At 37.4% G+C, this 70,502-nt stretch overlaps 2 protein-coding genes, 1 long non-coding RNA gene and 1 other non-coding gene across 7 annotated transcripts; all 4 read left to right on the top strand.

The window, feature by feature from the left end:
• The first annotated feature begins 22,389 nt into the window (after window positions 1-22,389).
• LOC130464555 (small nucleolar RNA R71) lies at window positions 22,390-22,496 on the top strand. The gene has a single exon (XR_008924953.1). It is a non-coding gene; the product is annotated as a small nucleolar RNA R71 (small nucleolar RNA).
• A 2,148-nt stretch (window positions 22,497-24,644) lies between these two features.
• Window positions 24,645-25,939, top strand: LOC130462992 (uncharacterized). Its single transcript, XM_056832004.1, has 3 exons — window positions 24,645-25,263; window positions 25,323-25,466; window positions 25,839-25,939. Exons 1-3 carry the CDS (start codon window positions 24,645-24,647, stop codon window positions 25,937-25,939), a joined length of 864 nt encoding a protein of 287 aa, XP_056687982.1.
• Window positions 25,940-27,711: 1,772 nt separating this feature from the next.
• LOC110792345 (uncharacterized) lies at window positions 27,712-28,632 on the top strand. Its single transcript, XM_021997154.2, has one exon. It carries the CDS (start codon window positions 27,839-27,841, stop codon window positions 28,322-28,324), a length of 486 nt encoding a protein of 161 aa, XP_021852846.1. The 5' UTR covers window positions 27,712-27,838; the 3' UTR covers window positions 28,325-28,632.
• A 13,895-nt stretch (window positions 28,633-42,527) lies between these two features.
• Window positions 42,528-66,038, top strand: LOC110792346 (uncharacterized). Of its 4 annotated transcripts, XR_008923964.1 has the most exons (6): window positions 42,528-42,835; window positions 44,528-44,903; window positions 45,164-45,250; window positions 50,527-50,697; window positions 65,134-65,200; window positions 65,856-66,038. It is a non-coding gene; the product is annotated as an uncharacterized lncRNA (long non-coding RNA). The 4 variants fall into 4 exon arrangements; XR_002534368.2 differs by lacking the exon at window positions 65,134-65,200 and having other exon boundaries at window positions 42,530-42,835; XR_008923963.1 differs by lacking the exons at window positions 65,134-65,200; window positions 65,856-66,038 and having other exon boundaries at window positions 42,530-42,835; window positions 45,177-45,250; window positions 50,527-50,969.
• The last annotated feature ends 4,464 nt before the right edge of the window (window positions 66,039-70,502 follow it).

Genomic DNA, 70,502 nt, shown 5'->3' with positions numbered 1-70,502 from the left:
TGACGTATACTTCACATCCCCAAATCTTAAGAAAAGACACATTTGGAGGCTTTCCAAACCATAATTCGTATGGAGTCTTTTCGACAGCTTTAGACGGAGCTCTATTTATAGTGAGTGCAGCTGTATTTAGTGCATGTCCCCAAAATTCTAATGGAAGTTCGGCCTGACCCATCATTGACCTGACCCATGTCTAGCAAGGTTCTGTTCCTCCGTTCTGACACACCGTTCCATTGTGGTGTTCCAGGAGGAGTCAATTCTGATAGAATTCCACATTCTTTCAGATGGTCATCAAATTCATAGCTCAGATATTCACCGCCTCTATCAGACCGCAGTGCCTTAATCTTCTTGCCTAATTGATTCTCTACTTCACTCTGAAATTCCTTGAATTTGTCAAAGGATTCAGACTTATGCTTCATTAGGTAGACATAACCATACCTACTGAAGTCATCAGTGAAAGTGATAAAGTAGCTGAAACCACCTCTAGCATTTGTACTCATTGGTCCACATACATCTGTATGGATTAAACCTAATAGTTCATTTGCTCTTTCTCCGACTTTAGAGAAAGGTTGCTTTGTCATTTTGCCAAGTAAACATGATTCGCATTTACCATAATCCTCTAAGTCAAATGGTTCTAGAATTCCTTCGCTTTGAAGTCTTTCTAGGCGTTTCAAGTTTATATGGCCTAATCGACAATGCCACAGATAGGTGAGATCTGAATCATCCTTTTTGGCCCTTTTGGTATTTATGTTATATACTTGTTTGTCGTGATCTAATAAATAAAGTCCATTGACTAATCTAGCAGATCCATAAAACATCTCTTTAAAATAAAACGAACAACTATTGTCTTTTATTATAAAGGAAAATCCCTTAGCATCTAAGCAAGAAACTGAAATGATGTTTTTAGTAAGACTTGGAACATGGAAACATTCTTCCAGTTCCAAAACTAGCCCGGAGGGCAACGACAAATAGTAAGTTCCTACGGCTAATGCAGCAATCCGTGCTCCATTTCCCACTCGTAGGTCGACTTCTCCCTTGCTTAACTTTCTACTTCTTCTTAGTCCCTGTGGATTGGAACATAAGTGTGAGCCACAACCTGTATCTAATACCCAAGAAGTTGAATTAGCAAGTATACAGTCTATAACGAAAATACCTGAAGATGGAACGACTGTTCCGTTCTTCTGATCTTCCTTTAGCTTCAAGCAATCTCTCTTCCAATGCCCCTTCTTCTTGCAGTAGAAGCATTCGGATTCAGAAGTGGGTTGACTGACCTTCCTCTTTGCAGATTTGGCGCCAGTTTGCTTAGTTGGGCTGGCCTTGTTGCCACCTTTCTTAGCATTCCTCTTCTTTCCAGATTTCTTGAACTTGCCCCCACGCACCATAAGCACATCCTGCTTATCACTTTTGAGCGTCTTTTCAGCGGTCTTCAGCATACCGTGAAGCTCAGTGAGCGTTTTGTCCAGACTATTCATACTGTAGTTCAGTTTGAACTGATCATACCCGCTATGAAGAGAATGGAGGATGGTGTCTATAGCCATTTCCTGAGAAAATTGCTGATCCAGCCGACTCATATTCTCAATGAGTCCAATCATTTTGAGAACATGTGGACTTACGGGCTCGCCTTTCTTAAGCTTGGTCTCAAGAATTTGCCTATGAGTCTCGAATCTTTCGACTCGAGCCAGATCTTGGAACATGTTCTTCAACTCACTGATGATTGTGAAAGCATCTGAGTTGATGAACGTTTTCTGCAGATCCGCACTCATAGTGGCGAGCATTAGACATTTCACATCCTTGTTGGCATCAATCCAACGATTGAGGGCTGCCTGAGTGATCCCGTCGCCTGGAGCTTCGGGCATCGCCTCATCTAGGACATACTCCTTTTCTTCCTGCATAAGAACTATTTGCAAGTTCCTTTGCCAGTCAAGGAAGTTTTTCCCGTTCAACTTCTCCTTTTCGAGAATTGATCGAATGTTGAATGAATTGTTGTTTGCCATATTAAAAACTACAATTGAAAAGAATAAACAAATAAATAACCATTCACAGTTTCTCTTAATAAACTTAAATTCTAGCATACATGCATAATTCAATGTTTATTAAGCATTTTATTCAAGTTATGTGTTCCGGCAGGTGTGAATAAAATGATTCCAAGATCCTAAAATCATTGAAGAACTAAGCACAGTTTGTCGACTTAATCCTAGAACATCTTAGGTAAGCAAAAGCCTTTTGCTAATAGTCTAGAAACTATTCTTGGTTGATAGGTACGTCTAAGAACTTATTAGGTAAACCTATCGAATTTGCCACGACATAAAAGGACTCCTTACTTATATCGTTGAGTTTCACCAAAACTAACATGTACTCACAATTATTTGTGTACCTTGCCCCTTTAGGACCAATAAGTAACACCTCGCTGAGCGAAAACTATTACTAGATTGATGTAAAGGATATCCAAGCAAGTGTATATTTTGGCATGGCACCTTTTAACTCAATTTTTAAGTTTGGAACTTAAGGCTCTTACTATGTTGGTTAGATTTTAAGTGAACTAAAATCCTTAATCATGCAACATAATCAAGCTTTTGATCTCATGCATTTTAAGACATATTTAAAGCAATAAATAACTTAAAACATGCATAAGATATTTGTGATCTAGTATGGCCCGACTTCATCTTGAAGCTTTGACTTCAAAGTCCGTCTTGAAAATCTCCGTGGGAGGCACCATTTTCTTCAAATAGGATAAGCTATAACTAATTACAACTATTTGATGGTTCGCAGACCATATTTGAATTGAAAAATAACTTTGGTACTTTAGACCAATTACATTCAAAATAATGGTACGCAGACCATATTTTCTATCCTATTTGGGCCATACTAGTCACTTCATAACCTGCAAAACAGTACATATACAATATATACTATTCACCCATTCATTATCATGAATGGCCCACATAGCTGGTTAGTAAAACACATTATGCATCACGTAAACATTTGCAGCAATTAATCAAGGGCACCAATAATCTACCAATTATTCAGTCCTTATTAATTCTAATCAAGTTGTTTTAACCTTAAGGATTTGTAGACCTAATCAAGAGTTTATGACTAAAAAGCGCTCCCACTTAAACCAATAAATTCATATGCTTTACCAATTTTAAACATAAAAATGTATTTCCAGTCCAACCGGAAACATACAAATTTAATTAAAATTTAAAGCTCATATCAATTTATAATTGAATCCAAAAATTTAATTTAATTTCAGTCGTATTTAAATTAATTCATGATTTTAATTTTAGTAAAATAATTAGAATAAATAACATTTATTATAATTATAATATTCAAAATTAAAATCCAAGAAAATAATTCAAATTATTAATTTTAAAATTAATTAAAATTACGTGAACTGAAATTTTCAAATTAAACATTCAAAACGATCTAATCGTAACGCAAACACCCTACGCGTTGCACGCCCATGGACCGTACGCACACAGCCATTGCTGGCCATGTGCGCGCAGCCCATGCGCTCGTCGCATAGCTGCTGCTTCCCTATCGCAAGCCTCCGCACAGCGCGCCATCGCACGCGAGCTATCGCTCGCAGTGCGCGCGCGCGAGATCGCTCGCTGGGCGCGCTGGCTCGCTCGCTGTGCGCGCGAGCCATCGCTCGCTGGGGCGCGACATCGCTCGCTGGGCGAGCGACATCGCGCGCTGCGCGCGCGAGCCATCGCTCGCTGGCGCGCGACATCGCGCGCTGCGCGCGCGAGCAGTGCTGGGCGCAGCGCTCGTGGCACGCGAGCTTGCGCTCGCTGCGCGCGAGGCTGCGCGCACTTGTGCGAGGCAGCTCGCGTTGTGGCGCAGCTCGCTTGCTGCCCACACGCGACTGCCTTGGCTCGCCCTTCGCCCATGCCCATTCGTTCATTGCTCGTGGCACACGACACAAGGCAGGGCTGCTGCCTTGTGCTCGTGCACTACGCCCTTGCTCATTGCATTCGTGCCGCACGGGCGACGAGCTCCCTTGCTCGTCGTCGCATGCCCGCATTATACAACACCCCTTAAGGGTAACACGAAGCGTCCATTGCTTCGTGCGTGCAAGTTATTTGAACGAATCGCATAAAAAATTTAAAATTTATATTTAAAATTAATGAAAAATTAATAAATAATATTAATTTCATAATTTTAGGGCGAAAAATCGGAAATTTATTATCCAATTGATTTCCGATTGATATGGATTCAAGTCTAGGTCATAAAAATTTAAAATTTATCGTAAATTTACAATTTTTATGGTGGTTTTTAATCATAGGTTTCTAATTAAATTACAATTAATTATGAAAATCAAATTAATTCTAAATTATTCTAATTTTCAACAAATTAATCATAATTACAAATTAGATTGCATAATTAACAAGACTAGGCATTCAAACTTGTTAAACATATGCAGTAGGTCAATCAAAAATTCAAGATTTATCAACAAGAATCGCAAATATTTAATTTAACATCTTAAATTTACGAAATTTTGCATTCGAAAAACTAAAACCTTCGAAAAGTCATAGTTAGGCTTCGAATTTGAGAATTCTGGGTCCAAGTATGCATTCAATGTTAAGTCTAATAAATGCGGTTTAGTATTAATTAACAAGTTAATAATTCAGTGAGATCAAGTGAGCTGAATGCCTAGCTAGAGGCCGCTTCAGTTCAAGTGGAATTAATAACATTAATCCACAGCTTACTCTTGACTGAACCCGTAGGGTCACACAAATAGTACGTAAACAGATCAAGTATTTAATGGCATTAAATACTCTATCTATGGATATTCGGAATCGACGGATCTTGGTTTCAGTGGGAGCTGAGATCGTCACAAGCAAGAAATGAATACTCCGGAAACGATGATATTGCCGGAAACGGAAATATGGATCGTATCGGAAATATAAATATTATCCAAGTCGTAGATGTTGCCGGAAACGGAAACATGGTACGTATCGGAAAATATTATCGGAAATGGAAATATTGCCGGAATCGGAAATATTGCCGGAAACGGAAATATTGTCAGAATCGGAAATATTATCGGAATCGGAAAATAATTCCGGAAACGGAAATATTCAATATTTGTTCAAAACGGAAATTAATTCCGGAATCGGAAATATTAAATATTGTTCGTATCGGAATTGAATTCCGGAACCGGAAATTTAATCGGAAGCGTATCGTACGAATAAGCATCGGACGAGGCCTGCCGGACGAAGGCCCAGCACGAAGCCAGGCCATCGCCCAGCGAGCAAGGACGCGCGCACGCCCAGCCCAAGGCAGCGCCAGGCCCACCGCAAGGCAGGCCCAGCGCGCCAAGGCAATGCTGCCCAGCGTGGGCTGCGTGGGCCGAGCGCATGCGTGCGGGTGCCCTCGTGGCTCCGTGCGTGTGTGTTTGTGTCCATGCACAATTCCTAAATCTATTAGGATTTGGTGTATGATTAAACTCCTATTTCTATTAGAATTATTTAATTAATTAGAGTCCTTGTAAGATTCTAAGTTTAATTAAATCGTATCCTACTAGGATTCCAATTCCCTTTCCAAACCTCTATAAATAAGGGCCTAGGGTCATAATTTATACGCACGATTGAAGTATTCAACGGGTAAGTTTTTGAAAGAAAAATTCAGCCACTCTCTTGCACTAATAGCCGAAAATTCCCAAGCACCTTAAGGGCGATTCTAGTTGGTCAATCTTGAGGCGGATCCGGACGTACTGTGGACTATCTACGGACGGACGACACTTGGAGTCCTAAAGACTTGTTCTTGTTCGGTTCGGGCGCATCTAGGGAAGGCACGCTACAAAGTGTATGCATCTATACTATGCTAAATGATTATGTGTAAATAATATGCTTTCCTAGCTTTATGGTTTTTCCGCATGATTTATGTATTGTCATATGTATCATAACCTAACAGTGGTATCACGAGCCTCTTATTATTTTCATAATCTAATTTGCATAAACATGGTTAAATATTACAAATTTGCAAGAATTAAAAGGGTTGCTTAATTTTCATAATTGTTAATTAATTGCAAATTGCGTTTATTTAATTATATGTACGCAGTTTTTCGGCAGTTTCTTCGTTACTCATCCAAATCGAGTGATTTTTGTGTCAATTCCGCATGTAAAAGGCATTCTAAAATTTTGACAAAAACAATATTTTTCGGCCGAACCCAGAATTCTCAAATTCGAAGCCTAACTATGACTTTTCGGGGGTTTTAGTTTTTCGAATACAAAATTTCGTAAATTTAAGATGTTAAATTAAATATTTGCGATTCTTGTTGTTAAATCTTGAATTTTTGATTGACCTACTGTATATGTTTAACAAGTTTGAATGCCTAGCCTTGTTAATTATGCAATCTAATTTGTAATTATGATTAATTTGTTGAAAATTGGAATAATTTAGAATTAATTTGATTTTCATAATTAGTTAATAATTTAATTAGATACCTATGATTAAAAACCACCATAAAAATTGTAAATTTGTGTTAAATTTTAAATTTTTATGACCTAGACTTGAATCCATGTAAATCGGAAATCAATTAATTAATAAATTTTCGATTTTTCGCCCTAAAATTATGAAATTAATATGATTTATTAATTTGTCATTAATTTTGAAAATAAAATTTTTAATTTTATGCGATTCGCTCATATAACTTGCACGCACAAAGCAATGGACGCTACGTGTTACCCTTAAGGGGTGTTGTATAGTGTGGGCATGCGACGACGAGCAAGGGAGCTCGTCGCCCATGCGGTACGAATGCAATGAGCAAGGCCATGGTGCACGAGCACAAGGCAGCAGCCCTGCCTTGTGTCGTGTGCTGTGTGCGACGAGCGAGTGGGCAAGGGCGAGAGCAAGGCAGCGACATTCGCGTGTGGGCAGCAGGCGAGCTGCGCCACGACGCAACTGCCGCGCGCAACGTCCGAAGCCTCGCGCGCAGCGAGCGCAAGCTCGCGTGCAACGAGCGCTGCGCCCAGCGATGGTGAGCAGCGAGCGCGGGCGACAAGCGCTGCGCCCAGCGATGGTGAGCAGCGAGCGTGTTGCGACGAGCGCTGGCGCGCGCCTTGCGATGGTGAGCAGCAGCAGATGCGACGCAGCACATAGGCTGCGCGCACATGGCCAGCGATGGCTGCGTGCGTGTGGCCTATGGTTGTGCGTTGCGTGATGTAGGTGCGTGCTTTGAGTTACGATTAGATCGTTTTAAAAAAAATTCAGTTTACGTAATTTTAATTAATTTTAAAATTAATAATTTAAATTATTTTCTTGGATTTTAATTTTGAATATTATAATTATAATAAATTTCATTTATTTTAATTATTTTACTAAAATTAAAATCATGAATTAATTTAAATACGACTGAAAAATAAATTAAATAAGCGGATTCAATTATAACTTTATATGAGCTTTAAATTTTAATTAAATTTGTATGTTTCCGGTTAGACTAGAAATACATTTTTATGTTTAAAATTAGTAAAGCATATGAATTTATTGGTTTAAGTGGGAGCCCTTTTAGTCATAAACTCTTGATTAGGTCTACAAATCCTTAAGGTTAAAACAACTTGATTAGAATTAATAAGGACTGAATAATTTGTATATTATTGGTGCCCTTGATTAATTGCTGCAAATGTTTATGTGATGTATAATGTGTTTTACTAACCAGCTATGTGGGCCATTCATGATAATGAATGGGTGAATGGTATATATTGTATATGTACTGTTTTGCAGGTTATGAAGTGACTAGTATGGCCCAAATAGGATAGAAAATATGGTCTGCGTACCATTAATTTGAATGTAATTGGTCTAAAGTACCAAAATTATTTTTCAATTCAAATATGGTTTGCATACCATCAAATAGTTGTAATTAGTTTAATTATAGCTTATCCTATTTGAAGAAAATGGTGCCTCCCACGGAGATTTTCGAGACTGACTTTGAAGTTGAAGCTTCAAGATGAAGTCGGGCCATACTAGATCACATTTATCTTATGCATGCTTTAAGTTATTTATTGCTTTAAATATGTCTTAATTATGCATGAGATTGCGGCTTGATTATGTTGCATGATTAAGGATTTTAGTTCACTTAAAATCTAACCAACATAGTAAGAGCCTTAAGTTCCAAACTTAAAAATTGAGTTAAAAGGTGCCATGCCAAAATATACACTTGCTTGGATATCCTTTACATCAATCTAGTAATAGTTTTCGCTCAGCGAGGTGTTACTTATTGGTCCTAAAGGGGCAAGGTACACAAATAATTGTGAGTAAATGTTTACGTGATGATTAATGTGTTTTACTAACCACCTATGTGGGCCATTCATGATAATGAATGGGTGAATGGTATATATTGTATATGTACTGTTTTGCAGGTTATGAAGTGACTAGTATGGCCCAAATAGGATAGAAATATGGTCTGCGTACCATTAATTTGAATGTAATTGGTCCAAAGTACCAAAGTCGTTTTTCAATTCAAATATGGTCTGCGTACCATCAAATAGTTGTAATTAGTTTTAATTATAGCTTATCCTATTTGAAGAAAATGGTGCCTCCCACAGAGATTTTCAAGACGGACTTTGAAGTCAAAGCTTCAAGATGAAGTTGGGCCATACTAGATCACATTTATCTTATGCATGTTTTAAGCTATTTATTGCTTTTAAATATGTCTTAAAATGCATGAGATTAAAAGCTTGATTATGTTGCATGATTAAGGATTTTAGTTCACTTAAAATCTAACCAACATAGTAAGAGCCTTAAGTTCCAAACTTAAAAATTGAGTTAAAAGGTGCCATGCCAAAATATACACTTGCTTGGATATCCTTTACATCAATCTAGTAATAGTTTTCGCTCAGCGAGGTGTTACTTATTGGTCCTAAAGGGGCAAGGTACACAAATAATTGTGAGTACATGTTAGTTTTGGTGAAACTCAACGATATAAGTAAGGAGTCCTTTTATGTCGTGGCAAAATCGATAGGTTTATCTAATAAGTTCTTAGACGTGCCTATCAACCATGAATAGTTTCTAGACTATTAGCAAAAGGTTTTTGCTTACCTAAGATGTTTTAGGATTAAGTCGACAAACTGTGCTTAATTCTTCAATGAATTTAAGATCTTGGAATCATTTTATTCACACCTGCCGGAACACATAACTTGAATAAAATGCTTAATGAACATTGAATTATGCATGTATGCTAGAATTTAAGTTTATTAAGAGAAACTGTGAATGGTTATTTATTTGTTTATTCTTTTCAATTGTAGTTTTAATTATGGCAAACAACAATTCATTCAACATTCGATCAATTCTCGAAAAGGAGAAGTTGAGCGGGAAAAACTTCCTTCACTGGCAAAGGAACTTGCAAATAGTTCTTATGCAGGAAGAAAAGGAGAATGTCCTGGAAGAGGCGATGCCCGAAGCCGCAGGCGACGGGGTCACTCAAGCAGCCCTCAATCGTTGGATTGATGCCAACAAGGATGTGATATGTCTAATGCTCGCCACCATGAGTGCAGATCTGCAAAAAACGTTCATCAACTCAGATGCTTTCACGATCATCAGTGAGTTAAAGAACATGTTCCAAGATCTGGCTCGAGTCGAAAGATTCGAGACTCATAGGCAAATTCTTGAGACCAAGCTTAAGAAAGGCGAGCCCGTAAGTCCACATGTTCTCAAAATGATTGGACTCATTGAGAATATGAGTCGGCTGGATCAGCAATTCTCTCAGGAAATGGTTGTAGACACCATCCTCCATTCTCTTCATAACGGGTATGATCAGTTCAAACTGAACTACAGTATAAATAGTCTGGACAAAACACTCACTGAGCTTCACGGTATGCTAAGGACCGCTGAAAAGACGCTCAAAAGTGATAAGCAAGATGTGCTTATGGTGCGTGGGGGCAAGTTCAAGAAATCTGGAAAGAAGAGGAATGCTAAGAAAGGTGGCAACAAGGCCAGCCCAACTAAGCAAACTGGCGCCAAGTCTGAAAAGAGGAAGGTCAGTCAACCCACTTCTGAATCTGAATGCTTCTACTGCAAGAAGAAGGGGCATTGGAAGAGAGATTGCTTGAAGCTAAAGGAAGATCAGAAGAACGGAACAGTCGTTCCATCTTCAGGTATTTTCGTTATAGACTGTATACTTGCTAATTCAACTTCTTGGGTATTAGATACAGGTTGTGGCTCACACTTATGTTCCAATCCACAGGGGCTAAGAAGAAGTAGAAAGTTAAGTAAGGGTGAAGTCGACCTACGAGTGGGAAATGGAGCACGGATTGCTGCATTAGCTGTATGAACTTATTATTTGTCGTTGCCCTCTGGGCTAGTTTTGGAACTGGAAGAGTGTTTCCATGTTCCAAGTCTTACTAAAAACATCATTTCAGTTTCTTGCTTAGATGCTAAGGGATTTTCCTTTTTAATAAAAGACAATAGTTGTTCGTTTTATTTTAAAGAGATGTTTTATGGATCTGCTAGATTAGTCAATGGACTTTATTTATTAGATCACGACAAACAAGTGTATAACATAAATACCAAAATGGCCAAAAAGGATGATTCAGATCTCACCTATCTGTGGCATTGTCGATTAGGCCATATAAACTTGAAACGCTTAGAAAGACTTCAAAAGGAAGGAATTCTAGAACCATTTGACTTAGAGGATTATGGTAAATGCGAATCATGTTTACTTGGCAAAATGACAAAGCAACCTTTCTCTAAAGTTGGAGAAAGAGCAAATGAACTATTGGGTTTAATCCATACAGATGTATGTGGACCAATGAGTACAAATGCTAGAGGTGGTTTCAGCTACTTTATCACTTTCACTGATGACTTCAGTAGATATGGTTATGTCTACCTAATGAAGCATAAGTCTGAATCCTTTGACAAATTCAAGGAATTTCAGAGTGAAGTAGAGAATCAATTAGGCAAGAAGATTAAGGCACTGCGGTCTGATAGAGGCGGTGAATATCTGAGCTATGAATTTGACGACCATCTGAAAGAATGTGGAATTCTGTCAGAATTGACTCCTCCTGGAACACCACAATGGAATGGTGTGTCGGAACGGAGGAACAGAACCTTGCTAGACATGGTCAGGTCAATGATGGGTCAGGCCGAACTTCCATTAGAATTTTGGGGACATGCACTAAATACAGCTGCACTCACTATAAATAGAGCTCCGTCTAAAGCTGTCGAAAAGACTCCATATGAGTTATGGTTTGGAAAGCCTCCAAATGTGTCTTTTCTTAAGATTTGGGGATGTGAAGTATACGTCAAACGATTAATTTCAGACAAACTTCATCCGAAATCTGACAAATGTATCCTTGTGGGCTATCCAAAGGAAACAAAGGGGTATTACTTCTACAATACATCTGAGAACAAGGTGTTTGTTGCTCGAGATGGTGTCTTTTTGGAGAAAAAATCACATTTCCAAAATGACAAGTGGGAGAAAAGTAGACCTCGAAGAAATTCGAGTCGAACAACAAACTCTAGAGAATGCTCAAGATGACATTCAGGATGAAACTCAGAGATCTTTAGAAGAATCTGGCGAGAATCATGGTCAATCTAGAAATGTTACCCCACGTAGATCGCAAAGATATAGATCTCAACCGAAAAGGTACTTAGGTATTTTGACGAACGAGAGCTATGACGTTCTATTACTTGAAAGTGATGAACCAACGACTTACAAACAAGCTATGACGAGCCCTAGCTCCAAGCAATGGCAAGAAGCCATGCACTGAATTAGACTCCATGTCAGAAAACCAAGTATGGGATTTGGTCAATTTGCCAGATGGCTACCAAGCCATTGGAAGCAAATGGGTTTTCAAACTGAAAAAGGACAAGGATGGGAAACTTGAAATTTTCAAAGCTAGATTGGTTGCAAAAGGTTACAGGCAAGTCCACGGTGTGGATTACGATGAAACCTTTTCACCAGTTGCAATGCTAAAGTCTATTCGAATAATGTTAGCAATCGCTGCATATTACGATTGCGAAATATGGAAGATGGATGTCAAAACCGCATTCTTAAACGGCGTTTTAACAGAAACTGTGTTCATGACACAGCCTAAAGGTTTTGAGGATCCAAAAAATGCTAAAAAGGTATGCAAGCTAAAGAAATCAATCTACGGATTGAAGCAGGCATCCAGGAGCTGGAATACACGTTTTGATGAAGCAGTCAGTGACTTTGGTTTCATCAAGAACGCAGACGAATCTTGTGTATACAAGAAGGTCAGTGGGAGCAAAATTGCTTTTCTAGTATTATATGTCGACGACATATTACTTACCGGAAATGACATTCCTATGTTGAACTCTGTCAAGATTTGGCTTGGGAAATGTTTTTCGATGAAGGATCTAGGAGAAGCACAGTACATATTGGGCATCAAGATTTACAGAGATAGATCTAAAAAGATGATTGGACTTAGTCAAAGCACTTATATCAATAAGGTGCTTGATAGGTTCAAGATGGCAGACTCCAAGCGAGGTTACCTACCCATATCTCATGGAATGACTCTAAGCAAGACTCAGTGCCCAAAAAAAAACACTTGATGAGCGTAGACGAATGAATGGGATTCCATATGCATCATTAATTGGTTCAATAATGTATGCTATGATATGTACATGCCCGGATGTTGCGTACGCACTCAGTGCTACGAGCAGATACCAGTCAGACCCAGGAGAGGCACATTGGACTGCTGCCAAGAATATTCTGAAGTACCTGAAAAGGCAGAAAGATGACTTCCTGGTCTATGGTGGAGATGATGAATTAATTGTTAAAGGCTATACGGACGCAAGTTTCCAAACCGACAAAGATGATTTCAGATCACAGTCTGGGTTTGTCTTCTGCCTCAACGGAGGTGCAGTAAGCTGGAAAAGTGCTAAGCAAAGCACCATTTCGGATTCTACAACTGAAGCGGAGTACATTGTTGCACATGAAGCAGCAAAGGAAGCTATATGGCTAAGGAAGTTCATAGGTGAACTAGGTGTAGTCCCCTCCATTAAAGGACCAATAGCCCTGTATTGTGATAACAACGAAGCTATTGCACAGGCAAAGGAGCCTAGACACCACCAAAGAGTCAAGCATGTACTTCGTAGATTTCACCTTCTACGAGAGTTCATTGAAAGAAAAGAAGTCGAGATAAGTAAGATTGGAAATGATGACAACATATCAGATCCATTGACTAAACCTCTGCCGCAGGCGAAGCACAACTCGCACACTGTAGCTATGGGAATCAAGCATATTGGAGAATGGCTTTGATGTCCTTATTTAATATTTTAAAGTTTTAGAGTTTAAATCTTTGTAAAACATTATTGGTTAATCATTCACAATAAATGAATAGAATTCATTTTTCCATTTAATTTGTGGTTTATTAAATGATGAGTCCCTTCAATTTGACGATATATTCAAGATAGACTGTCAGGACCAGTCCTGTGACTAAGAAATGTCTATCAAGTGAACTTGAATGTCAAAAGTTGAAAATGGTCCCTGGTTGGAGTTTTCTATAAAATTGGACGCATAGAAAACGTTAGCCGACTAGAATGCAAGATGACTAGTAGTTCTGTTTCTTGAACTATGTGGACATGGCAATGTCATAATCATTTGCATAGATACTTACTTTGGGAAGACTAGTATCAGACAGACCTATGAAACTTTACTGTAAGAGATGAAAATCTGTTATAAGTAAATTTCATTAAAATTATTAGACACTAAATCCTCAATACCTGAGTGATTTGAGATTACTTGTTTGAGAACTGGTTGCTTTGACGTTGACCAACCGTCGCACCGTAAAAGGAGGCTATAAAGGCAACGCTCAGGTAATCACCTATCAAACGAAGTCTAATCTCAAGATCGCAAGATTGGGATTGTCCTCCCATAAATCGGGATGAGATGCTTAAAAGTTGTACAAGGCCACTCGGAGAGCTAGAAACTGTGAAATGCATGGCCGTGCTCAGATGAATCATAGGCGATGATTATCTGCTTCTTTGATTAGTTGAACTCTGAAACCGAGAAACACATCTGGACATAATAAGGATGACAGCTCTTACCTTATGTTCAAGAGCAAGCATCGAGCGACAAAGGAATTAGGAAATGCACACTTGTCCCTAAGGACAAGTGGGAGACTGAAGGAAATAATGCCCTTGGTCCAAGTATGCATTCAATGTTAAGTCTAATAAATGCGGTTCAGTATTAATTAACAAGTTAATCATTCAGTGAGATCAAGTGAGCTGAATGCCTAGCTAGAGGCCGCTTCAGTTCAAGTGGAATTAATAACATTAATCTACAGCTTACTCTTGACTGAACCTGTAGGGTCACACAAATAGTACGTAAACGGATCAAGTATTTAAAGGCATTAAATACTCTATCTATGGATATTCGGAATCGACGGATCTTGGTTTCAGTGGGAGCTGAGATCGTCACAAGCAAGAAATGAATACTCCGGAAACGATGATATTGCCGGAAACGGAAATATGGATCGTATCGGAAATATAAATATTATCCAAGTCGTAGATGTTGCCGGAAACGAAAACATGGTACGTATCGGAAAATATTATCGGAAATGGAAATATTGCCGGAATCGGAAATATTGCCGGAAACGGAAATATTGTTAAAATCGGAAATATTATCGGAATCGGAAAATAATTCCGGAAACGGAAATATTAAATATTTGTTCGAAATGGAAATTAATTCCGGAATCGGAAATATTAAATATTGTTCGTATCGGAAATGAATTCCGGAACCGGAAATTTAATCGGAAGCGTATCGTACGAATAAGCATCGGACGAGGCCTGCCGGACGAAGGCCCAAGACGAAGCCAGGCCATCGCCCAGCGAGCAAGGACGCGCGCACGCCCAGCCCAAGGCAGCGCCAGGCCCACCGCAAGGCAGGCCCAGCGCGCCAAGGCAATGCTACCCAGCGTGGGCTGCGTGGGCCGAGCGCATGCGTGCGGGTGCCCTCGTGGCTCCGTGCGTGTGTGTTTGTGTCCATGCACAATTCCTAAATCTATTAGGATTTGGTGTATGATTAAACTCCTATTTATATTAGAATTATTTAATTAATTAGAGTCCTTGTAAGATTCTAAGTTTAATTAAATCGTATCCTACTAGGATTCCAATTCCCTTTCCAAACCTCTATAAATAAGGGCCTAGGGTCATAATTTATACGCACGATTGAAGTATTCAACGGGTAAGTTTTTGAAAGAAAAATTCAGCCACTCTCTTGCACTAATAGCCGAAAATTCCCAAGCACCTTAAGGGCGATTCTAGTTGGTCAATCTTGAGGCGGATCCGGACGTACTGTGGACTATCTACGGACGGACGACACTTGGAGTCCTAAAGACTTGTTCTTGTTCGGTTCGGGCGCAGCTAGGGAAGGCACGCTACAAAGTGTATGCATCTATACTATGCTAAATGATTATGTGTAAATAATATGCTTTCCTAGCTTTATGGTTTTTCCGCATGATTTATGTATTGTCATATGTATCATAACCTAACACTGTCTATATTCATTAGCAACAACAATCAGGAAGTTTGCAATGTGTTGGCCATCAACCAAAACCTAAGAACAACAAACTTCTTGATCATGTGTCATTTTTGGATGAGCATGGTGAGCTGGTCAAGGTTGCAGTGCACTATGAATGGAGACCTACTATTTTTACTAGTTGTAAAATGGTTGGTCATGTAGCTGCAGATTGTAGGAAGGGAGGTGTAAAGAGGAGGTGGCTTTAGAAAACCACACACACAACTGTTCAGCCTGTTGTTTCTGAACCTGAAGTAGATCAAGAGGGTTTTGAAAGAGCTCTTCGGCCTATAAGAGTCAGATCCACTCCTGTAGCTCCAACTCAAATTTTTAACTCTTATGATGTGTTGACAGATCAGGTTCAAGCAGGAGGGAATTTTGCTGCTTCAGGGGTTAGTGATGTTGTCCTGCAATTGGGTGTTCTATCTGGAAGGGGGGACCCTTCCTCTCCTAATGGATAGAATACTCACTTGGAATGTTAGGGGGCTCAACTCTCCTCAAAAACAGGTTGATATCAGGAGGTTCATCCAGAAGTATGAGGTTGGTTTAGTTGGCCTCCTAGAACATAAGGTGAAGACTGCTAATCTAGGTAACCTTTACCAAAGGGTGGTTGCTAATTGGTGTTTTACCGGTAATGCTAGTTTCCATGAAGGTGGTAGAATTGTGGTGGCTTGGAAACCAGGTAGCTTTACTCTAAGTATTGTTGCTGCATCTAGCCAATTTCTTCATTGTTTAGTTGCCTCAATAAGTGGGAAGCCTAGCTTCCAATGTACTTTCATTTATGCTTTTAATAAAAATTTGCAGAGGAAGGGGTTATGGAGGGATTTGAAGTCTATCAAAGTTCTTGGTCACTGCATTTTTTGTGGGGACTTTAACTGTGTTATGTCTGCAGAAGAGAGAGTTGGTGCATCTGTTAGTAAAGCTGAAGTGGAAGATATTATTGAGTGCATGCAGGAGTGTGGAGTGGAGGATATCAAGTGTGTGGGTAATTTGTATGCTTGAAATAATAAGCAACAGGGTGCAGCTAGAGTTTTCTCTAAGCTTGATAGAGTTTTGGGTAATGATGCTTGGCAGAATGTTTACAGTTCTGCAGAAGTGTACTTCATGAGTGAAAGTCATTTTGATCATTGCCATGGTCTTCTTACTGTCTTTCCTTGTGTTGTGGGAGGAAGGAAGCCTTTGACAGGCTAAATCGTACTCCTATCAAAGATAAACCTAACGTTCACCAACTAAAAATATAGCAAGGGAAGCAGGGATCGTATCCACATGGAAACAGGCGTTCTTTCTACTATTAAATTACTAATCTAGACTACTGGTAACAAGAGTTGGGATTGGGTTGTGTATTACACTAAAGCAAATAATCAAATCGGAAAATAATAATATTACAGGAATCTAGGGCAGCGGTTCACCATAAATGCAGACCGGGATTGGACAACGAACAATGACAATCAATTAACAATCATAACTAGGAAAACATGCATCTCTCGAATCTTATGAATTCCTTAGGATAGAACAACTAGCGGGCTCTCGCTACGTACTAGAAATAATTCTTATCTAATAGCCACAGACCAAAAACATCAGATTTATACCTCTCGGCGCATAATCCAAGGTTAATCAAACTCAAATCAAAATAGTCCGGCCGAACAGAATTGACGAGCAATAATAATAAGCTATAGAAATTATAGTCAATCAATCAATAATCAAGTCCACATATAATCCCAATCATGCATTCATGGATCCCCTAAACCCTAGAAATTAAACTACTCACTCATGACAATAAATAACAAAGCAATTAGCATAATGGAAAACATGATTAAAGCAACAAAATAAATTAAGGTAGGAAATAATACCGAATTGAAAAACAAATAAAATAATAAAGCTTGGATCTTTACTTGAAATTAAAAACTAAGTATTTGAATAATTGGAGAGAAAACTAGAAATAAACTAAGTATTGAAAACTAGAATAATAGATGTCACTAAAAATATAAGGGGCTAGTATTTATAGTTTGCCCAAAATAGAGCCCAAAATCGGAAATAAAAACTCGCGAAATACGCTGGAGGTTGGCGTCGCCCGATCGGGCGATGTGCTCGATAGTCGGCCCGATCGGCGAAATTCCGCCCGATCGGGCGGTTGCAAAATGCCCAGAACAACGCCCAGAATGACCGCCCGATCGGGCGCGTGTTGAATCTGCACGATCCTCTATCTTCAAAACGTCATATCTCCTTTGTTATTCGTCGGAATTAGGCGAGTGACCACTTGTTGGAAAGATATTGAAGTCTAGAATCCAACCCAATTGGAATTACATCATTTGGAGTTGTATAACTTGAGTTATGTTTAAAATAGTGGACTATAGTCATTTTTGTACTTCCTTCGTTATTCTCTTTGCTTCAAAACTCTTCAAACTTAATGTTTGTGCTCTCGAAAGTACATAATCTCTTGTATTGATTCAAATGAGTAGGAAATGCACAAAAATATTCTAATTCCTACAATGATGAACCCGAAACTACAAACACACTACAAGGAGCACATTAGTACTAAAAATCGCTCCGAAGAGCACATTTGAGATCAAAAAGTACTAAGGGACGGGGGTAAAAACTCTATATAAAACACACATATCAAACACCCCCAAGCTAGATCCTTGCTTGTCCCTAAGCAAGAAAATCATAGATAAATACAAGACCAACTTCACCCCCACCATATTTCAAAATGAAAAACATAATTCAAGGCAAAATCTAACGAGCATGCATCAATGTCAACCAATCAAATCCACCCAACCACAAATCCTCCCTAACAATCGTCACGCAAAGCGAACCACAAGTGCATAATGGAATTCAAGACTAGTGCTCACACACTCATCACTCATTTATGTGGCGGGTAAAAGATGTACCCGTTCGCTCTCCTCCCAGCATATAAGTGAACAATGCCCTCCCAAACTCACAACACTCGTGTGTCTAGAAAAACATACACTCAACCTAGTAGTCGACTTGAAATGTGTCATGTCATAACTTGCAGTGATAAACAACTATTTTCACATAAGTACGATTCTATGCACAAAGGTCGGAAGGTCTTCAAAGCTTGTAATGTTAAGCTTAGGTAAGGGTGCGGTAAATTTGGGTATAATGTGAGCTTTAAAGCCTTGGCTTTGGAGAGCATAAATCCTAAAAACAACCGTGATCAATCAACATAATGACCATAATCTCCCACTCAACATATGACAAAATAACAAATAGCCAACACCATACGTTCTTGCCTTTTTTCACAATTGTAACCAATCACTCATAAGGATATGAATTTGCAGAACTTGATTGAAACAACACTTTGAACTTTTTATGAGAGTAATAGATTTTTCTCTTTCTTTTCTTTTTCAATCTCTCTTTTTTTTTCTTTCTTTTTTAGCAACCTTCACATTTGTTTTGTTCTTTCATCTCTTTTCATTTTCAACTCATTTTCAACAACAAACATGATAAGACGAACTCCATTTTCAATACCCACTTTGTGCTCAAAATGTAGCACACTACAACTCCCTCACCTCACTACTATTAGCTCCCCCAAGCTAGGCTTGGGACTAGTAACCAATGGGGTTTTTTCATGGGCTTGTAATATGGCTAGTCACCGAATAAAAGGGCACAAGCAACAACATAGGTAGAAAAGGAGGGGACAAATGTATCTAATTTCATCTGAAGGCTACCTAAATAGAAAAATGCCTTCGTCCTCCACAATGTGCATGTATATGAGTCATAAAACACTACTAATAGTTGCAAATCAATACTCAAAATCAATGACACACCAGGAAGCTATCACACATCCTAACCAAATCAACTAGTCAAGCACCAAGTCCACAAATAGTTAGTCGGAGTTGACTCATGTTAAGGCATCAAAGCAATTGATTATCAAATCATGGCTAACACATCTACATTGCCCATCATCAAATACCAAGAATCAAAACAATTTTCGTTCAAGGGGCACAGGGAAGCATGATATTGAATTCATTGGAACGTATTTTTGTATATTTTTTTTTTTGTTTCAAAGAAATAAACTACTCTAGAAAACATTAAACACACCAAAATAAACACACAAAAATAAGTAAATGCAAAAATAAAAGGAAAAACATACCTAATATGTACAAGTCAGTGAAACACCCCCCCAAGCTAAATCAGACAATGTCCTCATTGGCTCAAGGGGTATCATGAGGAAAGTGAGAAACCCGTGGCTTATTTGTCGCTGATTCGCAAATCGTCCGATCGGGCAGCAGATCGCCCGATCGGGCAGCAGATCGCCCGATCGGGCAGCAGATCGCCCGATCGGGCAGCAGATCGCCCGATCGGGCGAATTTCGAACCTTTTCGTTGAATCTGTGCGCGCCCGACCGGGCGCACCTCGCCCGATACGGATCGGGCGAAATGCAATGCCTTGTTTTATGACTTTTCTCAGCCCATAATCCTTCCTTGACCTTTCTACGACGTCATCATCAACCGCCCGATCGGGCGGAATTTCGCCCGATCGGGCATTTCACTCGCCTTCTGTGTCGATCGGGCCACTTTCGCCCGGTCGGGCGATTTCCCAAATTTTTCTTTGTATCGACACGCGCCCGATCGGGCGCTCTTCGCCCGATCCGGGTCGGGCGAAATGCAAGCTGCTCCGTTTGGCTTTGATTCAACTTTTTCGAGCTTGGGGCCTTAGACCTGCATAACACTAAACACCAAAACCGTAAAATACACTCATCTCGCCTCTCCAATACCAAGGACTACACTAAATCACACACTTGATAAAAAATTATACTAAAACACACAAAACGAAAGCATAAAGTACACTACGGAAAGCAATAAATGGATAGTTAAGTACTCATCCCCTATTAGATTGGTGTAATGTACCCATTACACAATCTCAATTTATGCACAGACAGCGGAAGGAAGGGGATGAGAGCCACGACAACTCATCGAATGGGGGCACCAAAGATGGTGCCATCTGGTGTCAAATCAATTGCCTTGGATGAGCTATGTGGCGCGGGGGGTGACAGACCACGACCCCGATCATGAATGCGATGCCCACCGTTCACCGAACTTTCGGCCTTTCGGGTCTCAGCATCATCAAATCGTGCTTCCCTTTGAACCCATGCCGAAGAGTTCATACTCCGATTACCTCCACCTGCAAAACAATTTGAAACATGCTCTTTTTCCGAAGGATTATTGGAGTTAGTATGAGTCAATTTAGTATTAAAATAATCATTAGAAACATTGACTCCAAAACATGACTCCTCTACCATAGGGCTCTTAGCAACATGGGTTAAATTGAAAGTAACCTTGTCATCCCCCACATTTAAGGTCAGCTTGCCATTCTTGACATCTATGATTGCCCCCGCAGTGTGTAGGAAAGGTCGACCTAAAATAATAGGGATCTGCCTGTCCTCTTCCATGTCCAACACAACAAAATCAACAGGGATAAAAAATTTACCTACTCTAACAGGCACATCTTCTAGAACACCTAGGGGGTATTTTACAGATCGATCGACCATTTGCAGAGTTATGTTGGTAACTTTTAAATCACCCATGTTCAATTTAGTACAGACAGACAAGGGCATGACACTAACACTGGCACCTAAATCACATAAGGCTTTGTCAATAAAAAGGTTGCCAATATTACACGGGATAGAGAAACTCCCGGGGTCCTTCAACTTGGGTGGAGGCTTATTTTGTAGTAAGGCACTGCACTCTTCAGTAAATGCAACAGTCTCCACCTCACTAAATGCTCTCTTCCTAGTCAAGATGTCTTTCATGTATTTAGCATATGAAGGTACTTGAGTAATTAATTCAGTGAAAGGGACTGTTACCTGCAGATTCTTTACCACTTCTAAGAACTTACCAAATTGCTTGTCTAGCTTGTTCTTTAGCTGACGATGAGGGAAGGGAAGTTTGATAGGTGGAACTTGTATCTCAACTTTATTCTCAACCCTTGTGTCAGCTTCCTTCTCTTTGACCACCTTCTCACTTTCTCTTGGCACAGCACCACTTACAGATATTTCAACCCCTTCCTCTATAGTCATAGGTGGACCATCATACTCATATCCACTCCACAAAGTGACAGCATTTACAGACTCTCTGGTCACAGGCTGTGAAGGGAGTTGACCCTTGGGTCTCTCTGCGAGAGTAGTAGCCATTTGTGCCAACTGTTTATCCATGATCTTGTTATGAGCAGTGAGGGCATCGATTTTGGCATCCTTTTCGCTCAAAGACTTCTGCAATTCTAACATCATATTCCGCATCTCAACAAGCATGGGATCAGGCTGTGTGGGTTGAGGCTGTGGAGGAAAGCCAGGTGGTCCACTAGGCTGCGGGTTGTAGTTACTTCGCGGTTGGTAGGGCTGTTGTGGTGGTGGTTGGTAAGGTTGTTGTGGTGGTGGAGGGTGTTGAATCTGGTGGGGGTTCTGAACATTAGTACTCCTATATGATAATAGGGGGTTGTTTTTATACCCCTCATTGTATGAGTTGGAGTACGGATTGTTCTGCTTGTAGGCCTGGAATGCATTGCATTGTTCAATAGAGCTCCTACATTCCGGTGCATAATGACCTTGCATCCCACAACTATTACAGACATTGGCCAACTAAGCACTCATTGCGGCGACACTAGCTTGTTGGGTGGCTTGGGAAGATGCGTTTTGCATATTATCCAGCTTGTGATGTAGGGCAGTTAGCTGAGCAGTAAGCTGTTCAATAGAGTTCATCTCATGCTTAACACCACGATCGGCAAAACCTCTAGGATTCCCATATTGGGCACTATGGATGGTTATCTCCTCAATCACCTCTAAAGCTCTAGGCACCTCCAGTTGCATAAATCTCCCACTGGCAGCTGAATCCAAAAGACACCTAGACTCATTACCTAGACCATTATAGAACTGTTGAACTAGGAACCAGTCCTCCAAACCATGGTGTGGGCACTCTCTTTGCAAGTCCTTGAATCTTTCCCAAACCTCGAACAAACTCTCATCTGCTTGTTGAGAGATACCTAATATCTGACCCCTCAGACGAGCTGTCTTCTCAGGTGGGAAATATTTAACATAGAACGCAAGGGCCAAGGAATTCCAATCGGTGATTTTCATAGTTGCGCGGTTGAGACTATTAATCCATAGCTTTGCCTTCCCACTCAATGAAAATGGAAAGAGTATCTCCATAGTCTGCTCCGGTGTTAAATTCTTCTGCTTAATGATGGCACAATACTGAATGAAAGACTGAATATGGAGATTAGGATCTTCACCCTTTTCCCCACCGAATTGGTGTCTCTCGATCATGTTTATCAGCTGGGGTTCGATCTTGAAATTCTCGACCGCAATGGAAGGCATGATTGCCTTGGGGAGCATAGACATACTTGGTTTAGAGTAGTCTGTAAGCCTTGGCACAAGTGGGGGTGGCGGCGGTGGTGCTTGGTCACCCATCTCTGAATCTGTATGGAATAGATTGCTAATCAGATAGTCGGATTCAGAGTCAGAATAGTCTCTCAACTGTTTAAAGAATCTACGCCGTCTACGAAAGGTCCGTTCAGGTTCAGGATCGAACGAAGTCAGATCGCTGGTATGGACAATCCTGGGCATAAACAAGCAAAAACTAGAAAACAGTCGTGAGATCCGGTCTCAAGGAACGGGAGTCCCTTGAGAAGTAACAAACAATAATCTAGAAAAACAATTAATAACAGAAAATAAAACTGTTTCCTTGGCAACGGCGCCAAAATTTGTCAGGCAAAGATAAACCTAACGTTCACCAACTAAAAATATAGCAAGGGAAGCAGGGATCGTATCCACAGGGAAACAGGCGTTCTTTCTACTATTAAATTAATAATCTAGGCTACTGGTAACAAAAGTTTGGATTGGGTTGTGTATTAAACTAAAGCAAATAATCAAATCGGAAAATAATAATATTAAAGGAATCTAGGGCAGCGGTTCACCATAAATGTAGACCGGGATTGGACAACGAGCAATGACAATCAATTAACAATCATAACTAGGAAAACATGCATCTCTCGAATCTTATGAATTCCTTAGGATAGAACAACTAGCGGGCTCTCGCTACGTACTAGAAATAATTCCTATCTAATAGCCACAGACCAAAAATATCAGATTTATACCTCTCGGCGCATAATCCAAGGTTAATCAAACTCAAATCAAAATAGTCCGGCCGAACAGAATTGACGAGCAATAATAATAAGCTATAGAAATTATAATCAATCAATCAATAATCAAGTCCACATATAATCCCAATCAAGCATTCATGGATCCCCTAAACCCTAGAAATTAAACTACTCACTCATGATAATAAATAGCAAAGCAATTAGCATAATGAAAAACATGATTAAAGCAACAAAATAAATTAAGGTAGGAAATAATACCGAATTGAAGAACAAATAAAATAATAAAGCTTGGATCTTTACTTGAAATTAAAAACTAAGTATTTGAATAATTGGAGAGAAAACTATAAATAAACTAAGTATTGAAAACTAGAATAATAGATGTCACTAAAAATATAAGGGGCTAGTATTTATAGTTTGCCCAAAATAGAGCCCAAAATCGGAAATAAAAACTCGCGAAATACGCTGGAGGTTGGCGTCGCCCGATCGGGCGATGTGCTCGATAGTCGGCCCGATCGGGCGAAATTCCGCCCGATCAGGCGGTTGCAAAATGCCCAGAACAACGCCCAGAATGACCGCCCGATCCGGATCGGGCGAAGCCCGCCCGATCGGGCGCGTGTTGAAACTGCACGATCCTCTATCTTCAAAACGTCATATCTCTTTCGTTATTCGTCGAAATTAGGCGAGTGACCACTTGTTGGAAAGATATTGAAGTCTAAAATCTAACCCAATTGGAATTACATCATTTGGAGTTGTATAACTTGAGTTATGCTTAAAATAGTGGACTATAGTCATTTTTGTACTTCCTTCGTTATTCGCTTTGCTTCAAAACTTTTCAAACTTAATGTTTGTGCTCTCGAAAGTACATAATCTCTTGTATTGATTCAAATGAGTAGGAAATGCACAAAAATATTCTAATTCCTACAATGATGAACCTGAAACTACAAACACACTACAAGAAATCGCGCCGAAGAGCTCATTTGAGATCAAAAAGTACTAAGGGACAGGGGTAAAAACTCTATATAAACACACATATCAGTCTTTTAAGTATTTTACCATGTGGAAATACTCTCATGTATTTCATGATATTGTGATTGCTGCTTGGAATACTCCCATTGTTGGAAGTAAAATGTATACTATGACTAGTAAATTGAAGAAAGTCAAAGCTGTCTTAAAGGAGCTCAATGGAGTGGGGTTTTCTGATATTCAAGCTGTTGCGTTAAGTGCTTATCAAGCCATGTTGGTTGCACAGGAAGCAATGCATCACAACCCTACTGATCAACTATTGGCTGATCGGGAACTTGATGCTACTAATGTGTATAGAGTTAAGAATAAAGCTTATCTGAAATTTTTGAAGCAAAAAGCTAAAGTTGACTGGATTAAGGCTGGAGATGAGAACACAACTATCTTTCACCAGAGTATTAGAAGTAGAAATGTTCAAAATCAAGTATACAGTATTCATGACCTGAATGGGGTGTGGAAAGATGACCATGTAGCTTTGTCTGAAGCTTTTGTTTCTTACTATAAAACTCTCCTTGGTACCACTCATGCTCATAAGAAATCTGTTGTTCATCAGATTGTTCATATTGGTCCTGTTTGCTCTTCTGATCACAAGGCAATCTTAAATTGTCCCTATACTGTTGATGAAATAAAGGAAGCTTTGTTCTCTATCAAAGGTAATATGGCCCCTGAACCTGATGGTTTTGGTTCTCATTTCTATAGAGATGCTTGGCAGATTGTGGTTCTGATATCACTGTTGATGCCTTAGATGTGTTGCAATCTGGTAAACTCTTAAAGGAGGTTAATCACACTGTCATTACTCTCATTCCTAAAACCAAGTATCCAAGGAATGTGAGTGATTTCAGAACTTTCTCCTGCTGTAACACCTTGTACAAGTGTGTTACTAAGGTCCTTTGAGGGAGGTTAAGGAGAGTGCTTCCTGATCTTGTGACGGAGTGTGTTTGGTATCCTATGTTTTCCTTGATGATAAATGGATCAATGTAGGGTTTTTTCAAGTCTAAAAGGGGTTTGAGGCAAGGGGACCCTATGTCTCCTCTCTTATTTGTCAATTGCATGGAATATTTATCCAGAATCTTGTAGAAAATGAGTGGTTTGCAGCAATTCCAGTTTCACCCAAGATGTAAGGAGCTAAAGCTGACTCACTTATGTTTTGCTGATGATTTGATCATGTGCTGTAAAGGGGAGTTTCCTTCCATTTACCTGCTTCTTTAAGCTTTTAAATTGTTTTCAGACTCTTCTGGTTTACAAGCCAATAAGGCTAAATCTTTCATTTATTGCTATGGAATGACTGATACTGTTGTGAAAAAGAGTTTTAGATGTGTCTGGGTTTAACAGAAGAAATCTTCCCTTTCAACACTTGGGTGTTCCTATTAGTCCAAAGAGGATTTTAGCTGCTCAATGTGGGGGTATTGGTTGAGAAAATGACAACAAGAATAAGAATCTGGAGCTCTAGGAATCTCTCTTACACTGCAAGGATGCAGCTGATCAACTATGTGCTTATAGTCTTCACATGTACTGGGCTCGAATCTACATTCTTCATAAGAGTGTGTTACAGGAGATTGTCAAAATTTGCAGGTCCTTTCTTTGGAGTGGGAAAGCCTTCAGTAAAAAAACCAAGTAATATAGCTTGGGATAGAACTTGTAAGGACAAAAGTTCAGGGGGATTATTGGGATATAGAGATGTGTTACTGTGGAATGTAGCAAACATAGGAAAATATGTTTGGGCTCTTGCTACCAAACATGCTAATGTTTGGACCAAATGGGTAACATCTGTGTATTTAAAGAATGGGGCTTGGTGGGATTACCAACCTAGTGTTTCTGCTAGTTGGTATTGGAGGAAGGTTTGTGCTACTAAGGATCAACTTAAGCTGCTTTACACTTATGCTGAATTTTGTTCCATGCAGCATTACTCTGTCAACAAGTGTATGAAAAGTTGGTAGGGGTAAAGGCAAAGGTTCACTGGGATAAAATGGTCTCGAATAGACTTAATACTCCAAAGCACTGGTTCATTTGTTGGCTTGCTGTTCAGCATAGATTACAAACAACTGCTAAGTTGGCTAGCATTGGAGTTAGCTCTTCTCCTGCTTGTCTGCTTTGTGGTCAAGGGATTGAAGATCACGGGCACTTATTTTTTTTCCTGCCCTTATAGCAATAGGTGCTTTGCTGAGCTGAAGGTCTGGTTGGGTATTCATTTGCCTGATTGTAGCATGCAGAAACTTATTAAGAAGATAGGGAGCAGTAATCATTCTAAGTTCAAGAAATAGGTGATACATGCAGGCATTGCTGCTACTGTGTACATCATCTGGAGGAGTAGGAACAACAGTTTCTGGAATGGAGTTGTACCTACTGTGCAACATTCCTTGTCTAGTTTAAAGCAGATTGTTAGAAATAGAGTTCATGTGGTTATGCCTAAGTCTGTAAGTAGAAGGGATATTCAATGATTTTTGGCTTTGTAATTAGTTGATTGTTGGTGTTTGCTAGCTCTAGTTTAAAATGGTTCATCTTAGTTGGTTTGTTTTGCTAAAGTTAGCTTAGGTTGTATTTCGTTTTGAGCTAATATTATCCTTACTTAGCAAAAAAAAAAACAAAACATACGAGAAGTTTTTGTAGGGCAGTGATACTCACATATTTGTTCAACACTAAAAAAACTAGCCTAACAAAGTAATGAGCTACACTAATTTACAACCTCTTTTAAGTTTTAACATGAGACCATCTAGTCGAGTTAAAAAAAATGAAAGTTGATTAATTTTTTTTAACGTGAGTTGGCTACTCGACGTGGCAATTGAATCAAATTTATGAATTACCCGATTATGAGCCGTACCAAAGTGACATAAACCAACTTTGATTCGAGCAATCCGTTTAATTTCCACCTTCCATGTCGATCATCATAATGAAATTAAAACGAACAGCAAAATTCAGCAATCTCCAACAACCTTCCATCATGTGGTCAGGAATCACACGATTAGACTCTATACACATCCCACCTTATCAAATTCCATCCTCCAAACTAACACCTAAAAATATTAATAAATGCAATTTCTCTTTTTATAATCACCAACCAACTATATCAAATTTAATTCTTTACCCCTTCAAAAATCAACCGTATTATTACCAATTTTATCATTACACAAACTCATCTATAAAAACCCAAAAAACACCATCTTCCCTTACATCAAAACCTTCCAATTATAGTAACACCCCACCCCAAAAAAACACCCAAATCTTCCAAAAATGGCAAACCAATTGATCGAAACCCACCGCGAAGGAGCGGAAGTATACTCCACCCCAGACCTCTGTAAGGCAAAATCATATGAATTGCTCGAAGAACTCGACATGCCCAACGGTCTCCTACCCATGAATGAGATGATAGAAGTTGGGTATAACCGCACGACCGGGTTCGTGTGGTTAATCCAGAAAGAACTGGTGAAACACCATTTCGAAAAGATTGATAGAAAGGTGACTTATGATACAGTTGTTACAGCTTTTGTTGAGAAGCATAAGATGAAGAAGCTTCATGGGGTTAAGGCGAAGGAGATGATGATTTGGTTACCTCTTAATGAAATTTACATTGGTTCGGATTCTACTAAGATTACCTTTGGTTCTTATACCGGTATTTCCCGCTCTTTTCCTGTTTCTGCTTTTATTGAAGAGGTGAAGAAAGTCGAAGAAGAGAAAAAGGTGGAAGAAGAGAAAAAGGTGGAAGAAATTAAAGCATAGAACAAGGGGTAAACTTGGGATTTCAACTTGTTAATTAAGGCTTAATCGCCTGTGATTAAGCTATATCTTTATTTGGTTTTGCCCTAGCAAACCAAATCTGTTTTTTAATTTATTATCGCATTTTTTCGTTTCATTTTTATTATATTAAGGGCAAGGAAAATAATGTAATACTAGGAAATCTTGCTTACGAGAGGATTGCCTAGTTTATAATCGCTTAATGTTATACGAAGTACTTGTATTACTTTATATTGCTCGTATTGGTCGTATTATACCTACGTTAAAACTGCTAATCATGCAGTTTTTCTCTTTGGAACTTTTGTCAAATGGATTATCTATTAGAAATGTGATGGTGGGTTAATTGTTATAAGACATATGAATATGTGATGCAATTGTTTTTATTATAAAAAATATATATATGTAATTGTTCTTGCATAATGTGTCAAATCCCTAAAAATATGGATTTACACTAATAAAAATCTGGTCCATGCTAACTTAGCGTGGACCAGGGCAACGGAGTAATTTGTATCACAAATTCTTATTTACAAGGGGTGTACAATAAATATTGTACAACAAAGTTAAAGTTGACGTAAAATGGTTAAAAGTTACCTTTAGATATGTAAATGTTATCTATTTTTTAGTGATAAATATTTTTGTTTTAATAAAAAATATTTCTTCAAAATCACTAATAATATATAAAATTAATCATTTAACATTTTAAAATGTTTATATGTCAACTTTTTTATAATAATATAAAAGTTAGAGAAAATTGGATAAAAGTTAGAGAAAACTGGATAAAAGTTATATTGGTCTACAATAAACTTATTGTACACCTTATGCATGCAATACCTTTTGAATTTGTATGGGCAACATATGTAACTGTCACGTGACAGTTATTTTGTGATTTAAATAGTAATTATATGTGTATTATAGTAACTATGTGTTTTAAAGAGTTACTATGTGTTCTGTAAAGTTTCAATGCGATTTGTGCCTAGCCCACTTTATATACGTTTTAAACTTTTTTTTTTCAAAATTTCAGGTCTACATTCTGTTCATTTCTCTTTCATTTCTCTCTCTTCATTTTCTCTCTATGCTTTTCAAAATTTACCCCCAAATTAGGTTTTGTTCGATTTTCTTCGTAATTATCTTATAATTCTTATAATTGGATATGATCTAGTAGATGAGGAAAAATCGGAGGAAGTAGTAGATCAAGAAGGAGGTTCGTCGTTGCCGAAACCGAATCGAAGAATTTACGCTCGTCTACAAATCTTCGCAAGAATTTTTAGAGATCACATCTCGGTTTGTTGTTTTTTAAAGAATTTTAAGTCTATTTTTATTTAAAATTGAAAATATTTGTTGTTTTGGAGAAATTAATGTTTGTGTTTTGCCGAAATATCGTTTTCACTTCGGGAATTCGATCAGTGACTTCACGATTTCAAATAGTAACTATATGAGTAATACAGTAACTATATGGTTTAAAGAGGTACTATGTAATTTTAATGGTTACTATATGTGTACAATAGTTACTATATTATTTTAATGGTTACTATATGTGTACAATAGTTACTATATGTGTACAATAGTTATTATTTTGTTGAGTGATTTGAAATGCTTGTTGTTTTGTTGAAATTAGGGTTAGTGTTTCACATAGTTAGTATATAAATGATATAGTTACCTTTAATTTATGTTGCGAAATAGTGTTTTTAATAGTCACTGGAATGTTCGTTGTGTTTATATTAGTAGTAGTTTTTAGATTAACTATATTTTTTAAAAAGTTACTATAACTTTAAAACAATAATTATGTGTTTAAAATAGTTACTATATTTTTTAGAAAGTTATTATAAGTTTAAAACAGTAACTATGTGTTTAAGATAGTTATTATGTTATAAAGAGTTTATAATGACTTTTTGATAAATAATAGTTACTATACGATTACATTATGTACTATGTTATTTAGAGTATGTTTTTGTTCGCTTCTTAGATAGTGGCTATATGATTATAATGGTTACTATATGTGTACAATAGTTACTATATTATAATAATAGTCCATATGTTTTATATAGTTACTATTTGTTTTATAGTTACTATATTTTGAAATAGGTACTATGTTTATTTTATCATGATTTGTTACCATATGTTTATTTTCTTCAATAGTTACTATAGTATTTATATAGTTACTATATGTTTGAAATATGTAATATGTTTATTTTATCATGATTAGTTACCATATGTTTATTTTCCTCAATAGTATTTGTATGTTTTATATAGTTACTACTACCTCCGTTCCTAAAAGTTCTTTACGCTTTCCGTTTTAGTCCGTTCCTAAAAGTTCTTTACAATCCTACTTTATTCCATTTTTACTCTTATTTGGCCCACCATAACTTACCCACTCACAATACTTTAATATTAGTTTCCACCCACTCACATTGTTGGACAATTTATAGCCACTCATTTTCCATTTGTTACCCCACCATCACATGTTCACCAAAATTCCTTAATTACCGTGCAAATAGTAACCGTAAAGATCATTTAGGAACGGAGGTAGTATATGTTTAAAATAGTTACTATTTTAATTTATTATGTTCTGTGCATGTTTTTGATGTTATTCTATATTTTTAGTGATAGAGTTACTATATTATTATCACACCAACTATGTCTACAACTATGTGACTACATGACCATGAATAATTTTTATAGATATTATATCTTGTATAATAGTAACTATATGTTTGATATAGTTATTATGTATATAATAATGTTCTTTTTATGTTCTTTGTTTTCCTCTATGTTATTATTAATAAGAGTAACTATGTTATGATCACATTAACTATATGATCATAACAATATGCAACTCTGCTAATATATGACTATCATTAATATTAAAATATACTATATCATATATAATAGTAACTATATGTTTTTAATAGTTACTATGTTATCATTTTGTTCTTTTTATGTTCTTTTTTTCCCTCTCTGTGTTATTAGTAATATAAGTGACTATATTATTATGACAGTAACTATATGACTATAACAATAACTATATCTGCAATTCTGCGAATATCTTACCATCATTAATTCTAAGAGTTACTGTATGATGCATGATAGAAACTATATGTTTTACATAGTTACTATGTCATTTTTTCACACTTAAATGTTAAATTATTAACTTAGTTTATATATTATTAATTCAGAAATACAAAGATGATTCATCTAGAATTGAAGTAGTGCGAAGAATAACTTCTGCAAGGACAACAAAAGCAGAAGAAGAAGAAGAAGAAGAAGAAGAAGAAGAAGAAGACAACAATGAAAACCAAGGACGTGGTAGAGAGGACGCAGACGTCGAAGGAGAGGACGTGTTGGTATAAAGAAGGGACGTGGACGTGGCGATTAGTACTTTTTAGTTTAAAAACATGAGTTTAATGTGTCTTATTGAATATATGTAAATAATTAGAATGTCGTAGCTAAAAAAAACTAATCACGTAATTAATGTTTTCTTAATTATTGTTCAAGAGTTATAATTACTCTTACTTTTGATATAGTTACTCTTATTTTATTTCAGTAATTATATGAAATAATAGTAACTATAATCGAAAATGTTACTATGACCTCTAAAGCATCTATATTATATTGTTTATTTTAAAATATAATTCGTAGTAATTGTTTTACAGTTAAAATTACTTTTCTATATGATTTAGTTACTCTTTAGATAGAATCGTTATTCTTATCGAAATGGCTATATTATTGTTTTTACATAGTTACTATTATGAAGATATAGTTACTTTACAGAACATATAGTTACTCTTTGTATAAAATAGTTATTCTTATCGGAATGACAATATTATGAATATATAGTTAATTTACAAAAATACCCTGATCCACGCTAATTATAGCGTGGACCGGGTCCATACAAGTGGGATTGAAAAATATGAGTAAAGTGAAATTAGAGAGTTTAATTAATAAAATAAATACACAAACAAATTAAAACGATCATCTATTACCTAGAAGTATTTTTTTACGGGCAGTGCTAAACGTAACCTGGTTTTACTTGGCGCAACCCTTTTTACTTTCATTTTTTTATTTTAAAAAAAACTTAACTTTCACTTTTATCATTTTCTCTCAACCTTTTTTATATCATTTTGGTTCAAATAAATTTAACTTTTTTTAATGTCACGTGTATCTAATCAAATTAGAATACATGTGTTGATTGCAATGGACGACTTTTTGACTTGTAAAACCTTTGGAATTGAGATAATTTTTGTTTTTTCCTGTTTTTTAGCCTTTTTATGCAATTTGTATAAAATAAATACTTTCACTTTGTACATATTGAACAGAATATAACTAACCATTTCGTACAGATTGAACATAATAGAACTAACCATTTTGTACAGATTGAACATAATGGAACTAACCATTTCGTACAGATTGAACAAAATATAATTAATTATTTCATGCATATTAAACATAGCCGAACTAAATATTTTGTACAAATTGAACAAAAGATAATTAATTATTTCGTAAACATTTGACGCAATAGTGTACACAAGATTTCATGTACAACGAACAATGTAACATATGTCATTATACAGAAGTTTAACAACTTAAAATGGTATTCGTGCAACGAGTAGTCGAGTACTACTAATATTAATTACTCGTAGTATTTTAATAGTTAAATGGTTATCTAATTTGTCTTGCTTGATCATGTGTTAACTAAAAGACAAATTAAAAGCACTATAATTGCTATGTATATGAATTGAAGGCCGGAAGTTCAAGATGGAATTGCAGCAAAAATGCGAGGGTATTATCAGAGAATTTCAGTTTGGGGGTGAAAGCAAAAGACGTATATGGGTATTTTTGGTATTTTACAGGGGTGTGTTAAAGTAATTAAAGGTTGCGTATAGCAACCGTGTTTTTTACACGTCGAAAATTGAAAACAATATACAGAGTTCTTTATTCTTGGGTATCGTTATTCGACGTCCTCATTCGCTAAAAACGCCCGCGTATTTTACAAGAAAGGATATTCGTGCCCTTATATAATCTACCCCACCCCGTAACCATCTCCACCACCAGCTCCACCACCGTATCCCGGGTGGCGTCGCACATTAAAAAAGAAATATACATGCATTATCGCGCCTATGTTAAATTTTTTTTAAAAAAAATTATTTCTTTAAAATTTTGTTTGCATTTAAATAATTTTGGGATTCTTTAAAAATTTTGAAATTTTAGAATTAGTTTTATAAAAGCATTTAAAAAATCAATTCAATTTTTGTTCTAGAAATTTTAGAATTAGTTTAAAAAAGCATGCATTTAAAAAATCAATTCAACTTTTTTTTTTTAAAATGCAAACTGCCGCCCGGAATTGGCGGCGGGACCACGGTCGTAACTAGGGATGGAAACGGGTAGGATCTGGACCGAATCCTCTAGGATCCGAATCCAGATCCGTTTTTTAGGCAAGGATCCATATCCTACCCGGATCCACTGGGTAATGAAATTGAGGATCCAGATCCAGACGGATCCAATGGATCCGGGTCCAAAACGGATCCAAAACGGATCCTAACTTATTTTTTCATCAAACGACCCTAATTTTCATTTAAACCTTAAAACATAGTTTAATTAAACTTCAATAACAACGCTATTTGTCCATACAAGCATTCACTAATTTAAATCACATTTAACAAATCCAACAATTTATTTTTTTTGAAAGGAAAATTAATTCATTGATAAAGAGTCATACGACATCTACAAGAGAAATATAGATCTAACAAATACATGACAAATTGAATCAAATAAAGGTTTCCTTCATCAAAACTACGGTCGTTGAATGAATCTTGCACCGTAGAACGTCTCCCGTGTATAACGCTGGAACATGCAGCCTTTTTAGAGAGAGGGTCTACCGATTTCTTGTAGCCGCGAGGATGATTTCCACTTGATTCATCTGAATGTAGTCGAAAAATTGATATCTTTTGCGATCCCGCGTAAAACATTACCAACGAACCAATTCTGCATAAATCAACTGAACGACAAACCAAACATACTAATACTAACTCTACCATAGGGAGACTAACGAACTAGGACGAACTCCCCCCATATGGTGAAAACTTGTTGAATTTAAGAGAAAATAACTGAATTAAATGAAGGAAAAGGGTCGAAAATAGTCTAATTTCCGAAGAAATTAGACTATTTCAGGCCTACGGCGGCCAAGAAAATAAACCTTAGAAAATAAGAGAGGGAGAGAGGATGGGAGAGCCGAGAGCGGCTAGGTTTGGAGTATATCAAAGATGATACAAAGGCAATTAACAAATCCAACATAAATAATATTAAAAGTTCAACAAACTTCAATAATGCTACAATTCTTAAGTCTTTATTTTTATATTTTAATTTAAATTTTTATACAAACGGGTAAACGGATCCGGATCCGGGTAATGACTTAGGACCCGATCCAAATCCGTTTTTAAAACCAAGGATCCAGATCCTACCCGGATCTGTCGGGTCTAAAAGTTGAGGATCCAGACTCGCTGAAAACGAATCTGGATCCACGGACCCGGGTCGGGTCCCTTACCCACTACCATCCCTAGTCGTAACGCCTTGGAATAGTGGCGTCGGCCATGGTTCGCCGCCCAAGATCTGCGGCTCAACCATGGTCGCCGCCGCTAATCCAAGGCGTTACGACCATGGCTCGGCTGCAAATTCCGGGCGACACGACCAATTTAAAAAAAAATGCAGAATCAGGGGGCCAGCTGCTGGGGAGGAGTTTGGGTGCAGAGGCAGGGGCGCAGCGACAGGGATGCGACGGTGGTGCGGTGTGTGCAGTGTGCAGTGGTGCGGCGGTAGTGCGGTGTGTGCAGTGTGCAGTGGTGCAGCGGTGGTGCGGTGTGTGCAGTGTGCAATGGAGCGGCGGTGGTGCGGTGTGTGCATAGTGCATTGGTGCGGCGGAGCGGCGGTGGTGTGTGCAGTTGTGCGGTGGTGGTTTGGTGGTTGACGACAGGTATGGGTTGTGGTATTCTAATCTGAAGTTCTGCACGTGGGGTTGAGGGGAGAGGGAAAGGGGAGGGAGGGGGGTTAATTTTTACAAGGGTAGTGATGTACTTTCACTATTAAAATGAGGGAGTTTTTAGCGGAGTAGGACGTCGAATAAAAATCCCCTTATTCTTTGACAAGTAAAATTGAGCGGAGGAGAAATACAATTCAGTATAATTAATTGTATGTCCAATGAAATTGAGCATCGATCCGGTGTTACCAAGCTAGTGCGGAGTAGTACACTAGTACAAGTCTAAAGTCACGACATAATGTTAGTTTTATGTCAACTTAATTGTAATGTTGAACCAATTGAGGTTGGCATGAGTGGTTAAATGTTTCTTGCTTCTTAACCAAGGTCTCGAATTCGAGCATTGGGTATGGAAAAAACCTCAACTTAGAGGGATGTTGCCTATCGAGATACCCATGCAAACTCTCCTGAAAGATTAGGTTACTCGCCAAAGGAAAAATCAATGTTGTGATGAAAGCATATCCCATATCATCATTTTTATTCCTTAATTGAGACCATAATATTGATTGACCCGTGTTTAATTCGGACAATTTGATAGCAAGGCTTATATTTTTTCTTTCCGAAGATTTATATTCCATAATATATATTGTGGCACATTAAAAGTTATCTCTACTTTTTTTTTTGATAATCTGGTCATCATTTTATTGCATTGCAAGAGCCTTGAGACCCAATTCAATTACAATTTTCCAACAGGTTCAAATCATCAAACATACAGAGCTAGCCTCAAAGAAATTATTAGACCCAGGCAATGAAATCATCCGCCCTACTTAGTCCTTGCTTCGCTAAGCAGTCAGCAACTGAGTTTGAATCGCGACCTTTGTGTATGATGGATATCTTATGACCAACGGAGGTTTTGCATCGAATGAAGTTTAGCATGAAGTGAATGTTCCATGGACCCCCTTCTTTATCTTTGCACCACTTTACAGCATTTGCGGAATCGGATTCGATAATCAATTCCTGCCCATTGATATTATCGTAGCTGGATGAAATTGTAATGGCACGGTGTATTGCAAATACTTCAGCTATGTTTATCTCCATGCAGGGGATGGGAGATGAGAAAAGGCACACGAACTTTCCGGACGAGTCACGCAAGACGCCCCCAATGGCTGACTTATGGAGGGAGGGGTGGTAAGATGCGTCAACATTCCATTTTAGGGCATTACCTCTAGGCAAAAGTTATCTCTACTTTAGAAGTAACATGGCCTTTTAATTAGAAAACTTATACATATCTCTTTATTGTACATCTCGTACGAGTAATACAAATTTTTAGAAAAAACTGTCTAACGGTTAGACAACTTTTATGCACTGAAACCAGTTATTTAAGTCTGAAAGTCAATTAGTTAAGCAACGAAACCAATTAATTATGCAATCGAACCAATTAGTTAAGCGCTGAAACAATTAGGTAAACAATGAAACTGATTAGTTAAGCAATGAGTTCAATTAGTTAAGATTTTATGAGTTTTAGTTAATAATAAGTTTTTTCAAGAATAATAACTATTCGTCTCATAAATTTAAGTATTTATCTTTATACCTTAACTATTCAATTAGTTATGATTTTATACTTTTAGTTATGTTTTACACTAGTAATTTAGTTAGTACCAAAAAAGTAATCTAATCATTAGGCGATCTTACACAAAAATTTATGTACAAGTAATACAACATTTTGTGTAATGCTACATTGTTTACTTGTGAGTTACGGACTTACTTACGGAGTAGCATTTTTGAATTTGACATAACGTGACCTACCCTTGTACTTGAATTGTGTAGTATGATGTGTGAGGATTAAGTGAGGTCATGATCAATGTAGAGTTTCCTTGATACATAAGGCTTAAGGAACAAACATGAAACATCGCTATATCATGATCATGCACTTCTTAATGTATACGAAAATGTCATAATCTCCGCAATAAAATCAGCTTCAATTCAACTACCAACAAAACTCACTCATTTGATTTTTTTTTTTTTTTTTTCGACATAGACTTAATCATACATAAAAGAAAGGTCATTTGATATTTTAATGGTTTGCACTAGCTAGTTATAAAAAAGGTAAATCACAACTATAAAGCTAAACTAGCCAATCAATGTTAATCTTAAGGTATCGTTGTTGTTAGGGGTTTCATTTTATTACCTCAAAGTCGTGTGTTCGATTTGAACCTGCTACAGTTCTTCGAGATCAGGATTATCTTATCTAATTATCCATATTCCGCATGGCTAGACTAGTTTATCTTTGAGAAATCAAGGGAAAAAACAGTTTCAAAGGCAAACGTACTCATTGTTAGCTTACCACATGCAAACACCCCCAGGTAGTGGCGGACCCATGATTTTCAATCAGGGGAGGCACCAATCAACTAACCAGACAGTAAACAACGTTAAAGAAAACGATACTCTTTGGGGATTTTTTTTTATTTTAGTAACACATTAATTAGCATGTCGTCGTATTTCTTTTTGACATAATCGTCTTATTTCTATAAAGGTTATAATAATATCATCAAAGGTCCGTAAAAAAGTTAAATACAATATATATTATAAAGGAATAATTAATGTTCGTCATCTAGATACCTAGAGAGTAGAATCACTTATGTACTTCGTATGTGGTATTTTCCAAAAAAATAAAATAATAAATAAGTTATGGAGCAAGACTTAACCTAAATTTGGTGCAACAAATTAAAAAATCCAATAATTGACTATTTTGTACTTCAGTGATTAGCAACATATTAATAATATCTTTGATTTAGTTAAAAAAGCACAAAAAAATATCAATAAAAAAATAAATGGAAATAAAATAAAACAGAAGCAACCAAAATTTTAAACTAAACTTAAATATATAGAAGAAATCCAAAACCAGTGTGCTAATTAACTATCCTATATTAATATTTTAAAATTCTCACAAAAAGGGAAAAAAAAGGAAGCAAAATTTCTTATCTATGGAGTCGAACCCCTGATCCAAGCCTCAAAGGAAAGGTCATTTGCATGCTCCAATAACCACTAGTGCCAGGAATGTTTTGATGTTTTACGTACTGTATTGTATATATATTATAAAACAATGGGTTTTCTTTTTGGAAAACTAAACATTTTTTTTTTGGGAGGAGAGGGGGGGGTGGGGGCACGTGCACCCCCTGGCCCTGCACTAGGTCCGCCATTTCCCCCAGGCACTATTGATGCGTATTTAACGAATGATCACTCATCACATTTCGTTATTAGTGCGAATGAACCACAAAAGCATTAAAACTTATAAATGGGAGATAGGGGATTCGAAATCGTGGTCTATCAAATACAGATCACCAATCTTAATCACTAGGTGAAGACCTAATTAATATCACAGTTCATTATTGACAGAGGCCTTCAACTGCTTATCTTTGTGATCGATTTATGTATAGCTAAGCAAAATGATAATTAATCTAATAAATATGAATGAATCTAGCCACAAAAACAAAGTCGGCAAATAAGTCTTTAGATCAGATTTGATTTTAGTTCATTTAATTTGAAATAATTCAATACAAGTGATGAGATATTTACTTTGATTTCTATTTAATTGGAGTATCTCTTTTATTCTGGTCATAAATGAAGTTAATGTTCATTACTTTATGCGGAGTAGTGAAAATCAACAAGTTTTAAGTAACACAGGGTTTCCCCTCGAAAAAAAAGGTAACAAAGGGTTTTTATTTAATTGGTTTGGAGTAGGTTAACCAACGAATAGGCATGGCTACATCTGATTGTTATAACAGAGGTAAGGAAGATAATACAAATTTAACGTGGTTCACTAAAAATGTACATCCAATTCAAAGTATATTCTAACACCGATTTTATTGGTGTGTATCTTAAATTAGGCAAGTTGAGAAAGGGATAACTACTAATTAAGATACTTTTGTACACGACTTTAATTTTGCGTTTTTCGAATGAGCAAAACAATTAAAAAAACATTGGCAGTACTATGCATGAGCTGAAATGACCTCATGGTTAATTAATGTTGAAAGTTCTCATCGGAAAACACAAAGAAAAGAGTGTAAAATAAGAGAGTCCCACATGGGTAATTAAAACTCCTCATATTCTCCTTGTTTATTAATTAGGGTGTGGGTGTAACTCTTGTTTAAAAAGTGTGAGGGTGGTATTGGTGGACATATAACACACGCACGTGCGTCTTGCTAGGCTCGGGCCTCGGGCCATGGGCCATGCCATGGTACTTGGGCTCTTGGGAATGTGGTTCGCGAGCGTGGGGTGAGTTTTGTGGGCCTTACCTATTCTTTTTGGTACCAGACTGTTTTGATTAAATCTTTGTTACAAGAATCTATATTGATTACGTAACCGTTGGATTAATTACCATTAATTGCATCCGTTACAGCCTTAATGATTTTGTCCATTTTTTACTGTTGGCTTTCTTAATTCAGATTACATAATTTCAATTTATTCCAAAATACAGAAATCATTCAAACACTTTTCCAGAAAATCAAAACACACATTGCTTTCACTCTCTCACAAAATTGCTCTCGGTTTTGGGCATATGTTCTGGCTCCATCTGATTTTGTGAGTGCACACAAAGTCGGCGTTGTGCTAATCCTGGAGGACGTGTTCTACTGCACCGGAAGGTAACACGGAATCGTCAGGACAGTGGGTGTCCACGACACAACAATTGTTCATCCTTTAATTCAATCAGTTCAAAAACCAGATAAGTTTGTTTTAATTTCGATTTAATCGCAACAATTAACTGTTGTGACATCAGAGTGTGATTAAATTGATTATTAAGCCTATGCACCAACCGGAGTTGGGTTTGCGAAGGACTTAAACTATCTTTCAAATCTTATGCATTTATGCTAGTGCACGTGAGTGCGTAAGATTGTTAGATTGATTAGAATGATAACGTTTATTGTGCTTGTGGTTCCAACCTGTGACCGGGAAGGATAGAAGTTGGGTATTTCTCGATACTACTCCTCCAAATCTCCAAATAGTAATGAACTAGTGTGTGGCCTGGGCGATGTCCCAGTTGCTACATTGAATAACTAAAGTTTTAGATGTTTTTTGAGCTCAATATTTGACCAAAATACTTGTCTTTTATTGAATGAAAAATATCCGTTAAGTTCATCAACTACACAGATATGTTAAGTCATTTATCATGGCAAATAAGTTTTCAATCATATCATCTTACAATTTGTATAATTTGTTTTCTCGTGGAACTAATTGCATCAAATTTATAAACACCAAATTAGATATATATACAGCTATGTAAGACAATCATATAGTTGATTCTTATGAGACTTATGACATCATGTTTCTTAATGGTTGTCATAATGCTTTAATTTTTTTCTTTTCAAAATAGTCCATAGAAATTAAAAAGTCACATAAAAATTAATGTGAAAAGATAAACCACAATTGGTAGTTGGTTGAGATTGGTAATGAGAATTATCGTCCACACTTGAGGTCTCGTGTTTGAACCTCATTGTATTGATTTTTGGTTGTCCATTATATAATACTTGGTGAGTGGATGACGTGGCGTGAGGAGAGTACTACGTGACACATATACATTTTCCACAACGCCTTTTAATATATTAGTATAGATGGTAATTAATTTATGTAGGAAAAGTAGATAATTTTGAGTGAATTAACATTATTATGGGAATGAATGTTGATTTTCCTTACAAATTTACATGCAGATTTATTTTCACTGGGAGACCATTATGACCGAGTAATTATGTTAGTCGTTGTCCTCTACCAATTGAAATCGCACATTGTTTCCACCGAAAAACTTATTGATCGCGAGTAGTTTCCAATATTAATAAGGAAATTTGGTGAAACACTACCTTTAAACTTGGACGTTTTGTGAATTATTACCTTCATATTAAATTTAACTACCTTATAAGTTTGTTTTGTTTGACTAACACTACATTTTGACGTTTGTCGTTAATGTTTTCTGTTTGCGGATCCCACTACAATGACTATTTAATACTCCCTTAAATAAATACAGAGGTTGTACGAAAAATAAACAGAACAACAAATGAACAAAGTTATTTAAAAGAATAGAAGAAATACACGACGGAAAACATTATCAGAAAACGTCAAATGATAGTATTAGTTAAATAAACCAAACTTATAAGGTAGTTAACTTTTATTTTTTTTAAAAAAAATAGCAAATCATAAAACCACAAAACTTAAAAATAGCGTTTCACATAATTTCTTATTAGTAACATTGTTTATCTTCTATATTTAAAAATAAAACATATTATTATAAATTTCACTAATTTTAAATGCATCCTACAAATTATACAACACTTTGTGTTTTCTCTCTTGTTTTTTTCCTTCTTTTTCTGTACAACTCTTAAAAAGTAAGTGGACCTATAATTAGTTTGGTGCATGTATTAGCTTGCAGATTTATTAGTCTTTGAAGTTGGTCCTCTTGCTAGGTAGTTGTATTTAAACTTGAAAAAAAAATGGCACAACTAGATCGAGACGTAGGCCTGAATCGTGTCTAAAATAAGGCATTCATAATGAATCTCTTGCATCATATGAACCTCACGTGCGCGGATCTTGGCCGAACATTTACGGTCTCTTCGCTAGTCGATAATAAATAGCGGGAATATGTGAATGCGCATAAGTGTGATTTGACAAGAAAAGTAATCTTGTAATGTCCATGCTAATGCAATCTCATCACAAGTAAACTTTGTATTTTTCTTCATAAATTATTATTTCCACCAAATGTCACTCCCCATATATGAAAATTTATGAAGTAAATGAGATAATTTAGGATGAACTAGCATTAATTACAATGGAAATGGATATATTGATTTTCCTTATAAATTTACTTATCAATTCATTCTCATATACACTATTTGTTACGGGTTACCAAATGAGTCATTAATGATACAAGAAAAAAAAAGAATTGTTATATGTATACACCCCGAACATAACATGGCAAGAGTTTGATATGATCATCCAACAAAAATCGAACAATAAGTTACTTGATCGTATAACCCGCAAACATTGAAACACTGTTTTTTTTTCATGAATGTCCCTTAGTTTAGAAGAAATTCATCAAATAACTCTCAAGTTCCAATAATTCATAAAATACCATCCACTAACCGTATAATAGCATTAAATTCCCTTAGAGTTAACGGATGTTAACTCATTGTTAGCGTTAGATTAACTTTATGTCCTTATTATGTCTATGACACCATTACCCACCCCTACCTAGATCAACCCATTCAACAATTCAAAAGAAAAAAATAAACTCGACCCTTCAACGGCTACTCTCTCTCCAATGTTCTCCCTCATTCTTCAACCTCAATTAAATCCACTAATCACCCAAAAACACACAACGCTTCAAAATTCCGGGGGCGTTGTAAGGGAGAAGAAGTTGTCAAAAATTTTAGTTGGAATTGCATTCTCAGAAGGGGTTTTCGGTCGTATTGTGCAAGGATGTGGAGTAGTTTAAGTTCAAGTTCAAGTACGAACACTTGTTATATGTTACTCGCGCATCGTGTAAGGTATGTAATCACAATCGCACTTCAATATTTTTTTTTGCAATGTTTAAGTTCTGTTGCCCAAGTGCTAGGGTTTAGGGTTTCCAATATTGTGGGTTTGATATGATTTGGTTGTTCACGATTTCATGAAATAAAGTTTGAATTGGTTGTTTGATGTTGTGCATGTCTATTTTGTTTTTATGTTTTTTAATTCTTGAATTTTTTTTGTTAGGATGCATGACTGTTATGTGGTTGTGAGGAATTTTGACACTGATAGGTGTCATTTGATTGGGTTAATTATATAGATATTTGAGGAATTGGATAAGCACGATGTTTTATTGATGAGCAGTTTATGTTGTTTGTTAAATCCCCTAGTGGTAGAGTCGAATTGGTAGATAATAGTGTAATGTTACTTAATTATGTGGGGTGGAATTGGGGTAAGGATACAGTAGAAATTTCGATTGAGGATACAAATAGTCTAGGGGTAGTGTTTGGGTCTGTTTTGCTAATATTGATAGACAAAGGAAGGAGGAAGAAAGGAAGCTAAAGGAGAGAAAATAAGAGATAGATTTTGAGGATGCAAAGGGAGGAAGAAGAACAAAGGAGGAAAGAAGAGGAAAGGGAGAAGGTGTTAAGGGAATAACAGGAACAATAGAGTTACACTGTTGTAGAGGTCTCTGTGGTTGATTGTGAGGACTTAAGGACTGGGTATGTGAGGATTTATGACACTAAAGATACAGATGAAGTGTTTCTCGTGAGTTCTCAACAACAAACTCAAACACAAGACTCACCCCCAAAACAACCTACAAAGCCACTTAGAAAGAAAATGACCCCTAAAAAGAAGAAAAAACCAACATAATCATCCCCACACGAGTCCCCACAACCAACTAAAACACCAGCAACACCTCCATCACAAGTTGAAACAACACCACCTCCATCACAAGCTGAAACACATACATAAACACCATCACCACCAAAGAAAGAAACACCACCACTGCCACAGACAAAAACACCACAACCAAAACATACAAACAAAAATCCTGGAACATCAGCACCAACCAAACCTAAAAAGGCGGCAGAGCTAGACCTAAGGTGTTTAAAGTGGGGAGAGATACAACAATGAAACATGGAACCTTTGTGTCTAAAGCTTGTAGGGGAAAAAAAGGGGCATGAAGGAAATGTAAAGGTAAGGGAACTGTTGTGTTCTCTGATCTAGGTGAGGGTGATGATGATGACAATAAGCAATTTTTGGAATTTAGGGATCATGATAGTAAGGATGATGGTGATGAAGAGAGCGATATTGGTGACTAACCTGGAGATTTAGTGGATGATATCCCTAACCTTGCATTTGAGGATTGTGTTGATGGGAGTTCAAAAATGGGCAAGACATACAAGAATGGGAAAGTGTATGTTGATCAGCCATATGGATCCATTAAGCTTTAGCCATGGTTGATCTTTAGAGATCACTACAAAAAAGAGATACATATTGAGACGGAATAATTGTGACGGTCTAACAAAGAGTCGCAGGGAGGGTGGGGACGCGAATATTAAGTTGTAAATTGCGACGCTTTATAGAGCCGCAAAATATTTTGACGTTTTAAAGCGTCACTATTTAAAAATAAAGACACGTGGAACACACGTGTTTACGAGGAGGCAAACCAAATTAATTTTGGGGAAAAAAAATCCCGCCTAACTCTCTCTCTGATTTTTTGGCAGAATCCCGCCTAACTCTGACTCCACCTCCCACGTTTTTCTCAACCTCCCACCGACGTCCTTGCTGCGCTGCGAAACCTAACCACCCTCGTCAAATTTCCCGACGAATCCGTCTTCTCTCCTCCTCACCTTCAGCACCATTAACGACTTCCCTAAATTTCGTCTTCAACCTTTACGTTAGCACAGTCAAAGCTCTCAGTATAAGCTATCTCACTCATCCTATAAATTCATGAAAAATCCCAATTATTGAATTCAGAATTCGCCCAACAAATTCAAGATAAATTCGTTGCTCTCTCTGGTTTTTAATTGGAGAAATTCAAGCATCCTCTGGTTTCTTAATTGCTGCTTCGTCCTCGATGTTGCCGGATATATTTTCCAGGTAATTTTTGGTCTGCTTCACGCCTTCACTATTTTATTTTTATCATATAACAATGTTTAGGTTTGATTCACTATTTTAATTTCCGTCATATATTGCTAATTCACGTTTTTTCATGTCAATTTCTAATGTCATGATATGCCTTTAAGTTTTCCATGTTATATTGCATCCTTAATTCAAGAAAAAATGTAGAATGGGTCTTCTTAGTTTCTCTGTTTTTCTATATACCGCTTACCGAGTGTTTACTATTTCATTTATTTTAGTTTTCAAGTGCAGATAGTTTGTTGGTTGGACGATAGTTGGAAAGTGGTGAACGTCTAACTTCTTCTTCCGTGTTGTTACTACTGTAGGTATTGTCTAACTATTTCTAATTTTCTGCGGTATCTTTCTTGAATTAATTTGTACTTTTGTGATTCCATAGTTTTAAATTTGCAACTTTTAGTTGGCCTAGAATCTTTGAAATTTGGATACATGGCAATGCTTTGTATAAAGACACACAGACATTTAGTGAGATTTAGGTGATAATCTCTTACCAAGATATCTGGTACTTAGTATGAAAAATCTGTTGTCAATCTTTAAGACACCTAGCTGTACTTGGTTAGTTTAGGTTGTCTTTAGTGAGAAACTTGGTGCATCAAATGTGCATGTTGTGACCTTAGAGAGGCCTTTTCTCTTCTATGATTTCTTCATTAGTGTTTCTATGATTTAATGAATGACATACTAGTTAAAAGTAGTAATAGTTAAAAGTAGTAATAGAAATAGAGGCTAATTAATGTGACACTTCTATATTAGTTCTATATGACAGCTTTCCTGATGATTAGTATCCAGATGCCGAAGTGGTTGGCATCTTGTTGATTAATTTGTATATATATTGAGCTTACTAGATTTAAAACTCAGAGTTGTTATGATTAATATATATATATATATATATATATATATATATATATATATATATATATATATATATATATATATATATATATATATATATATTGAGGTTAAGTAACTTATATGACACCAAGACGGTCTTTTGCGTAAGACCGCCATTATAAAAGTTTGTATTTTCCTTTGTTAAATCAACCACACTCCAAAATACATTGACAACAAGATGCTAAAGTAAAAGCCACTCTCTGGAAATGGTAGTAGCATGGTAAATTTTATTACATATTTACTCTACTCATAGTTTCCAACAGCTCATCATGTTACTTTAGAAGAGTTGTTTTCTTTTTTGTTCTAGTAGGGCCGTAGGGGTAAGTTAATATAGCAGTGAAACCAAACAAGAAATCCATACATATGGATATTCTAGTCCATTCTTCCCCTTCTGAAGACAGTGATACAACTTCCAAGCAATTTATAGTACTAGAATGAGATTTTTCACCTTAATCATTGAGCTACGCCACCATTTAGGCAAACATAACTCGTAGAAAACTAAAAACTAGGGGAAGGCATTGGAGCTAACTGTTCAGTTGCATCCCATAACTCAATCCTCGTAAAAAATGAAAAGAGGTAAGTGTGACAGACTTACCTCGGGGGCCATATAACCAAGTGTTCCTGTCTCTCCAGTCATGTCACTAGGATTTGACGCCTCAACAGGGGCTACATCGAAATCTGCTATTTCAGAGTCCTAGTTTTATCTAGTAGCATGCTCTCTGTCTTTACATCTCTATGAAAAATCTTCTCAATATGGAGATAGCCCAACCTGTTGAAAACACAACATATTAGGTTGGATGAGTTTGCAAAATTATTTGTCACTATAGAACTTATACTAATTATTTGAACCCTTTCACTTAGCATTTTCTACTGTTATCTATGACTTCTTTTGAGGCTACACTGTTTTCTGTGACTGATTATGTGAAATGTGTGATCGATGGACTGACTGTAAGTAGAAAAGACCTGAACAAACTTTACACAAAACAGAATTGAGCTTTACAAAGCAGAACTTAGTACTAGGTGACTGATAAGCTCATTGTCTGTCTGTCATCGTTATGTTAAGCTACTGCATGCTTTCTATATGTCATAACTGTAGTATTAGGTAGTGGCAGTGTATCGCAGTGTTAAATATCTTATCTTATCAGCACTTTGCTTGTCTTTATTATAAATTTCTTTGCCTTTCCCTGCTTTAGTTGGCATCAACTATAGGTTTGACTACCAGTTGTATGGAGTAAGGAATAAACCTATGCAGTAAGCACCCTAATTTGAATATTTGCAGTTCAAAACACAGAGAAGTGAGAGTAGCTTTGAACTATAGCTTATCTTAGTTAAGGGATAGAACATCCGGTTTTGAACTGTCATAGCTGGGATGGTAAACTCAGATAACCATTTCTGAGTTTCTATCATCCGATTTTGAACTGTCATAGCTAACCAAATATTATCTTATCAGCACTAGCTTATTGTTTATTTGAGTTTATCATGCCAAGTTGAGAGTAGCTTTGAACTATAGCTTATCATCCGGTATTATTTATCTGAGTTTGCAAAATTATTTGTCACTCTAGAAAGATCAAGCGCCAACCGGTGGACAACCATAAAAGCTAGCTTATTCCTTCAATTATCAATGAGGTATTTCTTTAGGGAACCTCTAAGAAGATATTCCACAACAACACATCAGATATTACTTGGCATGCTAATTAGGCCACTTTCTGTTTGTATTTGTAGTATTGAGGCCCCCATCTTTGCCCCAATAAACCGCAGCATACATAAATGGTTTTTATGACTACGAGCTTTGATAATAACATATCAGTTAGTTTCAACATGTATCGAGTTATAAGTAACAGTAGCAAATTTTTGAGATGGATGGTTTGGCTACACTTTAGGTTCTATTGTTAGAAAGAATGACATTGTATTCTTCTGTTGAATTATTTTGAACTTGCGAGTAAGGGTTTATGGTACAGAGTCGTTACCTAGCTTTTTTTAGTGCTTCTCTATAGAGCTGTTTAGAGTATTTTTTATTACATACCTGAACTTTTTATCTCTATTGATTTTAAAAAATAGATCATGCATTACATGACAATAGATCAGTCCTAGGCTATTTACGACATAGAAAATAGATCAGTCCTGCTCTGATCAATCCTAATTGGATCAGTCCTGATCAGATCAGTCCTGATCGGATCAGTCCTGATCAAATCAGTCCTGACCAGTCCTTACTAATCAATCCTGATCAGTTTTGATCAGATCACTTCTGATCAGTTCACTTCTTCTCCTGATTTGTGTTGGTATTTTTTAGGTTTAATTACTTTATCCCACACATAAATAATGTAATTGGAATTGGAAAACATCCTAATTTATGTTGGTGTTGCTAATTAAACTATCGAACCTTAACTATATACATCATGTGTTGCGCATAACAGGGAAAAAATGGGAAACATTAACAGAAAAAAATTTAGAGGTTATGCAATTGCACCGTATAGGAGTGTTTCACTAAATCAGTTCAAGCTCAATCATGAGATTATCGTTCTATTTGAATAACTCTATTCTTAAAAATTAATAGAATCTAATCCAAAATTGTGATTACTATTCTTATTTCATTATTCAAACAAACACTAGCTAAGAGCTTAAGAAGTGGAGTAATACATACTGATTGTTACGGAGTACAAGTTATAAATAATTGATCATGGAATTGACGAGTAATAATAGAAGAGTAATCTATAATGACTAATATTTAGATTAGACAGAACAAGGTAGGATTAATATTATTATAAAACTTTTGGGAGTCTCTTTAATTATGTGTTGTGTTCTGTCAACTTCCTTGAATATGAGATAATATGACTGCTTAATACGGAGTATGGTGATCACTTTTGAGTAATAAATGGAATAGCTAGCTTTCTATGAACTGTGAGACTTGCACTCTTGCAGTACCAATTAACTGAAATATGGTAAGAACAGGATGAAATAGCAAAAAGACAATGCAAAAAAGTTATTGTAAATTAAATAATTGATAGGGTCATGGATGATGATGAAAAATTAAGCATTATTAATAAGGAAGGCTGGAAATAATGAAATTTCAAAGAGGGAGATGATTTTGCTTGAGAAACAACGGTCAATAACACTGCGGAGTACAATCATATCTGAACTTATTATCAAGTAATAAAAGTTACGATTACATAATGAGCACGGGTATGGAAGAAATAATGTTTATATTGATATTTACGTCATAGTCTTTTCCATTATTTTTCCTCTTCATTTTCTTCATACATATATTCTTATAACTTTAAGCTATTCCTAAGTGGAAGGAATAATATATTTTTTTGTTCGAATGAACCACAAGGGCAATACAAATTATAAATAGGGGAGTGGGGATTCGTACCTGTGAAAAACCTTCGGTCTTAAACACTAGGCTAAGACATCATTGATAGTGGAAGGAATAATATGTAGTGGAGGGAGTAGTATATAACTGAACTGAGTATTGGCAAGTTTGAGGAAAACAAATCGGCGGAAATATTGAATTATTTGTTTTAGGAGGATTTATTTTTATTATCAATTCAACATTAGACTATGTGCCACTATTTTTATTTGTAACACTCTCTATATCCCGTGCTTATGCACGGGCACATTCTAGTTATCAAAACAAAAAAGGATGGAAGTGCCTGTACCTAAGCCCAATTGGATAGATTGTTTGAAGTTTTGAACACATCCAACACTTTCCCCATTCCTTTCCATATGTCACAGCCTCGAGAAAAAGGTTTGAACCTAGTATTATGATTGTAGTATTGACCCTTACTGCCAAATCGTCTGGTTGATAGAATTCTACACCAGATTTTGAGACGGAAAGCACGGTTTAGGTGTTTGCAGCACCTTATTCCTAAACCCCCCTCATGTTTTGTTTTTGCAATGTCATCCCAAGCAACCCAATGAATCCCCTTCTGGCTCTCACCGTTTCCCCACAAAAATTTAGCTATGATTTTGTTCATCTCCATTGAGATGGAGGTGGGTACGGTAGATCAAGAGCTTGCATAGTTGCATATAGTAACTAGGGTCGTGTTAAGGGTAGATTTGATTAGGTAATGTTTTCGGCTTTAGATAAAAAATTTGACTTCCACATTCCTAACTTAGCCCGAACTTTTTGGACAGTGAAATGGATTTTTGATTACATGCCTGAACTTTTTATCTCTGTTGATTTTAGAGTATAGATCATGCATTACATGACAATAGATCAGTCCTAGGCTATTTACGACATAGAAAATAGATCAGTTCTTATCTGATTAGTCCTGATCAGATCAGTTCTGAACAGTCCTTACTGATCAATCCTGATCAATTCACTTCTGATCAGTTCACTTCTTCTCCTATCCCTCAACGTTCACCACTATCTCCTTTCTCTCTCCTCTGGTATTTTTGTCGCCCCACAATAACGACTTTTGTAAACTCAATTGCTTGATCCCCTTATCGCGGAGTATATTGCAGATAATATTTGCTTTTACTTTCCATGGAGAAAAAACTCCCTTCTTTGACCTGCGCTTAGCACATTGCTTCCCTACATTTGTTCATTTTCATGGAGCATTCATGGTCATGAATTGATATGTTTATGGTGTTTTCTGTTTAAGTTGATAACTTCATCTACTATATTTTTTAGATTTTAAATTCCTGACAATGTTGTTGTCCTTATATTTTGACCATAATTTATCAACATCATTAGGTTTCGCCGACCACACCGGTTCAAGGTTTCGTGTGATTCTTTAGCGTTGTTCGTAGGTTCGTGCATCATATCGTGCGTTGCTACACCATTCAAGGTTTCCTGCGAGTCTTTAGCGTTGTTCGTAGGTTCGTGCATCGGTTCGTGCGTTGCATCTGCTCTTTGATACTAGAGGTATGTATACTATAAAGTCCGTTTTAGGTTTTTTATTGGACAATTGTTATTTCCCTAATTTTGTATGGACAAGGGTGGGCTACAACTCTGCAAGTTAGGTTTGTTAAGTGTTAGAATATAATTCCCGTGGCTTTACATTTCCTCGATGTCTAATATATATACAATGAGCATATACTAACGTTTATTGTGCTATCTTAACTTACGTCAATCATGCAAAAGTTGGATCTTTCTATTGTATTCCTGTTGATTTAATTTCAAATGTTTTGATATAATAGCTTCAAATTTGTAAGTAGGTATTTTTGTTAGCTTTGGCATTTTGTATTGGTATTGTTTGTCTAATTACATTATCCCCACTGCATAATTTTGCTTAGCTGAATTACATTTAATTCAAGAAATTTTACCATAAATTCTGATTATGTGATGCCACGTTACTTAAGGTACACTTACTCCTTTTAAAAAATGGATTTATAATGTTGTCTTCGTGTGAAGTTGAAAGTATCACCTTGTGCATTAAAATCACATGCTTTATTTGTTAGGTTATAATACATATGAACAACATAAATCATGCGGAAAAACCTTAATGCCAGGAATCATATTAATTGCACATAATCATATAATTAGTCTAGGATGCATACACTTTGTAGCGTGCCCTCCCTAGTTGCGCCCGAACCGAACAAGAAACAAGTCTTCAGGACTCCAAGTGTCGTCCCTCCGTAGAAAGTCCACAGCACGTCCGGATCCGCCTTAAGATTGACCAACTAGAATCGCCCTTAAGGTACTACTTATTTTCGGCTAAATAGGGCAAGTGTTATGGCTGATTTTTCTGCTTAAAAATCCTAGCTTTGAATACTTGAAAACTTATTGTATAAATTTGTGAACCTAGGCACATATTTATAGAGTCATGGAAAATGATTTAGAATCCTATTATAATACCAATTAGTTTAATTAGAATCCCTTTAGAACTCTATTAAATAAATTCTATCTACTAGGATTTAGGATTTAATCATAGGACGAATTCCAATAGCTTTAGGATTCGTATCGCAAACAACCGCACACGAGCACGAGCACCGCACAGCCCGCGCAAGCCTCGCGGCCCACGCGAGCTGCACAACTCGCAGCCCATGAGCATTGCTCGCAGCCCACGATGCGCGCGCGCCATGCCTTGCTGGGCCTGGCGAGGCTTTGGCAGCGTGTGTGTTGGGCGTTTAGCTTGCTGGGCGCGGGCCTGGCTTTTTGCTGGGCCTTCGTCTAGCAAGTCTTGTCCGATGCTAATTCGTACGATGCGCTTCCGATTAAATTCCTGATTCCAGAATTCATTTCCGATACGAACAATATTTAACATTTCCGATTCCGGAATTAATTTCCGTTTCGAACAAATATTTAATATTTCCGTTTCCGGAATTATTTTCCGATTCCGATAATATTTCCGATTCTGACAATATTTCCGTTTCCGGCAATATTTCCGATTCCGGAAATATTTCCATTTCCGATAATATTTTCTGATACGTACCATGTTTCCGTTTCCGGCAACATCTACGACTTGGATAATATTTATATTTCCGATACGATCCATATTTCCGTTTCCGGCAATATCATCGTTTCCGGAGTATTCATTTACTTGCCTTTGACGATCTCAGCTCCCACTGAAACCAAGATCCGTCGATTCCGAATATCCATAGATGGAGTACTTAATGCCATTAAATACTTGATCCGTTTACGTACTATTTGTGTGACCCTACGGGTTCAGTCAAGAGTAAGCTGTGGATTAATATCATTAATTCCACTTGAACTGAAGCGGCCTCTAGCTAGGCATTCAGCTCACTTGATCTCACTGAATTATTAACTTGTTAATTAATACTGAACCGCATTTATTAGACTTAACATTAAATGCATACTTGGACCAAGGGCATTATTTCCTTCAGTCTCCCACTTGGCCTTAGGGACAAGTGTGCATTTCCTAATTCCTTTGTCGCTCGATGCTTCCTCTTGAACATAAGGTAAGAGTTGTCATCCTTATTATGTCCAGAGGTGTTTCTCGGTTTCAGAGTTCAACTGATCAAATAAACAGATAATCATAGCCTATGATTCATCTGAGCACGGCCATGCATTTTACAGTTTCTAGCTCTCCGAGTGGCCTTGTACAACTTTTAGCATCTCATCCCGATTTATGGGAGGACAATCCCAATCTTGCGATCTAGAGATTAGACTTCGTTTGATAGGTGATTACCTGAGCGTTGCCTTTATAGCCTCCTTTTACGGTGCGACGGTTGGTCAACGTCAAAGTAACCAGTTCTCAAACAAGTAATCTCAAATCACTCAGGTATTGAGGATTTAGTGTCTAATAATTTTAATGAAATTTACTTATGACAGATTTTCATCTCTTACAGTAAAGTTTCATAGGTCTGTCCGATACTAGTCTTCCCAAAGTAAGTATCTATGCAAATGATTACGACATTGCCATGTCCACATAGTTCAAGAAACAGAACTACTAGTCATCTTGCATTCTAGTCGTCTAACGTTTTCTATGCGTCCATCTTTATAGAAAACTCCGGCCATGGACCATTTTCAACTTTTGACATTCAAGTTCACTTGATAGACATTTCTTAGTCACAGGATTGGTCTTGACAGTCTATCTTGAATATTTTGTCAAATTGAAGGGACTCGTCATTTAATAAACCACAAATTAAATGGAAAAATGAATTCTATTCATGTATGTGAATGATTAACCAATAATGTTTTACAAAGTATTAAACTCTAAAACTTTAAAACATTAAACAAGGACATCAAAGCCATTCTCTAATATGCTTGATTCCCATAGCTGCAGTGTGCGAGTTGTGTTTCGCCTGCGGCAGAGGTTTAGTTAATGGATCTGAGATGTTGTCATCAGTTACAATCTTGCTTATCTCGACTTCTTTTCTTTCAACGAACTCTCGTAGAAGCTGAAATCTACGACGTACATGCTTGACTCTTTGGTGGTGTCTAGGCTCCTTTGCCTGTGCAATAGCTCCATTATTATCACAATATAGGGCTATTGGTCCTTTATGTGAGGTTATGATACATATGAATAAACATAAATCATGCGGAAAAACCATAAAGTCAGGAAACATATTATTTACACATAATCATTTAGCATAATTCAGATGCATACACTTTGTAGCGTGCCCCCCCTAGCTGCGCCCGAATCGAACAAGAACAAGTCTTTAGGACTCCAAGTGTCGTCCCTCCGTAGATAGTCAACAACACGTCCGGATCCGCCTTACGCTTGACCAACTAGAATCGCCCTTAAGGTACTAGGATTTTCGGCTAATAGGCAAGTGTTTGTGGCTGATTTTTGCTTGAAAATCTTACCTTTGAATACTTCAAATCCCGATATAAATATGTGACCCTAGGCACCAATTTATAGAGTTTATGGAAAGGAATTATAATCCCATTAGAATTCAAATCTATTTAATTATAATCCTACTAGGACTCTAATTAAACAATCTTTATCTATTAGGATTACATTTAATCATATTACGAATCCCAGTAGCCTTAGGATTCCGAGTAACACACACCAGTGGCGCACAAGCACCGCACACCCGCACGCAGGCCTTGAGGCCCACGCCGAGCGCACAGCGCAAGGCCCTCTGTCGCAGCCTTGTCCGTGCGCGCGCCCAAGCTTCGGCCGGGCCTGGCTTTTGCGCTGGGCCTGGTCGTTTGCTTGGCGTGTGGTTCTTGCGCTTGGCTTGCTGGGCGATGGCCCGGCTTCGTGCTGGGCCTTCGTCTGGCAGGCCTCGTCCGATGCTAATTCGTACGATACGCTTCCGATTAATTTCTCGATTCCGGAATTCATTTCCGATACGAACAATATTTAATATTTCCGATTCCGGAATTAATTTCCGTTTCGAACAAATACTTAATATTTCCGTTTCCGGAATTACTTTCTGATTTCGATAATATTTACGATTCTGACAATATTTTCGTTTCCGGCAATATTTCCATTTCCAATAATATTTTCCGATACGTACCATGTTTCCGTTTCCAGCAACATCTACGACTTAGATAATATTTATATTTCCGATACGATCCATATTTCCGTTTCTGGCAATATCATCGTTTCCGGAGTATTCATTTCTTGCCTTTGACGATCTTAGCTCCCACTGAAACCAAGATCCGCCGATTTTGAATATCCATAGATGGAGTATTTAATTCCATTAAATACTTGATCCGTTTACGTACTATTTGTGTGACCCTACGGGTTCAGTCAAGAGTAAGCTGTGGATTAATATAATTAATTCCACTTAAACTGAAGCGACCTCTAGCTAGGCATTCAGCTCACTTGATCTCACTGAATTATTAACTTGTTAATTAATACTGAACCGCATTTATTAGACTTAACATTAAATGCATACTTGGACCAAGGGAATTATTTCCTTCACTTTAATGGAGGGGACTACACCAAGTTCACATATGAACTTCATTGCCATATAGCTTCCTTTGCTGCTTCATGTGCAGCAATATACTCCGCTTCAGTTGTAGAATCCGCAATGGTGCTTTTCTTAGCCCTTTTCCAACTTACTGCACCTCCGTTGAGGCAGAAGACAAACCAAGACTGTGATCTGAAATCATCCTTGTCGATTTGGAAACTTGCGTCCGTATAGCCTTTAACAATTAATTCATCATCTCCACCATAGACCAGGAAATCATCTTTGTGCCTTTTCAGGTACTTCAGAATATTCTTGGCAGCAGTCCAATGTGCTCTCCTGGGTCTGACTGTTATCTGCTCGTAGCACTGAGTGCATACGCAACATCCGGGCGTGTACATATCATAGCATACATTATTGAACCAATCAATAATGCGTATGGAATCCCATTCATTCGTCTACGCTCATCAATTGTTTTTGGGCACTGAGTCTTGCTTAGAGTCATTCCATGGGACATGGGTAGGTAGCCTCGCTTGGAGTATGCCATCTTGAACCTTTCAAGCAACTTATTGATATAAGTTCTTTGACTAAGTCCAATCATCTTCTTAGATCTATCTCTGTAGATCTTGATGCCCAGTATGTACTTTGCTTCTCCTAGATCCTTCATCGAAAAATATTTCCCAAGCCAAATCTTGACAGAGTTCAACATAGGAATGTCATTTCCGATAAGTAATATGTCGTCGATATATAATACTAGAAAAGCAATTTTGCTCCCACTAACCTTCTTGTATACACAAGATTCGTCTGCGTTCTTGATGAAACCAAAGTCACTGACTGCTTCATCAAAACGTATATTCCAGCTCCTTGATGCCTGCTTCAATCCGTAGATTGATTTCTTAAGCTTGCATACCTTTTTAACATTCTTTGGATCCTCAAAACCCTCAGGCTGTGTCATAAACACATTTTCATTTAAAACGCCGTTTAAGAAAGCGGTTTTGACATCCATCTGCCATATTTCGTAATCGTAATATGCAGCAATTGCTAACATTATCCGAATAGACTTTAGCATTGCAACTGGTGAAAAGGTTTTATCGTAATCCACACCGTGGACTTGCATGTAACCTTTCGCAACCAATCTAGCTTTGAAAACTTCAAGTTTCCCATCCTTGTCCTTTTTCAGTTTGAAAACCCATTTGCTTCCTATGGCTTAGTAGCCATCTGGCAAATCGACCAAATCCCAAACTTGGTTTTCTGACATGGAGTCTAATTCATAAGGCATGGCTTCTTGCCATTGCTTGGAGCTAGGGCTCGTCATAGCTTGTTTGTAAGTCGCAGGTTCATCACTTTCAAGTAATAGAACGTCATAGCTCTCGTTCGTCAAAATACCTAAGTACCTTTCCGGTTGAGATCTATATCTCTGCGATCTACACGGGGTTATATTTCTAGATGGTCCATGATTCTCACCAGATACTTCTAAAGATCTCTGAGTTTCATCCTGAATGTCATCTTGAGCATTCTCTAGATTTTGTTGTTCGACTCGAATTTCTTCGAGGTCTACTTTTCTCCCACTTGTCATTTTGGAAATGTGATCCTTTTCCAAAAAGATACCATCTCGAGCAACAAACACCTTGTTCTCAGATGTATTGTAGAAGTAATACCCCTTTGTTTCCTTTGGGTAGCCCACAAGGATACATTTGTCAGATTTTGGATGAAGTTTGTCTGAAATTACTCGTTTGACGTATACTTCACATCCCCAAATCTTAAGAAAAGACACTTTTGGAGGCTTTCCAAACCATGACTCATATGGAGTCTTTTCAACAGCTTTAGACAGAGCTCTATTTATAGTGAGTGCAGCTGTATTTAGTGCATGTCCCCAAAATTCTATTAGAAGTTCAGCCTGACCCATCATTGATCTAACCATGTCTAGCAAGGTTCTGTTCCTCTGTTCCGACACACCGTTCCATTGTGGTGTTCCAGGAGGAGTCAATTCTGATAGAATTCCACATTCTTTCAGATGGTCATCAAATTCATAGCTCAGATATTCACCGCCTCTATCAGACCGCAGTGCCTTAATCTTCTTTCCTAATTGATTCTCTACTTCACTCTGAAATTCCTTGAATTTGTCAAAGGATTCAGACTTATGCTTCATTAGGTAGACATAACCATATCTACTGAAGTCATCAGTGAAAGTGATAAAGTAGCTGAAACCACCTCTAGCATTTGTACTCATTGATCCACATACATCTGTATGGATTAAACCCAATAGTTCAGTTGCTCTTTCTCTAACTTTAGAGAAAGGTTGCTTTGTCATTTTGCCAAGTAAACATGATTCGCACTTACCATAATCCTCTAAGTCAAATGTTTCTAGAATTCCTTCCTTTTGAAGTCTTTCTATGCGTTTCAATTTAATATGGCCTAATCGACAATGCCACAGATAGGTGAGATCTGAATCATCCTTTTTGGCCTTTTTGGTATTTATGTTATAAACTTGTTTGTCGTGATCTAGTAAATAAAGTCCATTGTCTAATCTAGCAGATCCATAAAACATCTCTTTAAAATAAAACGAACAACTATTGTCTTTTATTAAAAAGGAAAATCCCTTAGCATCTAAGCAAGAAACAGAAATGATGTTTTTAGTAAGACTTGGAACATGGAAACAGTCTTCCAGTTCAAAACCTAGCCTAGAGGGCAACGACAAATAATAAGTGGTCCATTTCCCACTCGTAGGTCGACTTCACCCTTGCTTAACCTTCTACTTCTTCTTAATCCCTGTGAATTAGAACATAAGTGTGAGCCACAACCTATATCTAATACCCAAGAAGTTGAATTAGCAAGTATACAGTCTATAACGAAAATACCTGTAGATGGAACGACTGTTCCGTTCTTCTGATCTTCCTTTAGCTTGGGACATTCTCTTTTGTAATGGCCTATTCCATCACAATAAAGACAGCTTGATGTGGACTTGTCCTACTTTGTTTTAACATTTCCCTTGGACTTTCCACCTTTCTTGAAGGGTCCCCCTTTAGCCTTGAGTAAATCCTTGGCTTCACAGTTGAGTATTATCTCAGCCTTTCTGACAAGGTGAACAAATTCTGCAACTGTTTCTTCTCTTGGTTCACTTAGGTATAGTTGCTTGAAGCGACCAAACCCACTGTGCAGTGAATTGAGCAAGACAGAGACTGCCATCCTTTCGCTTATTGGTGTTCCTAGCAGACTCAGGCGATCAAAATATGAAAGCATAAGCTCCACATGGAACCTCAGTGGGATGCCTACCCTCTGTTTAGTGCGAAGGAGCTAAACATGTATTTCTTGGACCTCCATCCTATAACACCTGTTAGGAGAACTAACCTTTAGACCAGACATTGATTCAATCAACTCATGGACGTTTAGGTCTCTGTCCTCCGTGCTTCCACGACAGATATCCCTCAGATTCTTGATGAGCGTAAAAGGTTCGTAAGCTACAAACCTTCTAGCCCATTCATCAGGGATATTGTTCAGCATGAGACTCATAACCTTTTTGAGATCCGTATCCCAGGCGGCAAATCTTTCAAGGGTCATGTCTCTGGCATAGTAGCTTGGCATGGGATGTAACAGTACATACTCAAGTCCATTGAGTCTGACTATTTCAACAAGCTTAGCTTCCCATTCAAGAAAATTTGATAGGTTCAGCTTGACCATAAGCTCAGAACCCATGATGATGTTTTGATTGTTGTTTGCCATAGTAAAACTACAATAGAAATAGAATAAACAAATAAATAATCATTCACAATTTCTCTTAATAAACTCAAATTCTAGCATACATCCATAATTTAATGTTCAATAAGCATTTTATTCAAGTTATGTGTTCCGGTAGATGTGAATAAAATTATTCCAAGACCCTAAAAACCATTGAAGAATTAAGCACTTTATGTATTTAGACTCAATTCTAAAATCTTTTAGGTAAGCAAAAGCCTTTTGCTAATAGTCTAGAAACTACTCTTGGTTGATAGGTACGTCTAAGAACTTATTAGGTAAACTTATCGAATTTGCCACGACATAAAAGGACTCCTTACTTATATCGTTGAGTTTCACCAAAACTAACGTGTACTCACAATTATTTGTGTACCTTACCCCTTTAGAATCAATAAGTAACACCTCGCTATGGCGGAAAACTATTACTAAGATTGATGTAAAGGTGATCCAAGTAAGTGTTATTTTGGCATGGCACCTTTTAACTCAATTTTTAAGTTTGGAACTTAAGGCTCTTACTATGTTGGTTAGATTTTAAGTGAACTAAAATCCTTAATCATGCAACATAATCAAGCCACAATCTCATGCATAATTAAGACATATTTAAGAGCAATAAATAACTTAAAACATGCATAAGATAAATGTGATCTAGTATGGCCCGACTTCATCTTGAAGCTTCAACTTCAAAGTCCGTCTTGAAAATGGATTGGAAACTCCGTCTTGAATTTCACCATGGGAGGCGCCATTTTCTTCAAATATGATCAGCTATAATTAAACTAATTACAACTATTTGATGGTACGCAGACCATATTTAAAAGCAATAAAATTTGGTACTTTAGACCAATATTACATTCAAATTAATGGTATGCAGACCATATTTTGTATCCTATTTGGGCCATACTAGTCACTTTCAATAACCTGCAAAACAATACATATACAATATATACCATTCACCCATTCATTATCATGAATGGCCCACATAGCTGGTTAGTAAAACACATTGTTATGAATCACATAAGTATTTGCAGCAATTAATCAAGGGCACCAATAATCTACCAATTATTCAGTCCTTATTAATTCTAATCAAGTTGTTTTAACCTTAAAGGATTGTAGACCTAATCAAGAGTTTATGACTAAAAATGCTCCCACTTAAACCAATAACTTTATATGCTTTACTAATTTTAAACATATAAATGTATTTCTAGTCTAACCGGAAACATACAAGTTTAATTAAAATTTAAAGCTCATATAAAATTATAATCGAATCCATTTATTTAATTTATTTTCAGTTGAATTAAATGAATTTAAATTAATTCAAGGTTTTAATTTTAGTAAAATAATTAGTATAAATTAAAATTTATAATAATTATAATATTCAAAATTAAAATCCGAGAAAAAAATTTAAATTATTAATTTTAAAGTTAATTAAAATTATTTCCGAACTGAAAATTTCAAATAAAAATCAAAACGACTCAATCGTAACACGACGAGGCACTTGGGCTTGCGCCCAAGCCCCGTCGAGTGCACGAGGCATCAATGCCCCTCGACTGATCGCATAGCCATGGCACAAGCAGCAGCAGCCACGCGCAAACGCAGCAAGCCAAGCCACGCTTGCGCGCAGCATGCTCGCTCGCTTCGCAGCAGCTACCGAAGGGAAGCATCGCTCGCTGGGCGCGAGCAATCGATCGATGGCGTGGCAGCGCTTGCTGGTGCGCGGAGCAGCGCTCGCTGGGCGACCCAACTCTCGCTCTCCCGCGCGCGCGCCTCGTCTTGTTGTGCGACGCCCCATCGCCCATCGCCCATGCACACAGCACACACGCCCAGGCAGCATTGCCTCGCGCGCGCGCAATGCTTGGTTGCTCGCTGCATACGTACCGCACGGGCGACGAGCTCTCTTGTTCGTCGTCGCGTGCCCGCACTATACAACACCCCTGAAGGGTAACACGTAGCGTCCTTTGCTTTGTGCGTGCAACTTTTATGAGTGAATTTTATAAAAATTAAAACTTTTTAACTTAAAATTAATGACAAATTGATAAATCATATTAATTTCATAATTTTAGTGCGAAAAAGCGAAAAAATATTAATTAATTAATTTCCGATTAACATGGATTCAAATCTAGGTCATAAAATTTAAAATTTATCACAAATTAACAATTTTTATGGTGGTTTTTAATCATGGATACCTAATTAAATTGTCAATTAATTATGAAAATCAAATCAAATTCTAAATTATTCGAATTTCAACAAATTAATTACAATTACAAAGAAGGTTGTACAATTAACAAGCTTAGGCATTCAAAATTGTTAAACATATACAGTAGGTCAATCAAAGATTCAAGATTTAACAACAAGGATTGCAAATATTTAATTTAACATCTTAAAATTACAAATTTTTGCGTTCGAAAAACTGAAACCTCCGAAAAGTCATAGTTAGGCTTTGAATTTGGGAATTCTGGGTTCGGCCGAAAATTTTAGAATGCTTTTTACATGCGGAATTGACACAAAAATCACTCGGTTTGGTTGAGTAACGAATAAACTGCCGAAAAACTGCGTACATATAATTAAATAAACGCAATTTGCAATTAATTAACAATTACGAAAATTAATCACCTCTTTTTAATTCTTTGCAAATTTGTAAAATTTAACCATGTTAAGCAATTTATAGATGATGCAAATAATAATAGGTTCGTGATACCACTGTTAGGTTATGATACATATGAACAACATAAATCATGCGGAAAAACCTTAATGCCAGGAATTATATTAATTGCACATAATCATATAATTAGTCTAGGATGCATACACTTTGTAGCGTGCCCTCCCTAGCTGCGCCCGAACCAAACAAGAACAAGTCTTTAGGACTCCAAGTGTCGTCCCTCCGTAGAAAGTCCACAGCACGTCCGGATCCGCCTTAAGAGTGACCAACTAGAATCGCCCTTAAGGTACTACTTATTTTCGGCTAAATAGGGCAAGTGTTATGGCTGATTTTTCTGCTTAAAAATCCTAGCTTTGAATACTTGAAAACTTCTTGTATAAATTTGTGAACCTAGGCACATATTTATAGAGTCTTGGAAAAGGATTTAGAATCCTATTAGAATACCAATTAGTTTAATTAGAATCCCTTTAGAACTCTATTAAATAAATTCTATCTACTAGGATTTAGGATTTAATCATAGAACGAATTCCAATAGCTTTAGGATTCGTATCGCACACAACCGCACACGAGCACGAGCACCGCACAGCCCGCGCAAGCCTCGCGGCCCACGCGAGCTGCACAGCTTGCAGCCCATGAGCATTGCTCGCAGCCCACGATGCGCGCGCGCCATGCCTTGTTGGGCCTGGCCTTGCGCTGGGCCTGGCGAGGCTTTGGCAGCGTGTGTGTTGGGCGCTTAGCTTGCTGGGCGCGGGCCTGGCTTCGTGCTGGGCCTTCGTCTAGCAAGTCTCGTCCGATGCTAATTCGTACGATGCGCTTCCGATTAAATTCCCGATTCCGGAATTCATTTCAGATACGAACAATATTTAACATTTCCGATTCTGGAATTAATTTCTGTTTCGAACAAAAATTTAATATTTCCGTTTCCGGAATTATTTTTCGGTTCCGATAATATTTCCGATTCTGACAATATTTCCGTTTCCGGTAATATTTCCGATTCCGGCAATATTTCCATTTCCGATAATATTTTCCGATACGTACCATGTTCTCGTTTCCGACAACATCTACGACTTGGATAATATTTATATTTCCGATACGATCCATATTTCCGTTTCCGGCAATATCATCGTTTCCGGAGTATTCATTTACTTGCCTTTGATGATCTCAGCTCACACTGAAACCAAGATCCTTCGATTCCGAATATCCATAGATGGAGTATTTAATGCCATTAAATACTTGATCCGTTTACGTACTGTTTGTGTGACCCTACGGGTTCAGTCAAGAGTAAGCTGTGGATTAATATCATTAATTCCACTTGAACTGAAGCGGCCTCTAGCTAGGCATTCAGCTCACTTGATCTCACTGAATTATTAACTTGTTAATTAATACTGAACCGCATTTATTAGACTTAACATTAAATGCATACTTGGACCAAGTGCATTATTTCCTTCATTATTTTCCTTGCAAATTCATGTGACGTTGAAAGTATCATCTTGTACGCAAAAAGCAAATATAATATGGAAGTGATAGAGGGTAATAACTTTTAGAAGATGAAGATAGATAACAAATATTAGTCACTAACGAAGAATGATTAAACAAAAAACCATAAGTTATGGTATGAATTAAGAAGAGTTGTGTACGGAGGTGTTATGTGACTTAAATTAATCTCGTGTGATATAAGGTTCTAAGAATGATCATAATATTTTAATAAGTACATATAAAAATTTTCTATTCTACGACCGACGTATATTACTAATTACTCTACTAATTTCGTATAGATATGGATAAAAGTTGGATCGATCTACCCACTGGTCATCGTGAATATGTCGACGGTTGTATGGAATTTATTGAGTTTGCCAAGCAAGATCTAGTCGAAGGAAAAATTAGATGTCCATGTAAGAACTGTAAGGTAGAGAAATAGTTCTCCGTAAATGAAGTGGAGAGGCATATTTTGTTTAAGGGATTTTATAAGCCATATAAGGATTGGATTTTTCATGGTAAAGGGGATACGTTTCAGCGTATGTTTGAGAGTGATGGAGGGATTACTTGTAATACCCCATATTTTAAAACATATTTATTAATAACAATTAGTCTTAATTCGAAATTTTGAAATTCTTTTTATAAAACGAATGAAATAAATTTCGTTTATATTTATTCTTTCGGTTATTATTATATTATTAAAACGTTTTGGATTACGTTATAATTTATCGATTTACTAAGCTATTGTTTTAATCGATTTTAATATTTTATAAATTATATTAATTTATATTCATTATTGATATTATGACTAATTATTTTTAAAGCTATATCTATTTATGAAATTATGATTTTAAAACTTAATTCGTGGTAATTTGATACGAGCAATTATTTTTCTAAAACTTGTTCTAATTAATTGGGACAATTGTTTCAACATTACATAGTCAAGCCCAAACAAATAAGTCATTCAAGCCCATCAAAATGCCATCCTAAATCAGAATTTTAAACCCAAAAGAAAAAGGGAAACAAAAATCTCAACACCACCATCATCAAACATCACGCATCATCATCTTCTTCACCATCATCACCATGTTCATCATCATACATCCATGGAAGCTTCTTGCAAGTTGCAAATCCACTGCTCATCTTCTTCTACGTGTAACCCATCAATCCAAACACCATCACCAACCTTCTCCTCCACAAGAATCACCACCCAAATCATCCAATCAAATTTGATTTTCAATCTGATTTCTCACACCATTTCACCTATAAATAGAGCAAGAATTTACTCAATTCAATTCACAAATCGATTGCAAACCCATCCTCAAAATTTCAGCAAGTTTAAATTCAAGAAAATTCATTTAAAAATCAAATTAAAAACTCCCTGCTTTTACAACCACCGACCACCGCCGGCCACCTGAAGGCGGCCTCGCGCCGGCGTCTAGCCACCTCGCCGTCCTCCTGCTCGCCGTCCTCCCTCCTCTTCCCGTCGCCCACTCCTCCCTCTGTCTTCGTTCCTCTTTCGTGGCCCCCTTCTCTCCCCTCCCTTCTCGCTGCAGCCCACCGGAAACCACCACCACCAAAAACCCGCGGCCACCTCCCTCCTTGCCACCTGCAAAACCGACGCCACCCCAGCCCAAGCTGCGCACCAACCTCACGCAACTCCCCCTTCCCCTCCTCCTTTCCTCGTGCCTTTTCTCTGTAAACAAGACCAACATATGGTCTTTAAAAACAAAATAGTAAATTTAAAGGACCCAAGTTCATATTCCCTTGACCCATTAAAGAGTAAGTTGGCCCATTCTCATTTTCTAAAGCCTTATTTATTTATTGCTATATTTTTGCTAATCTATTTTTATTTTCGTTTTCGTTTTTATTTAGATTATAACGTTTTAATTATTTTTCTGTGTTTTGAAGTTACTTTAATTATTTAATAAAGTCGTTGTTATTGAAATATAAATTTTAACGATATTATTATTATTATTATTATTATTATTATTATTATTAAGAATATAACGTTTATTAATTTATAACTTTGAAAATTCAGAATATAAAAGTACTTCTATTAATTATTTTATAATTAACGTTTTTCAAAAAGTTAAAAAGATAATTTTATTTTATAAGTCGTTTTATTAATTCAATCGAGTTACTAATATTAATTATTTAATAAACAAGAAGAGGTCCTTGAAGCTCAAGAAGAACGGCTCATCGAAAGTAAGGAAAACGAGTGCTAATAGAGGTTGAGGTAACATCTATTGCTAACACCCACAATCCCCTTCGCAAATACGTTTATGGAAATGATTTATGAATTTGAGAAATGCTTTATGATTTACAACCATGTTTAAGATGATTCTTGTTTGGATTGTGGGATTCTCTTTTGATTTCAATAATAATTTTATGAAAGTATTAATGATTTCAATGAGCTATACGAAGCATGATTTATGATTACGAAATGATATTCTGTCAACGCATGAATAAGAAACGAAACATGATAATGAAAAGCGAAAGACAAGGTTCTGGCAGTATTTGATCTGTTCTGTTCTGATTCTGATTCTGATTCTGATTATGGTCGTGCACGTACCCTCGTACCCCGCTACCCCATAATGGGTAACGTCTGTTTCTGTCTGATTATGATGGTACGATCTGGTGGGAGACGTCCTACATTCTGTTCATACTCGCCAGTAACCATGAATGAATGTTTTTAATAATATAATGGGAAACTATTATATTTCATCTTATTGTTTATCTTGAATTGCAAAAGATTTTATGAAATGATTTGCAAAAAGGTTTTACAATATTCTACTCTCCTTCTGTTTGCATACAAAATGAATTGAAATGAATTTACGTTGTTAGGGTAGTTGTTACTGGGCCTCGGCTCATGATATTGCTTTTGGTTTTAGGTACCGAAGAGGACAACGGGATGGATTAGTGGTGAGGACGTATCCGTTAAAGCAAGGTTATTTAAGTTGAATAAATAAACTTAGTAGTTAATTATGTACTAAAACTCTAGCTTTAATTCTAAGAATTATTACGGTTTGTATTATGACAATTTAGTTAATATCACGAGTCTTTTGTTTCATTAATATTAGTTTACTTTAATATTGAATTATGCGCCTTGTATCTCTCAATAGAGAGGTACGGCATGTGACGCACCGACTAAATTAGGATTACGCTGCTAATTATAGATTAATTAACTTAATAAAATTGATTAGAAGTCGGGGCGTTACATTACTAGTGAAGGATCCCTTGATAACTGTAGACACCTACTTTTGTCCCCATTCCCGAAAGGGAAGGTTCGATGATGAAAGCGTAAATCTCCACTTGACAACGCATCTCCTATAAAATAACGAATCTCAATTCCCCTTTTCATTTCACCCAAAACCTGCTATTTATAGAAATCTGCTATTTATGGAAACCTGCTAAAAATAGTAACTGCCGTAATGGGTAGTTGTTAAAAGTGGCAAGTAATAAAAGATAGAAACCTGTCAGAATTAGGTGTTGCACTCCAACATAAATCCTAAGTGAGATAGAAATTGCGAGAGAATCCTATTCCTAATATGCTTCGAAAGTAAGAGTTACGTATTAATTAAAATCCTAACGAGCCTAGAGTTCGTAACGGGCCCAGACGCATCCCGTCACAAGGTTAATACGCTCTAAAAGACTCAATTAAATCTCAAATACTCCGGATTCTAGGAATCCGAATCTGACTAAGGAAAACAGCCCAGATCCTATTTTCAAAGCCTGGCTCTGGGCGCCGAAATCTTCTTCGGCGCCCAGGCCTGGGCGCTAAAAATACCTGGTACGTGTTTTTTCCTAATTCCTCGTGGATTAGAGTTCTACAATTCTATCTTTCCACGAACTCTTTTCTATAAATAGGGCCTTAAGTTCGACGTGAAAAGGACACAACAACACACAATTATATTTCTGAGTATTGACTCTGAACCCCTAAGCCTAAGCCTCACGCTGCAAAACCGATCACGCGTTCTGTCGCAATCGATCCATAAATCGAACAGAACGTATCCCGTCCCATAATTTGAGATTCGTTAAATAAAAGGAGAAATAGCAAAGTCAAAGTGGTTAGTTTTCTGAGAACCGTGACGCACCTCTCAAGGGTTCGTCGTAATGAGTCCCTTTTCCATGGTTTAATTGCTTTCCTCGCCCTTTTATGAACTGTTAAACTAACTAAATCTGATTGTTCGATCACGCTTAATAAATATGATATTTTTGGGAAATTGGATTATCATGCTAGGTCCCTTAAAACAATCTAAATCAGATAATCGCGCTCGATCTAGTACTATATGTTGCATATTGTTAAAATCAACTCAGATTAGTTTAATAGTTAACGCATGTCCCTTCAATTATTTATGCTGAGCTAGTAAGGATATCCTGCCTCTGGAGTTATCGAAGAGCGAGTACTCCTCTCGGTAGTTACAGTCCCCCGAACCCTCAATCTCTACCCTGCGGGTGTACGTTGAGCGATCCCCACCACCAGGGATCACAAGGGAACCTACGGCCGTCGTGGTCAAACATAATTGCACTCCCTTTATGTCACGATAACCGGGTTTTGTCAGTTTTTCTCATTGTCGTTAAAAACTGAATGGCGACTCCTATATTACTAGTCAATTGGGTGTAAACTCACAGGAAATCCAATAACACTTGATTTGACAAAAAGAAGCGTCACACCCACGAGGGACGAGGTCACGCATTAGCCTCGTGCTTTTTCGACCCCCTCACAGTGGCGACTCCACTAGGGACAGTGAAGGAAATACTCGTGCTTGTAGGTAATCAAAATAGCCGAAGGGTGAAACGATCCTACCCCGCGTTTATTTCCCCATCAAGTTGGGACGACCTGAAAATCAGCATATTAATGTGAACGGGCAGAACCGCATAACGAATCTTGGCTCCCTTGGTGTTTAATCTCGGGAGTTGGGACTAAGGATAACCATCGCCAACCGGGGGGTGCATACGCTTCGAATGTTGTCCACTCGGCACTTTCGCTAGTAGTACACCCGTCCCAAACCCAATCGCTCGCCCACTAGGTCCCTCTCGCCTGCATGCCCCCTTGGCTTGCACTTGCGGGTTGGCCTTCTGGGACGAAATTCGTCTGTTGAAAGCACTACCCCGACCGGGGCATTTGGTGGATCTGCGATAGAAGCGGTACCAAGCCAGGCGCAAATAACTACCTATAGAAGCCTATCATAAACTACATGACATATTATTATTGCCTCATGATGGAATGTTAGTTATGTGTAGCGAAATATATGATTGTGTGTGACAAACTATCCTAGAAAAACCAACGACCTTAAAAATTGCCCAAACATTCGTAAACCAATTTGCCAAAGAGTTATACCGAAATACGTGTTCCGCAAACCCGAACGATCGCCACAAAAATAAGCGACGCTCGGGATGGCCTGTAACGGATCCCACAAACGCTGCACAACGCGTAAAGGACGTTATTAGGCAAGCATGCAAAATCGAAGTCGCATAAACAAAAATAAACGCGAACAGAAAACGAGAACCAGCCAGGGACGCATTTTCAACGCCCCTGGCTGGGCGCCAGAATTTCTCACGCCCGACGCTGGGCGCTGAAGTTGCTGTTTGGCCTTCTGGTCAGGCGCAGCAGCCTCGGTGCCCGCGAAAAAGAAAACACGTAGCAAAAAAAAAACCGTTCGTAAAAAAATTGCTGCGAGGGCGTAAGAAAAAGCACTCGATTCTAAAAGCGACTCATAAAAAAGAATAACTCTTTGCGTCGTTGTTAGGCCTCCTACGACGACAATGCTCGGCACCAAAACCGAACATGCTAATAACTATGAATGTCACACAGGCAAAGATTTTTGAAAATATAAAGAGTTCAAATTGCACACATAGTAGTCCGAATATACTAGTCCGACTTAAGCGTAGTCATAAAATGTCTAAAAACCGACTCACGAAACAAACTAATGTGTCTCCTACTCCACAACAATAATGCAGGGCCCCTGAATACCTACCCGTGATAGCCATCAAGGAGCGCGATGGAAGAAGCACATCCCGAACATCTATACCTAGAGGTTGCACAAACCAAGAGATGCATACTCTGGAACACGACCCTCTGCGTTCTCAAAGGCCACTCGCCTCAAAGAACCATGCTATGCCAAAAACGCTCCCCAACTTACACGCTTTCGGGCTATTATTTGGGTTAGAAAAGAAAAGAGCGAGGAATGAAACAGAAATTATGGCATTAGCCCTTCAAGATGAATTGTTCGATCCTACTAAGTTGATCGCTCCATCACCCTCAAAAGATGACCAAGTCCAACGAGGGTGGCGCAAGGCTTTCAAATGGACTAATGCTCGTGGGATGAAGTTCAAGATATCTGCGGGAGAGGGTCCGATGTACGAAGAATTAGAGTCTGAATCCGAGTCTGACTCCGAGTCCGAACCTAGCAAAATTGTAACCCCTCCCAAAAATAGTTTAGACCGGCCCGGAAATATCCACCCCGGGAGAGCTTTTTGATGTAATGCTTCATGACTTTAATAAGATAAACAAAACTTTTGAGTATATGCCGCTTAAAAATCCGAGTAATAATGCAGAATGTCTCGCCACTAATGAGCACGAAAAAGAGCCAGAAGAGGAATATACCGAACTAATAAAAGCTGTAAGTGAACAAGAACTCAAAACTCCTATAATTGAGGACACAGAATCGGTAAATATTGGAACAGAAGAAAATGCTAAAACAATTAAAATTGGCCTCACCTTAACTCCCACTGAAAAGGCCGATCTAATCTCCACTTTGCGGGAATTCGAGGTTGTCTTTGCTTGGTCCTACAAAGACATGCCAGGAATAGATCAGGAAATCGCTGAGCATAAAATTCCGCTAGATCCCAAAATGACGCCAGTAAAACAAAAGCTACGGCGGCTCAAACCAGAGATAGCCTTGAAAATAAAAGAAGAAGTCACTAAACAATTAGACGCCGGCTTCATAAAAGTCTCCAACTACCCAGAATGGGTGGCCAATATTGTCCCCGTAGCTAAAAAAGATGGACGAGTGCGAATGTGCGTAGACTTTCGAGACCTCAACAAAGCCAGTCCCAAAGATGACTTCCCTCTACCTCACATTGACATACTAGTAGACAACACCGCGGAACACGCGCTTCTCTCCTTTATGGACGGGTACGCTGGATATAACCAAATACTTATGGCAGAAGAAGACATGGAAAAAACAACCTTCATTACCCCTTGGGGTACATATTGTTACACTGTAATGCCTTTTGGTTTGAAAAACGCGGGGGCCACCTATCAAAGAAAAGCCACCACGTTACTCCATGACATGATACACAAAGAAATCGAGGTCTATGTAGATGACATGATCGTCAAATCTAAAGACCGGCACGGTCACCTCCCGACACAGTTAGCCCCCGAATCTTAGAAAGTTCTTCACCCGAATCTTGAAATATAACATGAGACTAAATCCACAAAATTGTATGTTCGGGGTAACCTCTGGAAAATTGCTAGGATATGTTGTTAGTACGCGAGGAATCGAGATTGACCCATCCAAGATCAAAGCCATTGA

This window comes from Spinacia oleracea, chromosome 6, assembly GCF_020520425.1.
Source record: "Spinacia oleracea cultivar Varoflay chromosome 6, BTI_SOV_V1, whole genome shotgun sequence".
Taxonomy (NCBI): Eukaryota; Viridiplantae; Streptophyta; class Magnoliopsida; order Caryophyllales; family Amaranthaceae; genus Spinacia; species Spinacia oleracea.
Note: the sequence above shows the minus strand (reverse complement) of the source record. Positions and strands in the feature narration are given on the sequence as shown.

Bases quoted from the DNA above. Each gene is read 5' to 3' on its own strand.
- LOC130462992 (XM_056832004.1), top strand. From the start codon at position 24,645: ATGTGGAAATACTCTCATGTATTTCATGATATTGTGATTGCTGCTTGG. The intron at 25,264-25,322 runs GTAATATGGCCC...GATGCTTGGCAG, and splicing joins AGCTTTGTTCTCTATCAAAG to ATTGTGGTTCTGATATCACT. The intron at 25,467-25,838 runs GTAACACCTTGT...AATTGTTTTCAG, and splicing joins TTTCAGAACTTTCTCCTGCT to ACTCTTCTGGTTTACAAGCC.
- LOC110792345 (XM_021997154.2), top strand. From the start codon at position 27,839: ATGGCAAACCAATTGATCGAAACCCACCGCGAAGGAGCGGAAGTATAC.